The sequence below is a fragment of the Tasmannia lanceolata genome, unplaced genomic scaffold (genome assembly GCF_043159265.1).
Source record: "Tasmannia lanceolata isolate RefF3 unplaced genomic scaffold, GAP_Taslan_0.1 ptg000023l, whole genome shotgun sequence".
NCBI classification, from domain to species: domain Eukaryota; kingdom Viridiplantae; phylum Streptophyta; class Magnoliopsida; order Canellales; family Winteraceae; genus Tasmannia; species Tasmannia lanceolata.
The window spans coordinates 32536386-32608474 of NW_027518700.1; the positions used below are offsets into that span (position 1 = coordinate 32536386).

General features: G+C 39.5%; 3 protein-coding genes across 4 annotated transcripts; 2 read left to right on the plus strand and 1 right to left on the minus strand.

Annotated features, from left to right (window-relative positions):
* Nucleotides 1-3257: 3257 nt before the first annotated feature.
* LOC143856024 (uncharacterized) lies at nucleotides 3258-3713 on the plus strand. The gene has a single exon (XM_077366066.1). The coding sequence runs from the start codon at nucleotides 3258-3260 to the stop codon at nucleotides 3711-3713; it is 456 nt and encodes a 151-aa protein (XP_077222181.1).
* Nucleotides 3714-5748: 2035 nt separating this feature from the next.
* On the plus strand, nucleotides 5749-6863 carry LOC143856025 (uncharacterized). The gene is made up of 3 exons (XM_077366068.1): nucleotides 5749-5788; nucleotides 5866-6152; nucleotides 6222-6863. The coding sequence occupies exons 1-3, from the start codon at nucleotides 5749-5751 to the stop codon at nucleotides 6861-6863; spliced, it is 969 nt and encodes a 322-aa protein (XP_077222183.1).
* Nucleotides 6864-15037: 8174 nt separating this feature from the next.
* LOC143856347 (WEB family protein At2g38370-like) lies at nucleotides 15038-42308 on the minus strand. 2 transcript variants are annotated; one of them, XM_077366542.1, is made up of 2 exons: nucleotides 41903-42308; nucleotides 15038-16819 (listed from the first exon to the last, which is right to left on the minus strand). In XM_077366542.1, the coding sequence occupies exons 1-2, from the start codon at nucleotides 42053-42055 to the stop codon at nucleotides 15293-15295; spliced, it is 1680 nt and encodes a 559-aa protein (XP_077222657.1). In that variant the 5' UTR covers nucleotides 42056-42308; the 3' UTR covers nucleotides 15038-15292. The 2 variants fall into 2 exon arrangements, with proteins under 2 accessions (XP_077222657.1, XP_077222658.1); XM_077366543.1 differs by lacking the exon at nucleotides 41903-42308 and adding an exon at nucleotides 41068-41112 and having other exon boundaries at nucleotides 15039-16819.
* Nucleotides 42309-72089: the final 29781 nt, after the last annotated feature.

The following is a 72089-nucleotide window of genomic DNA, read 5'->3' on the forward strand; positions in this document are numbered from 1 at the left end:
AACAAAACATATTAAGATTAGGCACCACTTCATTAGAGATCACTCACAAAAAGGGGATATTTGTCTAAAATATATCAACACTGAAGATCAATTAGCGGATATCTTTACAAAATCCCTTAGTGATGATAGAATTTGTTACATCCGAAGTGCCTTAAACATTTGGAGTGCGGATCAAGTAAAAGAAATTGCCAAATAAATACTGTGTGCCCTTCACCTGCTCATTTATATAGTATTTATATATATATCATCTTTGTTTGGTAGTATCTGCATGAATGAGATGTCAAATATTAATCTTAAAAGTCACTCAATTAATACTCTTAGCCTTCTTAGTTTTCTAAGTTGGAGAGGTATCTTCACTTTAATTAAAAATACCTAACAATTTGACATTTGTCAACATCTTGATCATGAACAGGTATATGTGCATTACTTGGTTATATATTTTTATACCATAGGCATTGATTTAGGGGGAGTTATCTACTCCTAAATTTTTTTTACACCCTTTCTGTCGATGACAAAAGGGGGAGAAGGTTTGAAATTGATTACCTATTCAATTGACTATATGCACCACATGCTTATAACTTGTATCATTTATCTGTGTGCATATATTGAGGGGGAGTTCCAGTATTCACTTGCCTACTATATCACTCCACACACACCTCATAATCAATTTTGTTTGTCATCATCAAAAAGGGGGAGATTGTAAGCCCAAGGGTCTACTCTCCAATCTTGTTTTGATGATTCTAAACATAATTGATTGTGTTTTTGAATACTAATCAATTTGCTTTGAAGTGTTGTGTTTAAGATAGGATTGATCATTGAAGAAACCAACACACAACATGGTCATGCTTGAAGATGTACCCAACAAGAGTCAAAGGAGCTAAGTGGAGCTCACATCATCACTCAAGCAAGCATACAAAGATGAAAGATCAATTGAAGACCAAAGCTAAAGAGGAATTGAAGGTTGCATAGGTATCATTGTACATCCCTTCTCTTTAGATTTTCAAGTCAAGGCAAAACGTTTTCAAAGTGTTTTTCAAAATTGTTTTCACACAACACTTAAAGAACTTCAACGGTTTAGTGAATGATTATGTGGTGGGCCAACATGTTGGGACCCTCATTAACATTCCATAATTATCATAGGAGTTGAGTTCCAAAAGCCAAAAATCAAACAAGAAATAAAATCTCAAAATATACAGATTTTTAGGCTTCTCGGAACTCCGAGATTTTTCTTGGAGCTCCGAGTTCAGAACTCCGAGAGTTCTCTCGGAACTCCGAGAAATGGTCCAGTAGCTTCTGGCCATTTTCTCGGAACTCCGAGAAATGGTCCAGTAGAATATTTTGTTCTTCTGGCCGTTCTCTCGGAGCTCCGAGAATGGTTCTCGGAACTCCGAGAACCTCGCGACAGCTAAGAATATAGCCGTTGGGATTTGAATTAATTTGTAAAATTTGATATTTCCACCCCCAAACGGTCATATTCTCTTGAGGTATTATAAATACAACATCTAGAGGATTTTTTCCTCTCTCTTGATCATTTTGAAAACATACTTGAGCATCAAAGAAAACTTGCAATCTATTTGTGCTTGATATTTTATTTTCTTCCCAAACTTGCCTTGCACTTGCAAATTTCTTGAGTTGGGATACTTAGAGCTTTCACTTGCAACATACATCATTGAAGAGCAATCAAGGATCTACAAAGAGCATCAAGCTTTCAAGAAGAAGCCAAGCTATTCAATCTTCACTTCTTGTATAGGTGGCTAGGGCATTCCTTTTTTAATTCCCTAGAGAGCAACCGCTTAGAACTCGGCGGAGAAGGAGAGTCTTTGTAAAGGTGTAAGGGCATCCTCATTTAATATCCATTGGAAGTGTAACCGCCTCGGAGCCGGGCATCGTGGAGGTCTTCAATAGTGGAAATCTTAAGGACGATCTTAAGAAGAGTGGAGTAGGGCTTTGCCCGAACCACTATACATCGGTGTGTTCTTTCTTGTCTTGCACTTTCATTATTATTTTTGGTTTGGCATTTCATTTTGCTTTCAATTATATTTGCACTAACGAAATATTTAATTAAGTGAAGAAAAATTCCAATTAGGGTTCATAGGTAATTTTCAAAAGGGCTAATTTAGTGTTAAAATCAATTCACCCCCCCTCTTGAGTATTTCAATTACACTTAAGGCGAGATTTTTGAATTCAAAACATCCCGCCTAAATCATCACCCATGATCTCCGCCCAGAATTATCGGAAATCATATCTCCATGATTTTATTCGCCAGCCATCACGCTCCACGTGGGCAAAATCAAAGGCATGATTGATATCTCCAAGATCGTGGATCTTCACCACTATAAAAAGGGGGCTACGCACTCAAGTACAGGCATTCAATTCTCCCTTTCTTCTTCTTTGGTCTGGTAACTTGACTTAGCCCTCTCCCATTCCCCGTCCATTGTCTGTGATTGCCCATCCCTGACTTGAGTGTTGAAGTAGCCGTCCAGAGCTACAACTCTGGGCCCACTAACACTTTTTCTGTGAGCGCAGGATTACAGGTTCTGCGAAGCTAGTTCATGTAGTTAGATTTTGGGTGTCATCAGATTGGCGCCATCCGTGGGACACGACTATGCCAAAGTCGAAAGCTACCTCCCAACTTAACGGCATAATGGTAACGAGAAGCCAAGCAAGTCAACGAGACCGCGGGCCACTAGAAGAGATGGGAAAGATGGTTACTTCCGACGACACACACAACAACTGGGAAGCATCACGTCCACCCTCCAACAAGTACTCCAAAGGATCCCTCCCCAACCGGCAGTACCACCTCCGCTTGCAAACCAGCTGGACAAAGGAATTCATCTTGTCGAAATTTCAGAGGAGCAGGGATCCTCAGAAGGATGAAATCCTCGGAGTCAGAGACCCCACCAACGTCAACAAGGGGCCACCTCAATCACCAACCCGCCACCCGACCATCGCCGTGATGGTTGGCATCGAACGAGAATCAGATACCTCCACAAGTAAGAAGCCCAACAAAAAACATCCAAACAGAAGAAAACCCTACCATCATGGCTGATCTCCAACGTCAGATAAGAGAACTTCAACAGCAAATGAAGGCACCATGTGATCCGGACCTCCTGGCAGAATGGGATAGCGAGATCGCTTCCCCGTTCACCCCAAGAATCGCCAATGCCATCGTCGCTACGAATTCAGATATGCCTCGGTTGGACCTCTATGACGGGTCATCGGACCCTCTTGAATTTCTCTGAACCTACCGTCGTGCGATGGTGATCAGAAATGCTTCAGACGCCACGATGTGTAAAGCCTTTTCCGCCTACCTGAAGAAAGATGCTAGCAATTGGTTCATCCAATTAAGGCCCAACTCCATCGAGTCATTCCATGAACTGGGAAAGGAATTTGTCGCTTATTTCATCAACAGTAGGCCTCGAAGGAAACCAGCAGGTGCTCTTCTGACTTTACGGCAAGGCAAGGACGAAACATTACGAAAGTTCATCAGTCGGTTCCGAGTGGAGCTCCACCAAATTAACGAGCCGAACTTCGACATGGTTCGTGCAGCACTCTGCCATGCTATCCGAGATAGAGACATGAAAGTCGCCTTGAATGTGAATCCTCTTCGCGATCTCCAAGAACTCATGGCCACTGCGGATAGATACATCAATAACGAGGAATCATTTTCCATGGAAAGGGAGTTGGAGACCACCCAAGGAACTGAAAAATGAAAAGACGACTCTAGGGCATTACCGAGTCATAAGCAGGCAAGACACAGTGATCGAAAGAATCATCGCGCCCCAAATCCCCAGTTTGATAGGGTCATCTACACTCCGTTGAACAACACCATCTCAAATATCCTGTACGAAATCCGTGATAGAGAACCCATAAACTGGCCCGAAAGAATGAGAAACTCGGGAAAAGGTAAAAGCTCTAACAAATATTGTCGTTTTCACCAAGATCATGGGCACACCACCGACAATTGTTATCATCTGAAGAATGAAATCGAAAGGCTTGCGGGACTAGGAAGGATTGACTGTTACCTTCAAAATCCCCCAAAGAACCAGCAACAACCCCGATCTGAAATACAACAGCCGAACGAACGTCATCGCTCGCCAAACCACCATGCAGGAAGCAGTCGGCAAAGAGCTTCGGATCAGGAGGAAGCACCTAAGCTCACCAGAAATATTGACACCATCTATGGAGGTCCGGCGTCAGGAGGACCAACTGAGGAAGGACACGCCCTTTATGCGGGATAAATCAACTCCATAGAAAACCCCTCCAAGGAGTCAAGGACGGACCCCAGTACCAGTGTGCCCATCACCTTTACCGAAGTAGATTATGGAACCATAGATCGACAGCATGATGATGCTGTGGTAGTCCGACTCACCATCACCAACTTTAATGTGGGGCGAATCTTGATAGACACTGGGAGCTCAGTCAATGTCCTCCATCAAGACGCCTTTGCTAAAATGGACATCAGCAGTGATAGGCTGGAACCTGTTGACTGGTCCATCAACGGATTCTTCGGAGGCTAGGTCAAGGTACGAGGGAAAATCAAACTCCCTGTAACATTTGGGGCTTGCCCGACCCAACGCACCATCATGCAAACCTTTGTAATAGTTCACGTCCCTTCCACCTATAATGGAATCATCGGAAGGCCAGCATTGAACGAATTGGGGGCAGTAGTTTCCACTGCCCACGTGAAAATAAAGTTTCCCATAAAACTTGGCGTAGGAGAGGTTATCGGCGACCAAGAGAAAGCCCGCGAGTGCTACGTCGCCCTGTTGAAAAAGAAAAAGGCGGCCAAAGAAACCTTCTCCATAGGCAGTATCGACCCTCGAGTTGAGGTGAAACAGGGAGAACTGGTAGAGGAACTCATGAAAATGCCACTGTTCCCTAGTACTGACGAACAAACTATCCAAATAGGTTCTCTCCTATCAGGTAAGCTTAAAACCGAACTTGTCAATTTCTTAAAAACTAATTCAGATATCTTCGCCTGGTCCGCCTCCGATATGCAGGGAATTCCCTCCGATGTTGCGGTCCACAAACTGAATGTGGATCCAAACTCCAAGCCGGTCAAGCAAAAGAAACGTAATTTCACCGCCGAAAGACAAAAGCACATCAAGGAAGAAGTAGATAAACTCCTCGATGCCAAATTCATCAAAGAAATCCGCTACCCGGAGTGGCTGGCCAACGTTGTGTTGGTTAAGAAATCCAACGAAAAATGGCAAATCTGCATAGATTTCACAGATCTCAACAAAGCGTGTCCCAAAGACTGTTACCCATTACCGAGGATCGATTACCTTATTGATGACACCACCGGGCATGAAATGCTAAGCTTCATGGACGCCTTCTCCGGGTACAACCAGATTCAGATGTACGGTCCTGACATTCCAAAAACTTCCTTCGTTACTGACAAAAGCTTGTTTTGTTATGAAGTCATGCCTTTCGGCCTCAAAAACGCTGGCGCCACGTACCAACGTCTCGTCAATAAGATTTTTCCCGAACAAATTGGGAAGAACATGGAAGTTTATGTCGACGACATGCTCGTTAAAAGCCTCAAAGCACAGGACCACATCGCCTACCTTGAAGATGCATTCGCCGTACTCTGGTAGAACCGAATGAAATTGAATCCCGCCAAGTGTGCTTTTGGGGTTACCTCCAAAAAATTCCTAGGCTTCATGGTTAGCCAGCGAGGAATTGAAGCCAATCCCAAAAAAATAAAAGCATTTTTAGAAATGACAGCATCGAAGGAAGTCAGAGATGTACAAAGACTCACCGGCAGAATCGCAGCCCTCAGCAGGTTTATGTCTAAATCTGTCGAAAGGTGCATGCCCTTCTTTAAAACTCTCTGAAGCGTGAAAGACTTTCGATGGACAGAGGAATGTCAGACGGCCTTCGACCAACTAAAGGCATATCTCCAAACGCTTCTGTTACTCTCAAATCCGGTACTTGGGGAAGATTTGTACCTGTACCTAGCGGTTGGCCCTGCCGCGGTAAGTTCTGTACTCGTTCGGCAAGAAGGGAAAACGGAGCAACCTATTTACTATGTTAGTAGAGTACTCCACGACGCCGAAACTCGATACCAGGAGATTGAAAAATTCACCTTTACTGTCGTTATATCTGCGAGAAAACTCCATCCATATTTCCAAGCTCATCCTGTTACCGTACTCACCGACCAACCTCTCCGGAAGATATTGCAGAAGCCCGACACTTCAGGACGTCTGATTAATTAGGCGGTTGAATTGGGTGAATTCGGCATCCAAATAAAGCCCCGTCCAGTGATCAAGTCCCAGGTGCTGGCAGATTTTATTGTGGAACGTACGGTACCGATAGAGGAATCCGAAGGTTCAAGCCTCCCAGCCAAAGAACCGACTCTGAGCCAGCAGAGCCAAAATCCACTATGGATGTTGTACGTGGGTGGCTCCTCCAATGCTGGGGGCAGTGGGGCCGGCCTGGTCATAACAGGACCAGACAATTTTATTGCTGAGTACGCCCTACGCCTAGATTTCAAAGCATCTAATAACGAGGCGGAATACAAAGCTTTGATCGCGGGAATAGCTCTCGCCACCGAATTACGAGTCGTTCGGATCAGAGTCCACAGTGATCCCCAATTGGTAGTCAGCCAAGTAAATGGCTTCAGTGAAGCTAAAGAAGAGCGGATGATCAAATATCTGGAAAAGGTGAGAAAGGAAATCTCCACGTTTGAAGAATTCCAGATAGTACAGATTCCCCGGACCTTAAATACCCGCGCTGACGCTCTCTCCAAGATGGCCTCATCCAGATTGTTTGAACTAGGAAACATCTACACCGAGATCCTCCCACAGCCCAGTGTTGAAAGAGAAGAAGTCCTACAACTCAACGAGGAACCTAGCTAGATGGATCCTATAGTACGATACTTGAAAGATGGTATCGTACCCTCGGATAGAAAAGAAGCTCGACATCTGATTGCCAAGGCCGCCCATTACATCCTCGACGGACAGAAGCACTACAAGCGGTCCTTTTCATGGCCTTTATTGAAATGTAACCAACCCTCCGCTGCGGAGCTCGCCATGAGAGAAGTCCACGAAGGAATCTGTGGCGATCACTCGGGCGGGAAGGTATTGGCTCACAAGATCCTCCGCCGAGGTTTTTTCTGGCCAACCCTCCAGTAAGACGCATCTGATTTCGTCAGAAAATGCAAACAATGCCAGAAGTTCACTACCGTACCTCGTCTCCCTGCAGTTCCATACAAACCCATCTCCAATCTAGTCCCGTTCGCTATGTGGGGAATGGATTTATTAGGCCCTTTTCCTAACTCGACCAAGGGACACCGAATGATGTACGTTGCCATTGACTACTTCACCAAATGCGTCGAAGCCAAAGCAGTAAAGAAGATTACTTCCAAAGAAACGGAAAACTTCTTCTATCATGATATCATTTGCAGGTTCGGTATTCCGTAGATCCTTGTGACTGACAACGGGACACAATTTGCAAGCCGAAGATTCAAAGATTTTTGTGAAAAACTCGGGATCGACCAACGATTCACCTCAGTCGGCCATCCACAAGCCAACGGACAAGTGGAAGTAACTAATCGAACTCTCGTACAGGGATTGAAAAAATGAGCAGAAAACGCCCGGGGCTTATGGGCGGAAGAATTACCGAATCTCCTTTGGGCCTCTCGAACCACCTCCAGGACCGCGACAGGAGAATCAGCGTTCAGCCTCACCTTCGGGGTGGATGCGTTCATTCCCGTTGAGATTGGAGCCCACTCTTCGAGGCTTGAAGCATACAATGAAAGGACCAATCCCAACCATCTGAGGAGCAGCCTCGACCTCGTTGAAGAAACAAGGGAAAATGCCCGAGTCAGGATGGCCGCGTAACAACACAGGTTCGGCCGATACTACAACTCCAGGATGAAAGAGAGAGCAGTAAGAACGGGAGACTTGGTGCTACGACGATCCGAAGTCTCCGACCCTCACAACTCGGGAAAATTGGCCCCCACTTGGGAAGGACCCTACCGCGTATCCCGCACTCTCCAGCCTGGATCATACCAGCTGGAAGACTTAGAGGGCAACCCCATTCGCCGCACTTGGCAAATTTCAAATCTGAAGAAATTCTATCAGTAGGCAAGAATGTAATCCGTTTTCATTTCCTTATTTTCAATAAATCTATGTGTTTGTTCTTTGTTTTGTGATGGTGCAGCCATGTAATCATTATCCCCAAGCAATAAAATCTCCTTCTCGATTCTCCATCCGCAAGAGCTATTACTTCCCAAGATCGACAAATCTCCAAACTGAACAAGCTACGAACAAAGAATAAAAGATATGACCCATAAACTGGTGCCCCAAGTGGCTCGGTAGAGCGTCTATCTATCTGAAAGATACGACCCATAAACCAGTGCCCAAAGAGGCCCGGTAGAGAGTCTATCTACTTAAAGATATGACCCATAAACCGATGCCCTAAGAGGCTTGGTAGAGCGTCTATCTATCTGAAAGATACGACCCATAAATTGGTGCCCAAAGAGGCCCGGTAGAGAGTCTATGTACTTAAAGATATGACCCATAAACCGATGCCCCAAGAGGCTCGGTAGAGCGTCTATCTATCTGAAAGATACGACCCATAAACCGGTGCCCAAAGAGGCCTGGTAGAGAGTCTATCTAATTAAAGATATGACTCATAAACCGATGCCCCAAGAGGCTCGCTAGAGCGTCTATCTATCTGAAAGATACGACCCATAAACCGATGCCCCAAGAGGCTCGGTAGAGCGTCTATCTATCTGAAAGATACGACCCATAAACCGGCGCCCGAAGAAACTCGGTAGAAAATCCATATACTAAATATTACCTCAAAAAACATATCAGTATCTCACCAAAAGCAGGAAAAAATTTACTATCACCAGGCTCAATCGACCAATTTTGTGAATCCGTGTTCTCCGGCATGACAATTTTAAAGAAAAGAAATACAAAGATCGGGTTGAGAAACGCACCGCTGGAATTGGAGAGAAAAGCTGTGAAGATAGCCGGAGAAGACGAACTAGTGCCCTTGGAAAAAAAGAAATCGGGCCTGATAATTTGGAATCTCATGAATCCTCCAACAACGCAAGAGAACGAAGCAAAACAAAAAATTCCCGACAGACAAAGGAGGACGATTCGCCGGAAAAAGGGAACTCTACACTGGAAAAAACCGGCGAAATCTCTCCGGAGTAAATGAAGGGGACGACAGAAGGGAAGAAGAAATAAAGAGTAAAAAATATAAAAAAAGAAATGGGCGGGCTTTTATAGGTTCTCGCGCGGAAAATCCCAAAAGTCGCGTCACTCTGACGTTACGCGACACGTGGCATCCCGTGATAAGCACACAGTTATCAACGCCATTAATACGCTGTTTCGCCATTATTGTTTAAAGCGCCAAAACCGTCGTTCCCCAAGAGTCGTGACCGTCACACGTGTCTCCTTGAAGTACCCCTCAGGACACATCAACAAACACTCACAAAGCGAAGCTTCCTCCGGTACCGAGTATCGTTTGATGAAATCATGCAATACACTCAAGCTGTGTTACATCCATGACAAGGTCAGAATACATTCGGGACCGAATGTACTCACTTGTGCCGTGAGTTTAACTCCAACCAAAACAATGATCCCTCGCATGTTGATGTACGAGTCGTGATGTTAGATTCCGATCATTATGTATTTACCATACATCTAGGTGCTACTTGCGGTATTAAATAAAAAGCGTGATAAGGAAACATCGGAATTAACAAAGATCCTTTTATTCACAAGTAAAAGAACCTTTACAAAAGGAGGACTTCTAGGCCAGATGCGAAAAAAGAAATTACATTCATAGGTCACTTCACCTCAAATCAATTAATCAAATTCAACTCAGACCAAGCATCATCAATCTTATAAAATGTCAAATTACTCACATAAGCAGTTATGCATTCTAGCTAGGCATTTAGGACCCCAACTCCTGGCCCGCATGAATCTAAACTATGAACAGCCAAATCCTTAGAAACCATTAGGTTAATTCAAATAAAACACATATTTATCCCTTAGGTTAGTTCACTCACATGGGTGGGGCCTAATTGCTCCAAATTAATTGTTGAGCCCACCAACCATTCTTGATGGGAGGGAGAGAGACTGGGTTGTACTTTGTAGTCGGTTGTACTGGTTGTGGCTTCATGAAATTCTAAGGGTAGGCCCGAGTACTTACTCTAATGGCAACTTATGAGGAGGTAAAATTAGGTTACTAACAAGTTTTAAGCTTTTGAAAACTCTAACCCAATTTTGAAGATTAAGATATCAAAAAATGAAACAATTTAAGCACACGAGTTAAATCCTAAGTGCAATGTAAATATAAAGCAAGAGATAAGAGAGAGTGCACCCGAGATTTAAAGTGGTTCGGTCCTCCAACGCAAGGCCTACTCCACTCCACCAACCAAACCCGTTGTTGGCTTCACTATTTGATCTTCTTAACTTCGGTGAAGATAGGTGCCGATTACAATTCCAATTGCCTTTAACCTTGGTGGCAATCCTCACCACGAAGAGTGGGCTCCGCTTCTCCGAACACTCGTCCGAATACAATCTTTTGAATAAAAAAGAAATAACAAAAAATCCCTCACAAGGGTTTACAAGATTTGTAGAAGATGTACAAATTTGAGCCTAATGATCCAAATCCTAATTCTAGAAGATGAGAGGCATAAACAAGCTTGATTCACTCTTAGGATATTCCAATAGGTTTTTAGAGTGTTAGGATTGATGATTGGGAAGACTAGAATACCCATATATATATATATATATATAAACTAAATATGACCGTTTGAGGGGCATAGTGGTAAATCTGGAAAAATCCCCAACGAATATATTTTTTCCCTTTATAGTGGTCTCGGAGTTCCGAGAATTTCTCTCGGAGTTCCGGGAATACAAAGAGAAGTTGGAAAAATGTTACTGGACCATTTCTCGGAGCTCTGAGGAATCTCTCGGAGTTCCGAGCTCGGAATTCCGAGAAGCCTATGTTCAGCAGATTTTCAATTCTGTTTCTTATTTGTTTGGGCTTCCAACTCTACACTAAGTTGGGATTGTTATGAGGGTTCCAAATTGTTGGAACACCACAGGGACAACCACTTAAGCATTTAGGGTGTGTGAGATTACTTTATTTATGCCTCTAAACACCTAAACTAGGATTAGATCTTTACATTCTAAAACGTCTTCGATCTTCAATTGCGATGCTTCAAGTCTTCATGCGTCTTGGATCTCCTATGTCTTGGCCTTCCGAATGTGGTCCAATGAGAGCTTCTTGGCCTCAATCCAAGCAATCTTGTCTTTATACAATCATGATCTACAACTTAGACAAGCAAACACATTAGTGATATAAAATCACTTGTGTATTGGAATCATCAAAAGAAGATGGGAATGCCAAGGTGAGAACCATTGGGCTTACAATCTCTCCCTTTTTTATGATGACAAGCACAAAAGATTTTCCACTAAAAGCATACATATATTTTCTTACACTAGATTTCTCTCCCCCTTTGGCATCAATAAAAAAGATGGGGTAAAAGAAAATCAAAGGGATAAAATTTTCAATTTTAAGCTCCCCTTTTTTCAAGAAAAAAGACAAACATAAAACTCCCCCTATTTAGAGTGTTTATTCAACACAAGAGGGGATATTTAAATAACCATAAAAAAATATTCAATTTTAAGTTCCCCCTAATCTAAACACATATGAAGAGAATCATATGAGGGCTTTGGGAACCCAAGCTTTCTTGGTTCCACCACAATCCCTAATCTTAGATGCACATTGGAATTGGTAGTGATCATTGATTCCACAATAATGGCATCTAACATGAGGGTTAGATAGACTAGTCCTATCATAAGATACATGATTAGGTCTATAACTAGCCTTCTTCAAGATTATGTCAATAATTTTATCACCATTTAGGAATCCATGGAGACATAATCTTAACATTTCATTTTCATTATGAAGATGTGTTATTTGAGTTAAAAAATCATTAAAGTCATCTTCATAAGATTTGGAAGAGCTTGCCACATTTTGGAGTTTAGCAATTTGGCAAGATTTCTCATCCAAACTACCCTTTAGGGTTTCAATCTCAAGTTTAAAATTTTCAATTTTTACTTTTACTTGAGATTTGGAAGAAAAAGATTCATTTTTCAAAGCATCAAGTTCATTTTTTAATTTTGAAATAGATTTTTTAATAACTTTATTTTTTGAAATTTAATAATGCAAAGTAATGCACAATTCATCATAAGATATGTTACCACTATCGCTACTTGATGAATTATAAGAGGGGTTAGAATTTACCTCATCTTCATGGGTGAGTGCAATGAAGCAAAGATCATCCTTATTAGCTTCCCCTTCACTTGAACTTTTTTCCGAGGTGCTAGAAGCATCCCAAGCGGCTACAAGACGCTTCTTCTTCCAATCCTTCTTCTTTCCCTTGTACTTCGAGGAAGATGAGTTGAGAAGAGGGCACTCCGGTCTTTTGTGTCCCGTCTTCTTACAATTATAGCATATTATTCCTCCTTCTACTTCACTTTCTTCTTTCTTCTTCTTTTTGTCCTTTTTGTGCTTTTTCCTCCATAAGCTTTTGAATTTTCTCAAAGCGTCTTTTTCATCACTATCCGCCTCATTTGAGGATAATGAGTCCGCTTTCACCTTGAGTACTAAGGATCTAATCTCTTTTTCTTTCTCTTTTGGCTTCTTCTCTTCTTGACGGCTAGTGAGGAGCATCTCATGAGTGATAAGAGATCCTACAAGCTCCTCAATTGTTAGTGCCTTGAGATCCTTTGATTCTTGTATGGCGGTGACTTTTGGATCCCATTGTGGAGGAAGTGACCTAAGCAACTTACTCACAAGCTCATCAGTAGGATAAGATTTACCAAGATTAGCTAATTCATTTGATAATTTAGAAAATCGGGTATACATTTCGGAAATACTTTCATTTTGACCCATTCTAAACATTTCATATTTGCTCTTTAATAAGTTCATTTTGGAATCCTTGACTTGTGATGTTCCATCATGGGTAACGGCAAGAGTATCCCAAATAACCTTGGCGGAATCAAAAAGAGCTACTCTATTAAACTCCTCCGTAGATAAGGCACAAAACAAAGAGTTTATAGCTTTGTAATTTAAATTTGCATGCCTTTTCTCTACAACATTCCATTCTTCAAATGGCTTGGAAGGCAAAGTGTATCAATTTTCTACAATATGCCAAAGCTCCACATCTATCGAAAGAAGATAGATGCGCATCCTTATCTTCCAATATCCATAGTTTGACCCATCAAAGAAAGGAGCTCTAGTTGTGGAATGGCCTTCCGGAAGTCCGGTTCCATTTATGTTTGCCATTTCACAATTAGAAAGTTGCCAAAGATCTTACGATCTTTCCCATGTTAAAATTTTAAAAAATATTTACCAAAGATTTTAAGAAAAGAAAATCTTTTAAGAGCCAAGGCTCTGATACCAAGTGAAATTCCAAGGGTAGGCCCGAGTACTTACTCTAATGGCAACTTATGAAGAGAGAAAATTTAGGTTACTTAACAAGTTTTAATCTTTTGAAAACTCTAAGCCAAATTTGAAGATTAAGATATTAAAGATAAAAATTAAGCACACAAGTTAAATCATAAGTGCAGTGCAAATATAAAGCAAGAGATAAGAGAGAGTGCACCCGAAATTTAAAGTGGTTCGGTCCTCCAACGCGAGGCCTACTCCACTCCACCAACCAAACCCGTTGATGGCTTCACTATTTGATCTTCTTAACTTCGGCGAAGATCGGTGCCGATTACAATTCCAATTACCTTTAACCTTGGTGGCAATCATCACCACGGAGCGTGGGCTCCGCTTCTCGGAACATTCGCCCGAATACAATCTTTTGAATAAGAAAGAAAGAACAAAAAATCCCTAACAAGGGTTTACAAGATTTGTAGAAGATGTACAAATTTGAGCCTAATGATCCAAATCCTAATTCTAGAGGATGAGAGGCATAAACAAGCTTGATTAACTCTTAGGATATTCCAATAGGTTTTTAGAGTGTTAGGATTGATGATTGCGAAGATTAGAATACCCATAAATATAGAAAAACCAAATATGACCGTTTGAGGGGCATAGTGGTAAATCTAGCAAAATCCCCAACGGATATATTTTTTCCCGTTATAGTGGTCTCGGAGTTCCGAGAATTTCTCTCGGAGTTCCGGGAATACAAACAGAAGTTGGAAAAATGTTACTGGACCATTTCTCGGAGCTCCGAGGAATCTCTCGGAGTTCCAAGAAGCCTATGTTCAGCAAATTTTCAATTCTGTTTCTTATTTGTTTGGGCTTCCAACTCTACACTAAGTTGGGATTGTTATGAGGGTTCCAAATTGTTAGAACACCACAGGGACAACCACTTAAGCATTTAGGGTGTGTGAGATTACTTTATTTATGCCTCTAAACACCTAAACTAGGATTGGATCTTTACAATCTAAAACGTATTCGATCTTCAATTGCGATGCTTCAAGTCTTCATGCGTCTTGGATCTCCTATGTCTTGGCCTTCCGAATGTGGTCCAATGAGAGCTTCTTGGCCTCAATCCAAGCAATCTTGTCTTTATACAATCATGATCTACAACTTAGACAAGCAAACACATTAGTGATATAAAATCACTTATGTATTGGAATCATCAAAAGAAGATGGGAATGCCAAGGTGGGAACCATTGGGCTTACACTTCACAACCGGTAGAAGGGGGGATTTATCCTTGGGGGAATTCATGCCAATGTAGAAATTATATGGTCCCCGACCGTCCAGTCCCTTGAAGATGGTACGTCCGGCGTACCACCGTTGATATTTTATGCAACAGCAGCCTCTTAAAAAGTGGGTTGCTGTTGGATCAAATATCAAGGGAGATACCGATTTGACGGTACTTGACTGTCGGCGCAATATAAAAACTCATGTACATAATCTTCGAAGAAGTTGATCTAAAAAGCACATACTTTTTGAACGAATCACACCTTCAGGCCTGCTCACTCTCAGTAAGGCTTTACGGCAATAAAACGCCAGTGACAATAGTCCCAATATAAATTGCATTTTAATGCAATAAAACATTAAAATAATAAATACTATTAGCAGAATATGTTTTCCAGAATAAAATTTGAGAGCTTTGGTAATCTGCACCTGGTTTTCCTTTCAGCATTCAAGTCATTGTTAAAGCAATACCAAAATCATCCATGGAAAAAGAAACCAGAGGGAAAAGAAATCAGAAAGTCACGGCTATTGTCAGGAACAAAGCAGACATAATTCTAAATATGGAAACAAGCAGTAATGAAGTCCAAATCAGTTAATCTACCGTTGCCTAGAGCAAGCAGCTTGCTTCTTTTTCTTATTTTCCTTTGCCAATAGAAGAGAGATGCGTGAAAAACCAAATTTCTTCCTCTTCGCAGTGAATTTCTTATGAGCTCCTGCTTCCTTTCCAATCCTTTGAGGAGATAGAGCTACACTTCTTTTGTTCAGTATCTGACCCAGTGACACCTTTGGCTTCTCAAGGTTTTTCTCCGGTATTCCCATCTCAAACTCTTGGGGCAGCATCAGCTTCCTGCTGAGTATTTGTCCTATCGACAGTGTCGGCCTCAACACACTCTTTGACCCATCAGTGGTAATGTTCAACCCATTTACATCAAGTGGTCGCAAATCTCTACGATAGGGCGATGGGTGAGGGTTCTTGAACTTAGTAGAGTTGTGAACAGACCGTCGCTTTTGCCCATGGTCTGATCGCCATTTCCTTAGAGCTTCTTCAACAGCTAGCTTTCCTCTATTTGCAACATCTACTCTATTGAGTGCCTCTTCTAGTGCCTTCTTACTGATAGCAACTTCTTCTGATGCTTCCTCTACCTTCTTTTCTATCGCCATTTTAGAAATATCTGCATCATCTACTTGAAGCATCGCCGCCTCGATTTTTGTTCTTGACAGTTTTTCCGCTTCCTGAGCTTTCCTGGTTAGAGCCGCATACTCTTCAAAAGAAAGAGTAACCCCAACAGGCTTTTGTAGATTTTGAAGATTCCCCGTGTTTAAGTTTTCACTGTTTTTTAGAGCTTTGATCTCTTGGAGAGCGATGGCTTCTGCCGCTCTAGCTGCTTCTTCGATCTTTTTGGCCGCATGCCACCTGACATCAGCTGTCCGTACACTAGTTTTCGTCTGTTCGATCTCTGCCATTGTCTTTGAGACTTCAGATTTTGAAGTTTCTGCCACCTTTTTAAATTGCTCTGCCTCTGAACTTAATTGTTGGAGCTCCTTTGAACTATCCATTGGGTGTTCATAACCCTTCATTTCTGTATCATTGGTCAATTGCAATTTCAATCTTGTTTGATTTAGCTCTTCTTCTAGAGATGAAATCTTTGTAGAATTTGTCGTTAGCCGCTCACTGGTTTTCTCAAGTGAGATCTTTTCCTTGGCTAATTTCTTGTTGAGTGATTCAACAGATGCTCGAATTACATCCAGATCATTTGTCGTCCTGCTCAAATTCACCTTCGCCTGCTTGAGTTCCATTAAGATCAATCCCGGAGGAGGGGCGCTTGAACCTGAACCTACTGAATTCAGATGGATTTCTATATTTTGAGGAGAGTCAGGCTTTTGGTTTTTGCTTTCTACAAGATGATTGACAGTCCAGTTATCTGAATTCAGCTCTGGGATTGTATTGACTTCCGATTCTTCTTTTTGTAGCTTCAATTTCAACTCTTCTACTATTCTCTTCGTCATCTCCAGTTCTTTTAAGACTTCAAGGGTTTCCTGTTCTTTCACAATCAGATCCTTCTCTAGTTTTTCTGTCTGCTCCTCTACTTTCTTTATATCAACCTCCTCAAAGCTGTCTGATTTCTGAAAAAAAAGATTTTTCCTTCAAAACTCAAGAACTAGATAGACAAACCGCAAAACAGATTACTATCTAATAATACAACCTTAATTTAATGAAAGCAAATAGAAGATCACGGCTTTCCATAGGATATAAAAAATTTCATGAAAGAATCATAAAATACACTCCTAAAAAAGCGATTGTTGAAGCATTAAGTCCGTGTTCAGAAAAATGGATAAATGAATGAAGGATGACTGATTCCAGATTGCTTATTTTGCTAAAAAGAGATATTGCAGGACAATCTTCATTCTGAATCTCTGCTACCTAATCAGGAAGAGGTTGCTCAATGTTTTGTAATAGAAACAGGACTCCATGAAAGTGTGGAGATGTTTTTAAAGCTGAAATAGAATTCAGCTGGAACTGTTCGTGGCTCAAAACTGTTCTGCGTTCAAGGATGGAGCCATGGCAGGGATATGCTTTGGAAAACGGAAAAGCATTAAGTGCAGTGGTGCCTTCACCGAATGTTGATCCCTTTACTCCGTACTTCAGATATATTTCGTATTCATAAGTTTGTAAGGCTTCTTAGTATTCCAAAAGTATGGTCTTCTACGATTACAATATATATATATATATATATATGAGGAAAAGGATTGTACGCTCGACCGTACCTAAAGTTAGGTACGGTAGAGTGCCAAATCACATGGGTCCCCCATTTTTGGTGGGCATCTAAACCATTCATTTGCAAGGTCCCATCATAGATAGGGTGCATACCAAAAATCAGCACCATTGAATCATCCTAACCCCTCCAAAACTGGAGGCCAAAATGGGCAGATTTGTGGACAAACACTGTCTGTCCATTTTGGCCTCCACAAATGGATGGGTTAGGATGATCCTATGGAGCTGATTTTTGGTATGCACCCTATCTATGATGGGGCCTTGCAAATGAATGGTTTAGATGCTCACCAAAAATGTGGGACCCATGTGATTTGGCACTCTACCGTACCTAACTTTAGGTACGGTAGAGTGCCAAATCACATGGGTCCCCCATTTTCTGTGGTGATCCAAACCATTCATTTGCAAGGCCCTATCATAGATAGGGTGTGTACCAAAAATCAGCTCCGTAGGATCATCCTAACCCTCCATTTGTGGAGGACAAAAATGGGCAGATTTGTGCACAAATAATGTCTATCCATTTTGACCTCCACAAATGGATGGGTTAGGATGATCCTATGGAGCTGATTTTTGGTACACACCCCATCTATGTAAGGGCCTTTCAAATGAATGCTTTGGATCATCCTAACAAAGTAGGCCCCAATGTGATTGGGCGCTTAAGCTCACCATAAGTTTGGTGAGCTTAAGCTCACCAACACTTTGGGCAGATTTGTGGGAAAAAATTGTCTATCCATTTTGCCCTCCACTTTTGGATGGGTTGGGATGATACAATTGAGCTGATTTTTTGTACACACCCTATCTATGATGGGGCCTTTCAAATGAATGCTTTGGATCATCCTAACAATGTGGGCCCCTTATGTTTTGTGAGCGCCACCTCATATAAGCTATATGAGGTTAACCTCAGGAACCCTTCTCTCTCTCTCTCTCTCTCTCTCTCTCTCTCTCTCTCTCTCTCTCTCTATATATATATATATATATATATATATATATAGAGAGAGAGAGAGAGAGAGAGAGGAAACTGTTGGTGAGCTTAAGCTCACCAAACTTATGGTGAGCTAGCTTGCCCAATCACATGGGGACCCACTTTGTTAGGATGATCCAAACCATTCATTTGAAAGTCCCTTGCATAGATGGGGGGTGTACCAAAAATCAGCTCCATAGGATCATCCTAACCCCTCCATTTGTGGAGGACAAAAATGGACAGACACAAATCTGCCCCATTTTTGTCCTCCATAAATGGAGGGGTTAGGATGATCCTATGGAGCTGATTTTTGGTACACCCCCTATCTATGATAAGGCCTTACAAATGAATGGTTTGGATCACTCCCCAAAATGTGGGACCCATGTGATTGGGCAAGCTAGCTCACCATAAGTTTGGTGAGCTTAAGCTCACCATAAGTTTGGTGAGCTTAAGTTTCCTCATATATATATATATATATATATATATATATATATATATATATATATATATATATATATATATATATATATATGTTACGCCAAAAATCAGTAACAGATATGGCAGTGACAAAAGAGCTAATCTAGAGAGTCTAGGTTCCTAATTTGACCAAAAGACTATGACCTGCACAAGGGAACACGAGGTCAGATGACCAACCTGGAGTCGTAACTCTGGACGGGCCGTTCGACACTCAAGTTAGTGATGGGCACAAATGAGCAGATCAAAGCTATGAACAGTGATTTTTAGGGATTCGAGTCCTTTACATTGTCTTTACAAGGGCTATTTATAGTGAGGGCTTTAAGTGTTAGTTTACTCTTTTGCCCTTTGGGAAAAGTGTTAGTTGAGCCTTACCCTTGTTTCCATACATTGTCTTTATGAGGGCTATTTATAGTGAGGGCTTTGAGTGTTAGTTTACTCTTTTGCCCTTTGGGACAAGTGTTAGCTTGCCATTCGATCGAGCCTTACCCTTGTTTCCATACCCCTGGACAGGTGTATGATCATGGTTGGGTGAGGTATACACTTGATCCTTTCATTTTAGGATGTAATGACTATCATACCCTTTAGGGGATGATGGCTTTATGAATCTGTCTTGGTGCCACGTGTCGGGTGGTGATTAGGGTTATCCTCTACCCCATCATCTGCCCCCCCCCCCCCAGTTCTTCAAGTAATTGTGATGAGTTGGGGAAGTTTTACTGGGTGTTTGTGTAAGACGGTCTTCAGTTCGGCTTAAGACGAACTGGGTCAGCTCAGATCGACTTCAGACTGGTTCAACGTTGTATTATGTGGTTTCATCTCCGAGTTCGGCTGAATCTGTTAAGATCGGCTTAAGACGAACTGGAGCCACTCAGTTCGGCATCAGATGGAATGGACATTGTGTTTCAAGGTTTCATCTCTCAGTTCGGCTGAATCCGTTCAATTCGGTATAGGACGGACTGGGCATTGTGTGTCCCCGGTTTCATCTCTCAGTTCAGCTGAAGTTATTTAGAACGGCTTCAAACGATCTGATTTTAGGGGTGCAACTCGGGTCGGGTTGGGTCGGGTTGAGGCCAACCCGACCCAACCCGAAAACCTTAACCTCCAACCCTAACCCAACCCAACCTGACTCTTAACCCGGTGTGGTTAACCCGATCCAACCCGGATTTGTTTTTCCCCAACCCGAACCTGACCCAACCCAACCCGATTTCCTAAGTCGGATCGGGTTGGGTCGGGTTGACTCGCTGAGCAGATGCTTGTTGCCTAGAAAAGCAAAGCAACCTATCATTATTCCATTCTACTGGCACCATACATCATTCATTTTCAAAGTCTATATTTGTTTTGTCTCTTGTTTTACATAATACAATTATCAAATCTGAATATGCAATACAAATCAATTATAGATTGTGGTTTCCAACTCAGGAACATTCGAGAAACCCCCAAAACGGCAAAACTCATAAAAAAAATGTGAAATCTCAATACATATTACTATATTAGTCGGGTTATGGGTCGGGCTGCCGATACCCCAACCCAACTCAACCCGATTTTCGGTCAGGTTGAGAATTCCCAACCCGAACCCGAACCCGAACCCAACCTAGAAAAGTTCAACCCAACCCGCCCAAAAAGTCGGGTTGAACCTGTCGGGTTCGGGTGACCCTACCCAAGTTGCACCCCTATCTGATTTTGTCGTTTTGTGGATTGCGTAATATCCAGAACGGCTTCGGACGATCTGATTTTGTCGTTTTGTGGATTGCGTCATATCCAGAACGGCTCCAGACGATCTGATTTTGTCATTTTGTGGATTGCATCATATCCAGAACGGCTTCAGATGATCTGATTTTATCGTTTTATGGATTGTGTCATATCCAGAACGGCTTTAGACGATCGGACTTTGTCGTTTTGTAGATTGTGTCGTATCCATAACGGCTCCAGACGATCTGATTTTTGTCGTTTTGTTGATTGCGTCATATCCAGAACGACTTCAGACAATCTGATTTTGTCGTTTTGTGGATTGCGTCATATATCCAGAACGACTTCAGACAATCTGATTTTGTCGTTTTGTGGATTGTGTCGTATCCAGAACGGCTCCAGACGATCTGATTTTTGTCGTTTTGTTGATTGCGTCATATCCAGAACGACTTCAGACAATCTGATTTTGTCGTTTTGTGGATTGCGTCATATATCCAGAACGACTTAAGACAATCTGATTTTGTCGTTTTGTGGATTGCGTCATATATCCAAAACGGCTTCAGACAATCTGATTTTGTCGTTTTGTGGATTGTGTCATATCCAAAACGGCTCCAGACGATCTGATTTTGTCGTTTTGTGGATTGCGTCATATCCAAAAGGGCTTCAGACAATCTGATTTTGTCGTTTTGTGGATTGCGTCATATCCAGAACGCATTCAGACGATCTAATTTTGTCGTTTTGTGGATTGCGTCATATCCAGAACGGCTGCAGACGATCTGATTTTTGTCGTTTTGTAGATTGCGTCATATCCAGAACGGCTTTAGACCGATCTGATTTTGTCCGAACTACCACAGTTGGTAGTTTTTGGAAAGGTGATTTTTATCCCTTTTTTTTTTAGACCCATGTCTTCGTTTTCCAGGCCTTAATTAAGGTTCTGCCACGTGGCGTGATGAGAGCGGGGGATGTGAAAGGCCTTCTAACAGCCTCGTCTATAAAACGGGTTGTGAAGCTCCGCATCTTCACTCTAACATTTCTCCTTTCTTTTGCTCTGCCAGTGCGGTTGGTTTCATCCTGATCTGCTCGTCTTGTGGTCGTTGCTATTTGAGCTCAGGGTCAGATCCTTTCGTAGGTAACTTTTCAGTTCGTCTCGTGTTACATTTTTCTTTCGCCACTTATGTGTAGTAATTCGAGTTCGGAGTCTAGTTCAGGGTCTAGCTCAGGTTCGTCCTCTGGAGGAACTTCCTCCTCAAGCGGCACTAATTCGGGGTCGTCTGAGAGGACGAGATCGGACTTAGGTTTGAGAGGGCGCCAGGGCATGGCTGGCCGGCCAGATAGTGTAGTCGTAGACCTTGATGGTGATGGCGAGGAGGTAGATATAGGCTTGGACGAGGTGATTGTGGACTTGAATCTGACTCTTGTTGGGGTTGAGAATCCGGACTACCCGACTTCTGATAGTGACGAAGGTGAAGGGGAGGATGAAGAGGACGATCTTGAGAGGAGAACATCTGTTTCCCGAGCTGGGACCAGGTTGGTTGACATCGTGGCTACGGCCAGGATCGAGGGCGGTCCCAGAGAGGACACCGCGGCTGCTCGGGAGGAAAACACCCTTGCCGCCTCCCGGCTCGGAGATATTCAAGATCGGTACTGTATTCCAGATCAGTTTATTTTGAAAGCGGCTATAGAAGGGGATACGGCGTGTAACGACAATGTTGATTTATGTATATACGAAGAGGCCATGAAGGCCGATTTTAGCTTACCCATTAACTCCTTCATAGCCACAGTGTTAAGATTCTATGGCCTGGCCCCGGCTCAAGTGCCGCCAAACTCATGGAAGACTCTGGCCGATTTTGCCTATCTCGTGTGGTTCCGTCTTCAGCGGAACTTATCTGTGCCTCTCTTCAGAAGGTGTGCTCATCTGAAAAGCCATCGGTTGGGAGGTTTGATTTATATCAGCCAAGGACCTGAAGTGAAGATGATCTCCGGCATTCCGACCTCTACACATACTTGGAAGAACAGGTTCTTTTATGCCCGTTCTGAGCAAGGGTGGCCGATCTCAACTAATTGGTCATAGGTGAACACGAAGATCATGAGTCGTAAACCGGCCTTAGATGATGAGGACGAAGTGACCCTAGGAATGATCCCTGATGAGATCCATCAGAATGGTCTTATTCACTGCTCGAAGTTTTCCAGAAAGGAAGTTTGGTTGAGATCAGGATTTGTAGCGCCTCCCGAACACGTAGGTGTCGTAGGCCGTTCTCAGTTACTTGCGCTTCTTTCATTGGGTTTTCTAGCTTTGACCGATCTCAGATACTTACGTTTTTTTTGGTTGCAAAGATGCAGAAGCAATCAGCCTTAGAGAGGGTGCGCCAGTCCGTCCTCGGGAAGGGTGCTGGCCAGAAGAGGAAGGCGCCGAACTCGGTTGCCCCTCCCGCTCAGGATAAGGGGAAGTCCGTCCCGAGTGACAAGGGTGGCAAAGCTCCTAAGGCCACAAAGGTGGCAGAAAAATCTTTGGTTGAGACCGGGGGCGGTGACGCGCATGTCATTGGCTTAGAGGCAGCACCCATTGCTCGATCAGGGGCGGATACTTCTTTTCGCCCGAAGTGGGGGGTGAAAAAAGATGACTACGGCCTAGACGATACCTAGGTCGCTCGTGAGATCATCTCGAAGAGCCGTTTACATAAGGATCGGCTTCGTATCCTTCACGAGAACAACGAGACGGCCGAGGCGGCCGGTTTCAGTGCTCTTTACCAAGTATACCTTTTTTTTAGTATGTTCGGCTTGTCTATTAGTCTTGGATTGTGTCCGAAAATCTTACTTCAGTTCATATGGTTTTCAGCTCGGATGCTACTGGACCGACATGGCAGATAAGTGCGCCCATTTCTCCAAGACGCTGACTTCGTCTGAAGAGAAAGTTTGTCGGTTGGAGAAAGACAAGGGCGGCCTGGAGACAGTTGTTGCGGAGGGGAAGGCCACCATCGAGCATTTGGCCGAGGAGCTCAAAGTGCAGAAGGAGCTCATAGGTAAGGCCGTTGCTCTTGCAGACAAGCAACGGAGGAAGTTTCAGTCCAAGCTGGATGCCACAGTGAAGGCCAAGGAAGAAGAACTGATCGACCTTGTGACCGTATCATTTAGGGATGGTTTTGACAAATGCAAATCTCGTGTCCTTGGGAAGTATTCTGACTTGGACCTTGATGACGTGTTCCTTCCCGCGCACGAAGAGGACGATCAGGAGACTGAGCAAGGTTGATCTCCCGTTCTCCCTGTCCCAGATGAGGAACTTCCGGCCCAGACTCTGTCCGATCCAACTGAAAATCAAGGGGCCGTTAACGCCGCTTCCTGAATTTTATTTCTTCCCGTCTTTTTGTGTCTCCCTTTTTCTTTTGTATTGTGATCGTTGGTTAGGCCTTGGGGCCTTTTTGTACTCTGCCTATAGGGCTTATTAAATGCAATGAAACGTATTTTGGAAATTATCTCAAGTGCTTGAGTTTGTCTACTTATGTTTCAGCTTGCCATGCTTCCTTTGATTTGCGGTGCATTTCCTTTTATTTGAGGCAACCCGGTAAACACCCGACTAGAAACAACTCCGAGCTTATTAGGAATCGCCGGGGTGAACGATATTAATCGGAGCTGCATGGATTAGGCTGTTTGAAATACAAGTGTGGCAACCCAAGAGGGGGGGTGAATTAGTCAATTAAAAAATTATTGGCTTAATTAGGTGGATTATCAAAGTTGATTTACTAATTAAGCAATTATTAGTCTAACCCTTGTTCAAATAAGCATAATAATGAAAGCTATGGTTTAGACATTACTTTATCATGCATTCACTAACCCTTGTTCAATTAAAACATAAATATGAGTTAGGGTTAGAGTTTACCAATCACCAAAGAGAAGGGGAAGAAGAGAAACACAAGCACACCAAGATTTATAGTGGTTCCGTCTATCAACAAGGACTTGCTCTCCATGATCTAGCCTTCAAAGAATTCCGATGATGTTTGCCACTTTCACAAATTCGATTGTCATAATCATATAAAGGCAAACCAGAAACCGAAGTCAAAATCTCAATCCGGGGGTTGATCTGCGCGGGATTGCTAGTCCCGCCCTACTTAAGTAAAGCCCCTTGCACAACTTACTTTAAAGCTTTCTATATCGATTTGACTGCAGGCATGAGTGCTCAGGTACGCCGTCAGTCTGATTTCCTAGCAGTCTTTTTAAGGCAGGACAACCGAACCGAAAAAAGAATAAATACAGTCCCGACGAGTCATATATGCTAATTTTAATTGGTGAATATAATATTATATATATCTGTCTTTTTTTATATCATTATGACTATTTATTCAACAAGTTCGATTAATTGATACGAGTTGATTTTCTCTTACGATGGATCGACGAAACAATAGCTGGCCCTCCAACTCTGTGTGCACGTTCCACAAAAGAGAAAGGCTTTTTTCATTGAGTGGGCTCTCTGGCTGTTGAAAGAGTAGAGGCTCTTATCTTTCTTTATAGGCGGCATATAAACGAATGTCGATTGGTACCTACTCCACTCTTCCAAGTTTGGCTTCTTGGGTACTTCACTAATGATGAACATTTTACAAACGTCTTCTCCACCTCCGAGGGGACAAACCATCTTCACTTTGGATTCTCCTTTCTTAATGGGCCGAATCGGAGACCCTCTTACAATCAAGCTTCTCCTTAAGGCCGAAACGAAAACCCTCTTCTAGATTCACCTTTCTTACCGGGCCGAATCGAAGACCCTCTTATACAACTCCAAGATTCGGCTTTCTTAACGGGCCGAATCGGAGACCCTCAATACATAGAAGAACAAATAAAAAGAAAAACTTTCAAGCCTCTTAATAGGCGGATTACAAAGATAATAGCTCACATAAACTCTCCAAAAGAGAGCAAAGATAAAGCCTATGAAGATCCTCTTGATAAATGAAAAATGCAGAAATCAAAGCATAAAGAGGATAAAACTAAAAAACTTTAGATTTGCAAGTTTAGGATCAAAGGATTTGAAAATTAAGTGCCAAAAGGTTGATTAGTTGGTCTAGGATAGGGTTTAAATCGCCCATGAGGAAATATGACCGTTTGGGGGCAAAACCGTAAAAAACGGAATTGAAAAAGTCAAACTGCGCAAGCACCAACGGCTACTTTTCGATACCGGCGCCGTCGACCGAGGTGTAGCGGTCGCTTGCCCTATCGGGCGCTCTCTTTTATTTTCAAATTTCAAACCGGAGCGGTCGACAGGGTCATGGCGGTCGCTCGGGGAGAGCAACATGGACTTTTATATTTTTGTCCAGTTCCCTATCCGCGATCACCCTGCCCTATGGCGGTCGACCGGCCCGACCATGATGAAGTGTTTCTGGATTTCCACGAACACCTCCGTGATCGCCCTGGAAGCCCCAGTCGACCGGCCCACTAAATTTCGGTAGGTGTTGGACTTCCAGCCACCTTACCGCGGTCGCCCAGGGAACCCCGGTGAACCGGCCCTGTTTGAAAATTGAGTTTTAATTATAAAATCTAAGGGACTTTGGGCCATGGTCTTTGGGCTTTTGTCCAAGGTTTTCAAGGATATTTTGGGGAGTGTGGATGGTTTTTAAAGATGTCAAATTTGTTTATAAAATCCATTTGAAAACCTTTTTGAAAGTGCAAATACAAATAACAAGAGAACTCCAAATACAATCTAAAAATGTATACCCTTGAGTCTTCTTGGATTGCTTGGCTACTCCGCACTTTCTTGGACAACTCTAACTTGTGACTGAATGCTTCAACTTGCTTCAGGTCATGTGACTTCCTCCATTCTTCAAATCACATTGAGGTACATAAGGTGTCACCAATGCTTGTTCAACTCCAAGCTTCTACTGGCACTTGCTAGGCAACTTGTGGGATCTTTGACTTGAGCTCTTGACTTGAACATTCTCCAATGATGATGTCTCCAATGTAGCTGCAAGCTCTTTGGTCCATTATGCATGTTGATCCTCAAGCCAATTGTTATGACGAGTTGTGTAATGGCGATACGACATATGACTTTCCTGTCTAAGACACAACACTCAAAGACAACACATTAGTCCATAAAGGCTAATCAATTTAGGTTTGCTAGCATCAAAACAAGAAGGTAAAGGTGAATGATTGAACCCCATGGAAACCCTTGGGCTTACATTCTCCCCCTTTTTATGATTGCAATCCAAATTTGTAAGCTCAATGGTTCCCACCTTGGCATTACCTTTTTGTTTCGATGATTCCAAACACAAGTTGATTTGTGTTGTTTATCTAATGTTTTTTATGTTTCAAAGTGCATGTATTGAAAATCAAGAAATCAAACACCAAAGTCAAGGAAGCATGGATCGTGGCATGAACCAATTGAAGACATCTCATTGGAAGCCAAAGGAATTCGAAGGCTTGGAGAAATCAAGGAGACATCTTGAAAAGCCAAAGAATCAAAGAGAAGATCCATGGAAGTGACCAAGACATGAAGAGCTTCAAAGTTGAAGATTTGTTTGTAATTGTCTTGTGTTAGAATGTAAGTCTAATCCCACTTAGACATCCCTTTTAGAGACACAAGTAATTGAGTTTCAAAGGCCTTAAAAAGTATTTGAAATTAACTTGAAAATATATTTGAAATGAACTTGAAAATATATTTGAAATGATCTTGAAAATGTATTTGAAAGCATAGGGAAAAGCCCAAAGACCTTGGTCTAAAAGCTCCTGAAGTTTTAAAGTTAAAATGAAATTTTTACCAGGGCCGGTTGACCGGGGTTTGCCGGGTGACCGCAGAAGCAAGTCAGGAAATCCAGACTTGACTTTCAATAGCGGGTCGGTCGACTAGGGGTGTTTCGATCGACCTCGGATGTGTTTCTCGAAATCCAGAAACAATCTAGTAAGGTCGGGCCAGTCGACCGCCATAGGGCCGGACGACCGTGGATAGAAATCTGGACGAAAATAAATATGTCCAAGTTGCTCTCCCCGGACGACCGTCATGGATGGGTCGACCGCTGCGGTTTGAAATTTGAAAATAAAAAAATGAACCCGATAAGGGCGAGCGACCGCCATGGCTCGGTCGACCGCGACCGCCTGGCAATATAGCCGTTGGAGCCTGCAGGGCTTGACTTTTTCAACCCAGTTTTTTACTCTTTTGCCCTCAAACGGTCATATTTTCAAATGAGCTATATATACCTCATTTAAGACCTCTTAAGACAACTCTTACATTCCTAAACATGTTTTAATCTTGTGAAGAGTGATTAAACACCCTTGTGCCTCATTTGAGATATATCTAAAGGGATTAGATCTAGAGCTTAAGTTTGTACATCTTTTGAGCAAGTTTTATTTGTAAAAGCCTGAGAGCTTCATCCACCCTTGGAAAGGGTTTGTATTTTCATTTTCTTTTTACATTCATTTGTATATTCGGCGAGTGCGAAGGGACGCGTAGCCATCCCAAGAGCGAGTGTTGGAGACACGGAGCTTTCTCCGGTTCGTGGCAAGTCTTGCAAGGCGTAGCCAAACCAAGTTGTAATTGGGTTGATTCCTCGTCATTAAAGGAATCCGTAGGGAAGCCATCAACGGCTTTGTTGGTGGAGTGGCGCTCAAGGTTGAACTGATTTTGACCCGTTTCTCTTCATCATCTCCATACAGTGGGATTGAGACCAGGTCTTTAGCTGGTTGATTGACTGCAGCCCGGGCTTCATCTCTTAAATCGTGTAGTTCGATCGGTAACGCTTCCGACGCGTTTTTCCCTTTGAGCGCAGTTGCGTAACACTCTCTCGACTGTGATTGGTCCCCTTTCACTTCACCTACACCGATTGGCGTTATGAACTTCATCTTCTGATGGTAGGCTGAGGCAACGGCACGGAGAAGATTTTGTCCTGGCCTTCCCAAGATAGCGTTGTAGGCCGAGGTGGCCCTCACTACCAAAAAGTTAACCATCGTGAAGGCTTGACAGGGAGGTTCTCCTACTAGGACCGGGAGTTCTATCTGTCCTTCGACCTTGACTATTTCTCCCTAGAACCCGAACAGATCTGAGTTTGCGGGCTTGAGGCGGTCGATGCTTATCATCATCTGTTCGAAGGCGTTATAATAGATGTATCCGCCGAACTCCCATTGTCCACCAAGATCTTCTTTAGTTCCCAGTTGGCGACGAGCATGGTTATGACCAACGCGTCGTCATGGGGGAGTACCAAGTTATCCAGATCTACATCCGAGAATGAAATCTCGTTTTCCACTTTCAATTTTCTGTTGCTGGTATGGACGGCACTGACCTGTTGGGCGTAGGCTTTGCAAGTGGTTGATGAGTGTCCTCCTGCTGCCGGTCCACCCATAATGGTGTTTATGACCCCGGTTGGTTGTAATCGTTGCATTTCCGAACGTGGGCTGACTGTGACAGGAGACTCACGACGAGCTAGTGGGGACTGTGGTCGTTGTGGACTCTTTCTGCTTTGGGGGCTCCTCTCTCGACGTTCTCTTTTGTCACCATCGCGCTCGACATATCTCTTGAGATAACCCCTTTGTATCAATAGTTCGATTTCTTCTTTGAGATGTCTGCATTCGTCGGTGTCATGCCCATGGTCTTTGTGAAATCGGCAGTATTTCGATTTGTCCCTCTTGTTTCCTTCAGTCAACATCTTGGCCGACCATCTGACAAAATCTTTTTATAACCGCCAATATGCGAGTCCTGGACATATTAAGAGGTGTGAAGTTCTTCTCTCTTCTTTGTGGGCTCCCTTCTCTGCTCGGAGGCTTATCGTCCTTACGTTGCCTTGTAGGGTTCCTTTCTTCTTCAGAGGTTCTCTTCCTGTTTGTATCCAGAGCAGCCAGCGTCTCTTCCACTGAGATGTATTCCTCCGCTCCAGCCATGAGATCGGCTAGCGAGTGCAGATTTCGTCGAGCGACTGTTCGCCGGAATTCGTTGGATTTGGCCCCAGCCAGGAGGGAGTTTGTGGCGGCGGACGGATCCAAGTTCGGGACTTGAAGAGCTTCCCTGTTGAATTGGTTCACGAATGCTTTTAGAGATTCGCCATCCTCTTGCCTTAGAGCCGTTAACGATGCGACCGTTTTCCGTGGCCTTCGACTGCTCATAAAATGCCGGACCAGATCTTCTCCGAACTCCTCGAAATTGTCGATTGAGAAGGCTTGAGGCGAGAGTACTAGTCTCTCGCCGCCCCCATTAGGATGGTTGGGAAGGCTCTGCAGAGGAATCCGTCTGAGGCGCCATGAAGGAGCATCATAGTTCTAAACGTCTTCAAGTGGTCTATTGGATCAGTGGTTCCATCATACTGTGCGACCGGAGGCATTTTGAACCCTCTCGGTGTTGGCGCGTTCAACACTCTATCCGTGAAGAGAGGCCTACTGGAGAATGGCTTCAGGGAGGGCCGGTGGTGGTCGATTTCTTCAAACCTTCGTAGCATTGGGTCAGTCCTCTTTTCCGTCCGGCTAGACAGTCTGTTCCTCCTTTCTACGGTAGGGCTCACCGCTGAATCCGAGCAGCTCTCAGGGCTTCTCCTATGCTGGCGGGATCTTTCTTGTTCTGCGCGACCAGCTCTGGCTCTGTGGTCCTGTGCCGATCGAGATCGAGGTCGACGACGTTGATGGGGCTCCTCTCGCGCATGCCTGGTTCTGGAGTGATGATTCCGTCTAGAATGGAAATGGTAAGTCTGATCGCGACGGAGTGGCGCGGGTTCTCCCGTTGGCGGATTCATCCTTCCTTCTAGAGGTTGGGAGATCTCAGGAGGAAGGCCTTGAGGAGCCTGTATGATCAAGTTCTTGTATTGATCGACTAGTGTCGTCATCTGTTGGAAAAGAGTCTGGACTTGCTTAAGCGTAGGAGCCGAGGCGGGAATTGGGGGCCCTGACTGAACAAGGCCTGGCTCCGTAGTAGCTGGAGGAACGACGACCCGTGAGGCAAGTCGTTCTCCTCGAGACACGTGACGTGGTGCCGTTTGGGTGTGCTCGAGTACTCTTCCGTCCTGCCATTTTTCTTGGGGCTTAGAATGGCGTTTAGTTCGGGTCCCACGAATGGCGCCAATCTGTTACGCCAAAAATCGGTAACAGACATGGCAGTGACAAAAGAGCTGATCTGGAGAGTCTAGGTTCCTGATTTAACCAAAAGACTATGACTTACACAAGGGAACACGCGGTCAAAAGACCAACCCGGAGTCGTAACTCCGGACGGCCCCTTCGACACTCAAGTCAGTGATGGGCACAAATGAGCAGATCAAAGCTATGAGCAGTGATTTCTCAGGATTTCGGGTCCCTTACCTTGTCTTTATGAGGGCTTTGAGTGTTAGTTTACTGTTTTGTCCTTTGGGACAAGGGTCAGCTTGCCATTGGATTGAGCCTTACCCTTATTTCCATACCCCTGGACAGGTGTATGATCATGGTTGGGTGAGGTATACACTTGATCCTTTCCTTTTAGGCTGTAATGACCATCATACCCTTAGGGGATTATGGCTTTATGAATCTGTCTTGGTGCCACGTGTCGGGTGGTGATTGGGGTTATCCTTTATACCCCATCAATATATATATATATATATATATATATCAGCAAGAAATTATTATAACCTTTGTGGGATTTCTTTATTTTTTGGTTATTGATGGTAGTCGTGGTATGTGATTGTTTGTGTATTAGGGTACACATAATCACACATAGTTTTTAGTTTAAAAACTGATAATAATCACAGAAACAGGTGGAGAATTTTGGTTGAAATAAGGCCATTTATGATCAAAAGAATCTCAGGAACCATGAGGCACCAAACTGGGAGTCACCTAGGTAAAAGGAGTGTGCAAGTCTTGGATGCACAATATGGGATGGGGACGAGGTAAATGATGTTCTTAAAGGTTCATGAAGACATTTTGATGCAGAACAAGTGCAGGAATTCCTGACCCTGAGGATGAAGAATTCTGCTATTAAAGTGCAACTATATGCTTGAACTCATAGCCAACAAAGTTCGCTTTTAATGCAAGGCAGTTCACAAAAAAGTTTTATAGCAAAACTTATTCATGAAGTGCCAAAAAGGGAGAAGCAAAACACCAGTACTACGACTGCATAGAGATTATCAGTGCTAGTGGTCTTTGGAATCATCCACATGTTTTTAATTTAGTTTATGTTCATGCTTTCACAGGGAGTTGTTAGGTTTTTATGAGCTGTGTCCATGTGGGCCATAGTTGCAATTTTTTCCTTAATTTTCTCCTTTAATTTGATGCATGTAATGAACTACTAGTGCTAGGCACCATTTTTTATGCATGTCAACTACTAGTGCTAGGCACCATTTTTTATGCATGTAATGAACTACTAGTGCTAGGCACCATTTTCATGCATTTTTTATTTGGATTTTTTTGTCTCCCTTTTAACCAAAAGGAGGTGTTTTGAATACTTTTTGAAAGGTAAGAGAGTCAAGAAAAAAGACGCCCCTTTGCTCCCCTTTTTTCTTCAATAAAATAAGAATTTAAGGGTTTTTTTCAACCTTTCATGCTGTCAAGACTTCTGGTTAATTTTTCATTGTGTTTGTGGTTTCTTGCACCTGTGTCAGCACCACATTAGTATCATATTGGTCTTCAGCATGCCTTCAAGAAGAGGACCCAATTGTCATATTGAAGTTCCCGAAGAGATTTGACAATATGTGGAGATAATAATAATAAGACTTCCGGAGGCAGGTGGAGATCCTGACCAACCGTATAGCCCAGTTTGAGAAAAAAATCCCAGTTAGGAAGATTCTACGAGAAAGGAAAAATAATCATTGGGAGACCCAGTGGAAGATCACCTTTCTGATTTCTATGGGAGATTTTTGCAAAAGAATTTCTGGATCAGATTTGCACAGTGGAACAAATATTGGACTTCAAAGAGGTTCCGACGTACAAGGAAACTAAGTCTGGTATTGCCATCTTTTTAAATAAAGAAATACTTTCTATTCTTGGTGGCTGAAAATAACAATTAGCTGTTGCTCACATATAAAAAGAGATAAGTGAAGGTTGAGAAAGCCAACTTGCTGTTTGCACACTAATCAAAAGAGACAAGTGGAGATTGATTTTCTCTCTCTCTGGACACTCGATGTCCTCAATTTGCACATGGAACCAAGCTGCTTACAATGCTTCGCAGTTGCTGAAATGGGGTTGCAAACTTGATGATATTGAAGATACTCCATCGTGATTACGACTGAAGGTTTCTGTTTTGGAGAAACAGAACCTGCAACCAATCAAGGACACTCTGGACAATCAAGGACAGCAACTGAACTATTTGGAACAGCCCAGATCGTAGGGTTGGCAGCAAAGTTCACTTGATGTCCTTCTCGCTCATATCATTCAGGCAACCAATCGGCCATCTGCCCTACTTGCGGCCACCTTCCAAGAACTATTTGGGACAGCCCAGATCGATGCACCAGCCCGGGCAGTCCTTCGCTGTCCGCCGAGCTTGACTCCCTAACTGCTGCTTCTCATTCAATGTGGCTGCATCACCTTCCTACCTACAATCCATTCAGGCATATTTTTCAGTTCGACCTTAGCTCTCTTGAAGGATACCACCTCTAAAGACCAATTTGAACGTGTCACCGACTGTTGGGAAAGTGCCTTGTTTCCCACATAAGTTTGGTTTTAGTGGGAAGCTAATTTTAGAAAAGAGTTTTAGATTTTTTTTGGAAAATCTAATTTTATAAAAATCTCTCTTCAACAATCTGTGTGGCAGCTGAAATGAGAAAGGGCTTTTTCTCGTGTGTTTCATCACGGCTTCGTGAAGGGGGTGGTGCGGCTACCTCAAGGGACGTGGGAGAAAAGGAGAGAGTTCTCTTGGGTTTTTTCTCATGTTCTGCTTGAGTTTTTCTCAGGTTACTCTCGTGTACGGCCTTGGATGAGAAGACAAGGGAAAGGATTGCGGACTTGTGGGTTTTTATGTTTGCAGTTTAATCTTGTTGTAATCTTTGTAATTTGTTTTCTCATAGTGGAAGTTCGTGTTCTCAACCATGTAGGCATCTTGGGCGAACCATGTAAAATCTCGGTGTGCATCTTGTAGTTTGCTTTTATTTTACATTTTTGTTTCTTGTGCACGATCAGATCGGATTTTGCCTGGCGGATTTCCTAAGTACTCATAATGAACTTCCCATAGACTCAATGGTGGCTTTCCTAAGTACTCGCGCTCTAGCATGAAGAATCTACATTTCGACCTGGCGTCATTGTACTCTGTATCCTTGACTCGGTGAATGGTTATCTTATGATCATAACCCTAGTACATACAGTATGCATCAAGAGCCTTGATCCATTCTAGACACGCATCCTCATAATAGCTATAGGGAGTGTAACCTTGCAAATATAGATCGTCGTGCCCATCAAAATATGAAACAAATGGTGAAGCCATTGAGATCGGTGTCAAAAAATGAAATCAACCGCCTGATATGTCTGTCATGTCGAATGGAACACAATGCCTGTCGCGGATCTCAAATCGGATGTCAAGATGGTGCCAATCAGAAGATGGAACACGATCGACGGCCGAGATTTCTCCTGAAAATGTGCCGATAGTCGTTGTCTACTACTGAAACGGAGATGGATGAACTCTACTCGCTGTGGACCAATTTCCGTGTAACAGTCGCGCACAAATTCAGAACGGAAATAGCCCGGAAGAATATAGAGAGAAACTATAGAGAATGTGTGGGAGAGGATGAAGAGCTAAGTTGTAAAAATCGTTTCATTTCGGCCGAAATGGCCGAAGCATTTCGGTTTCATCCGTTTCATCCGAAACCGGAACGAAATGACCCCTTTTTTCATTTCATTCTGGATTTCGGTCAAAACCGGAAATTTCAGACAAAATTGACCGAAATCTGAATTTCATCCGAAATGGCAGAAATTCCGAATTTCCAAATTTCGGCCGAAATTTGAGGAAAACATTTTTTCTTTCTTCTCCCCTTATCTCTCCTTGTTTCTATTTTCTTCTTCTATCCTCCTAGTATTTACATGTAAAGTAATTTAAGTAAATGACTTTACGTAAGATTTACATGTAAATAACGGAACACGGGGCCCCAATTTGAATCTACTAAAAGTAGTTTCAAGATCCAAATCCAAAAGGAAAAAAAAGTCGACTCTCCAATTCTAGTACAAAATTCGAAAAAATGGTCGGGTCAAAATCTTAACTTCCAAACGATGGTGTATTTTTCCAATTTTAAAATTTCATAAATTCTATCATGTCCAAACATTATTATATCCCAAAAGTCCGGTAAAAAAATCCCATAATTTGGTCCCTAAAAATTTTTCATATTGTCAAGTACTGGTCAACGAACTGGTCAACGCCCTGGTCAACATATGCATTTCAGTTGATAGCAATTTTTCTTGAAGTAAATGTTAGATCTTTTACATATTTGGTTCATTTAATTTTTTTTCAGATATTTCTAACAATTTCTATTTATTTTCATATTTTTAACTATGAAAAAAAAATCCCTCCGTCGCAACGGAACGAAAAGTTTCAAACGAAATGACCTAAATGACCAAACGTTTCGTTCCAGTCACCAAAACGAAACAGCGAACGAAACGAAATTTACAACTTAGACGAAGAGAGAGAAAAAGAAAATCTACCTTTTTTTCTTTTTCTTTTTTTTCTGATTTTTTTTTAGTAGGAATGGGAAGGGAAAAGGAAATCTTTTCTTTTCTCTCTAGTAGGGGTGTAAACGAGCCGAGCTTCGCCCAGCTCGGCTCGGCTCGGGCTTGAACCAGGCTCGAGCTCGGCTCGGCTCGGGCAGGCTCGCAAGCCTTACCGAGCCCCAAAATCCCACTCTCAAGCCCTAGCAACCTCCTCTTTTTTACCCTTTGAAACCCTAACTGTCGAGACCCTCTCTTCCTTTTATTCCTTCTTCCTTTTCAAATCTGTCCACAGAGAGAGAGAGAGAGAAGTCTGGTAAAATGAAAGGGGTTTGTGGAGGTAGTGAAGGAGATGAAAATGGGGTTTGTGGGTTGATTGGGTTGAAGGTAGGGGCTTGAGGTTGAAGAAGATGGTGGAAGTGGTAGTGGCGATGGATTTGATGGTGGGCTTGCCGGATTCCGGAGAACGTCACCGGAGAAGATGATGTGGGTTTGGTGGTGATGATAGTGGAGGTGAGAATGGGTTTAATGGGGATTTGTAATGGTTGGAGTGAATTTGGGATGGAAGATGAGTTTGGCCGCCGGATTCCGGCGAGAATCACCGGAGAAGATGATGTTGCCGGCGGCAACCTCTCTCTCTCTCTCTCTCTCTCTCTCTCTCTCTCTCTCTCTCTCTCTCTGGTAAGAAGAAAATGAAGACCTCCTAACCCTAATTCGTTTACCTTTTTATAAAAGGAAATGACAAATTCGCAGCCACTTTTCTTCCACGGACAGCCCCTATCTAGTGTATTTATCACTCTCTTTTTACTCTACAAGGGGTGCTCTGGGTAAGAAAATGGGGTAGTATTTGGTGATTGTCTTTGTTGCATATGGGGTTGGTATTAGCACACCCAAGGTGGATATTTCACCCCTCTTCTGCTTGGTTTTGACTTCTTCTTTTTTTGTGTGATAGGCACAATGATATATACTAGCCTTAACGAGCCGAGCCTGGCCTAGCTCGGGCTCGGCTCGGCTAGTTAAGGATTCGAGCCGAGCCCTTACCGGCACGAGCTCGGCTCGGCTAGTTAAGGATTCGAGCCGAGCCCTTACCGGCACGAGCTCGAGCGAGCTTCCAAGCCCGAGCCCGAGCCCGAGCCCAAACTGACACCCCTACTCTCTAGTCACACTTCCTGTCTATTCTCTCCATCACATTCTCTCTCTCTCTCTCTCTCTCTCTCTCTCTCTCTCTCTCTCTCTCTCTCTCTCGGACCACTTCTGCTCAAAATTTGATTTCGCCATCAACACGAAAGTTGTTCGTGACAACTTTTCGAGTCTATCCAGAAGCCAACGGTTAGCGCAACCACTACTTTAAGCAACTTTCGGCATCCATCGATTTTGCCCTGAACCCCAAATCCAAGCAATCCAGGAATCCGATCTGAGATCCGCGAAAAGCATTGTCTTCCATTCGACATGACAAACGGATCAGACGGTTGATTTCATTTTTTGAGATTCGTGGCTCAACCGGAAGTTGCGCTTTGATCTTCGGAGTCTTGGATCTTTTGCTCTGATACCAAATTTAATGTAGGACTGGGAAGAGAAATAGAAGAAGAAGAGGAGAAGAAGAGAAGAGAAGGAAAAGAATAGAGGAAGAAGAAAAAATTAGGGGATAAGAGAATAGGGAAGAAGAAGAGAACTAGAAATAGAAGAGAAGGATTAGAAGTACAAGAGAAGAGATAGGAGAGAAGTAGAAGATGAAAAATAGAAGAGCAAGACGAAGAAACCTGTAGAGGGAAGAAACCAATCAATTTTTATCCATCCAAACTTAAAATCTATACATGAGGCCTATATAGAGCTAATGGAACTAAAATTCCATGGAAAATAAAATCCCTCAACTAAAAACATGGAAATATAAATCCTAGAAACTAAAAACATGGAATAAGAATCTTGAAAACAAAATAATATGGAAATAAATCTTAATGGTCAACTATGCCTCTTATTTGGCCTACAATCTCCATCAAACAGGCCGTAAGACTTGCATAAAATAGGGTTAGAAAAACTCAAAGATATGATGAAGTCTTCGTGGAGAAAAACTTGCATCTTCTTCTTCCAAAACTAAAAGATAACGGGTAGACTTTTCTCCAAACCCAAGTTCTTTTCATTCCATATTCAAAAAGGCTTGTGATTTTCATTACAATGCATCAAATTTATAGAACTTTGTTTGTGTTTCCTAATCCTACTAAAACTAGGAAAGGAAAGACAGAGAAAAAACCTAAACTAACCCTAAAACCTCTATACTTTTGGTCCAACAAAAACTCTCTAAAAATATCTCTAAAATTCCTAGAACTTCTCTACCTCAAAAAAACACATGGGCCGTTGATCTCGTCGACCTTCGATCTCATCGCGATCTGGGGTGATCTGTGAGTGGATAATATGATCTGGCAACAAATTGGACTTGATCGTCAAATCATGAGATCTGACGCTTGATCCAATGGTTTGATGTTTGATAAGTGGTTTTGAATTGATCAGAACAAGAATTTGAAGGAAGCACTCGACCTTTGGTTGGCGAGATCTGATCAATCCAATCACGGATCTAGATCATCGGGCCTTATGCACGGTTGGGGTTGACCTGCATCATTGTGGATGGATCGCGGCTATAGCGATTATCGAGGGTAGAAAGATTTGTGAGAAATTCTTGTTGGAGGTAGAGTTTTGCATCGAGGGTGATCTAAGATGAATGTGAAATTGATTTCTGCCCAGTTCAGCATCGACGAGTTTAATGGAAAGGGTAGTTTCAACCATGGTTTTAAATTTCAACTGAAATCCGAAATTTCGGATTGGGGAAAATTTCACCAATTTCGTCGAAATTTTCAAAAATAATAATTTTTTTATTTGGTTACAAAATTTCAGCCGAAATTTCAGCCCTAAAAATCCTGAATTTGATGCTATCTACCAAATTTAGCCCAAAATTTCGCTTTCGGATAAGACCAAAATTTATGGTGAAACCGAAATTTAAAACCATGGTTTCAACTTTCAACCTATGGCAGACGAGGGAAAAGGATGGAAAGTCGGAGAAGATTATGGATACCGAGTGTGCCAGATTATATCGTTTGGATAGGGACACGGTGACCAGTGTTCCTATGATCCCAACGGCTAGTTAGAAATGCAGTGGTGTGCACATGTACTTTCGTAGTTGGTCCAGAGATGGGCTTTTAGGTTGTAGACATGGTGAGAAGGTTAGTCACTACGATGGTGATGACGGACCAAGATTCCTTTCAAGGGTTGATTGGCCATGTTGATTGAGTCAAGTGGAGTAAGAACTCAGATGATTCGATGGTGTGTAGCTAGAGCTTCGTTTGTGGTGACAACAGACCAATACCGACATCAACAGAAAATCTTCAGGTAATTAGGAAACAAGCCAAGGTGGAGATTGTAGGGAGAGCGCCTTATTTCCCACATACGCTTGGTTTTAGTGGGAAGCTAATATTAGGAAAGAATTTTAGATTTTTTGAAAACCTAATGTTATAAAACTCCTCTTCAACGACTTATGTGTGGCGGCAGAAATGAGAAAGGGCATTTTCTAGTGTGTTCCTCGCCATGGTTATAAATTTCTACCGAAATCCGAAATTTCGATCTGAAATTTCAGGTTTCGGGCAAGGGCGAAATCGAAATCCCATATAGTTGAAACGTTACTTCATTTCGACTGAAATTTCAAAATTTCGACCGAAATTTCGCTTATCCCGAAATTTCAGGCAAAATTTAAGGGATTTCACCCTAAAAATATGTGATTTTATCTGTATTTAATATTATCTCAAAATTTCGGGCGAAATTACTGAAATTTCAGTACTTTCCGCCGAAATTTTATAGCAGATAAAATTTATGTTATTCTATTTCGTCGGATTTCGAATGAAAATTTTGAAATTTCGACCCAAATTTCAGTTTCGGTGAGGACCGAAATGCATTCCGAAACCGAAATTTGAAGCCATGTTCCCAGCTTCATGAAGGGAATGTAGTGGCTACCTCAAACGGTGTGAGAGAAAAGAAGAGAGGGAGAGGGAGAAGGATAGATAGAGTTCTCTTGTGTTTTTTCTCAGGTTCTTGAGTTTTCTCTTGGGTTATTCTTGCGTATGATCTTGGATGAGAGGACAAGGAATGGTTGCAGTTTGTTGGTTTGTGAGTATGTGGATTAATCCCATTGTAATCCTTCTAATTCATTTTCTCATGGTGGAGGATAGTGTTCTCACTCGATGTAGACATCTTGGCTAAACCACGTAAAATCTTGATGTACATCTTGTGGTTTGCTTTTATTTTTACTTTGTTTTTCTTGTGCACGATCAGATCTGACTTTTCCCGACGGATTTTCTCGACACCATTTCCATTCCCTACACCACAATTCCTACGATCAACCCCTTACCCAAAACCCTTCTCCAGCCCATTCACATCGCCACTTTCGACCCATTATAATTTCCCATATTTTTCAACTTAGCCAATTCACTCCTTAGTCACCTCCTTAGCCAACCAAAAACCCAATTATCTTTTGTTCCGTCACTACCTTGATCATCCGTAGCTATCCTTGCCATCTATAATTCCTTAGCCAATATCTCAGTCACAAGCCTTCAAACCTTACTAAAACCACCATTACAGCTCTTTACCTCCGTAAACACTGGTAAAGGCAAGGTTTTAAGTCTCGGTTTCGGTTTCAGTCATTAGATAAACGGAAAGATTTTGTTTTCGGTACAAAATTTCAGCCGAAATCTAGCAAAATCACGGAAACATTTCCGTATGAAGTCACGGCAAAAAACCTTAAGATTCTTTGCTATTGGTTTTTCTTTTTATGTTTTTCCTTTTTCAGAAATATATTTTTCTTGTGCACAATCAGATCTGATTTTTCCCGGCGGATTTTCTCGACAGCACCTCCATTCACTACACCACAATTCCTACGATCAACCCCTGACCCAATACCCTTCTCCAGCCCATTCACATCTCCACTTACAACGCATTATAATTTTCCCTATTTTTCCACTTAGCCAATTCACTCCTTGCTCACCTCCTTTGCCAACCAAAAACCCAATTCTCTTTTGTTTTGTCACTACCTTGATCACCCGTAGCTATCCTTTTCATCTATAGTTCCTTAGCCAATATCTCAGTCACAAGCCTTCAAACCTTACTAAAACCTCCATTACGGCTCTTTACCTCCGTAAACATTGGTATAGACAAGGTTTTAAATCTCGGTTTCGGTTTCAGTCATCAGCTAAAAGGAAACATTTTGTTTTCAGTACGAAATTCCAGCCGAAATCTTGTAAAATAAAGGAAACATTTCAGTACGAAGTCACGGCCAAAAACCATGAAAGATTCTTTGCTATTAGTTTTTTTTATGTTTGTCCATTTTTAGAAATATCTTAAAGGAATCTCATTGTTCTACTCTTTTCTACGAGTGGAGTTTATTTTTGTCAAGATTTCTATAGAAATGTTAGAAACTTTACTTTTTTATATATGAAAAGTTGTTTCACATATTTCGACCAAAACTTAACTATATACCGGAATTACAGACAAAATCCCGAATTTCAGGCGAAATTTTGTAATTTTCCACAACCAAGTGGATTTTGCTATTTACCACAATTTGATTTTCCTTTTCGTGTTTATTTAAAGAAGCTGAAATAAAAATATAAACTTCAATAAAATGGAAAGGTAGAGTTCATGAACGCACCACAATTTGATTTTCCTTTTCATGATCTTTTAAAGAAGCTGAAATCAAAATATAAACTTCAATAAAATGGAGCGACAAGGTCGAGTCCATGTCATTTTTTGTTCCAGCACAAAGCAATCAAAACAAAGGCATGTGCAATTAAAACAAGGACGTGTTTTCAATGAAAGTTAATGAATTCTGAAAGCAAAAAGCTGAATAACCATACAAACGACAAGCTTGGAACTTGGTGTTCTAACAAAATCGAAAGGAATAAATACCAGCAAAACCTATCAAGTTCCAATATATCTCCCCTACACCACCACCCCTCTCCCAAAAATCGGCAATTAAAGATCGTTTGATATCTGGTCATAAGAATAAAAATGAGAACTGCTGCTGAAATACCATACAGACAAGAAACGCTATGCCTTGAAACGAAGGGCTCTGGATTAAAAAGAAAATAGAAACTAAAGATAAGAAAAAAGGGTTTTGTTGCATTGAAAATGTAAATCTACACATTGTGTGAGAAAAAAGACTCAAAAGCCATGCAAAACTCTTAATCCCTATGTAAATTTATTGTAAATTTAGATTTTCAATGCACCTTAACGAATGCCCCGGGGGCACTCGTTAACAAAACCCAAGAAAAAATACCCAAATAATAACAATAAATAGCTTCCAAACATATAGTTGACGAAAAAAATCCAAAAAGGAAAAGAAATACATTTCAGTAAAAACAGTCAAGCTCCCAACTACATTTATCAAAAAAAAAAAAAAAAGGTATGAAGAAATCCCCAACGTTTTAATAAATTTCACTACTAACAAAAAAAAAGAGTTATAACAAAAAAATATTTGAAAAATACAAAAAAAAAAAAAGATAAAAGAAATGATTACTGAGTCCGGACACATACTATTGAACATTCGAAGATAAATAAATAAATATATATATTACTTACCATACATACATTATCCATGAAAGAGACTTATCAAATAATCCTCAAAAGGAAACAAAAAAAAAAACAGCATGAAAACAGAGAAATATCATGCTTCCACATTTACCCTCAGTCAAAACAGAAAAGGACCGAAACGGAAATGAGATTAGAAAGGTCGAGCCCTAACCTCTGTGTCCAGGAGCTTGTTGTGGGATTTCCAGGTAACACTGCCGCCGCCGAAACGGGTTACAGCCTCCTTCACCGACTCGAACGGCAGCGAAGTGTCGATCTCCGCTCTCCAGCCCATCTCCTTCTCAGCAGTTTTCAAAGTTTCGGACATGGCGAACCGGGTGCGTAGAAAAATAGAAAATGTGGGTTTTGTGAAGAGAGAGACGAGAAGAGAGAATGTGGGTTTTCTGAAAGGAGATGGGAAAACCGGGTTTTGTTTTTGTAATGATGTGTCGATGGGCGTAGGGCGAGGAGTACGGGCTGACAGAAACGCAGAGCCAGACAGAGTGTCTGGGAGGAGAAGTTTTGAAATTTTTTTTTCGAAATATGGATATACTATACTGAACGGTCCTCTAGAGAGCAGTGTAGTAGGGGCGAATAACTTACACTATTCAGAACTATCACTTTTTAATGGGTCGAGAAAATCCAAAGTTGGATTCAAAATTGTTTTAAATATGAATATGAATATGAAATAAAGAGGCTACAAATTGAAAGGTGGGACGTGTCAGATACTCCTCGCCAAACAAGGTGGTCCCACTTAAATTTTTGTTTCCTTTTATCTTTCTGTCATCTACGTTGAAATGGTCCCACTAGCTATTAAAACGGATTCTTTCTTCGAAGTTTGATGATTGAAAGTTGCCTCTAGGATGCCATGGACGACCGTTAGAGAACAGGGCATTGCAATGTAAATGCCCTTTGTGTTTGTAGAGGGAGGGGCAAATTCACCCCTTCTAAGATAAATTCACCTCCTTTTACCAATTGTGGCTTCGCAAGCTGTAAAACATCAACACCTGTACCACACTAACACGGTACAGTTGTTCGGTCTAAAAGATGCCCCGGTGATGTCGGTCGGTGTAGCCGTGTGGCATGTGGAATGGAGCGTATGTGTATGTGCACCGGCGTGCCAGCCTCTTTCAAGGCAAGAAATCGGAAACTCAATTCGAGAGGTTCGACAACCAAAGCGTTTCCATCTTATGGGATTGGATTTCAAGCGATTGAGAAGAATAAAGGAACGACACTTCTTCCTTGGGCTCATCTACCTTTGCACAGATGGAAATGACTTTTTAAGTGCAGACGAGATGCTAACAATAGGGGTATCGACACACGCAGAGTGTGAATGACACGTTGGCACGTGCAAAACGTGTACAACTCTCAGGGTCGATAGACCGCCCGATTTAGGCTACACGACAAAACAACGTAAATAAAACGCCAATGCTAGGGATAACAGAATTAAAGAGAAAGACTCATGAGAAGATGAACCTTAAATCTGGAGAAAAAGCTACTCCTACAAAAAAGTAAAGGTACAGTAATGGAAAGTAAAGCATAAAATATAAATACATGTTTGGATTTGGTTCTGGGACATCTTCCTTGGAAACAGACGCCTCTCTATATAGGTTTATTTGGGTAATTTTCTTCATTACCCCACATTCTCTTGGAGGGAACTTTTTGGTAACCGCTCATGTTGAGCTCCCTTATTCTCACATCCCCCATCTTCCAGGTGGTTATCATCCACCTCCCCATGATTGGCAAGTGTTGTGCCACATCTTTGAATCAGTCCAACTAGATGGCGTCTTAATAAGTCGGTCCCACTCGACCGATTGGATTTAGAGATAAATATGCTTCGATGGAAAATCTTAAATAACTACCCATTTTCTAGGCTCTAGCACATGCATGTTGTTCCACACATCTATCAGATGCTAGCATATCATATAGCTTTATTGACCCAGTCAAATATCACTTGGCTGCTCGGTCCTCTATGACCAACTAACCTAAAAATGGGTGTAAACATTGCCCCCACATTTCGTTGGTCGATGAGTGGCGACTAATGGAATGTTGCTTCGAGTATGATTCAAACTCATGAGATCTATTTGCACACGCTACTTCAGTCCCATGTATTGACAGTATTCTTTATTGAATTCCCGGGTTGGTGTGGTATCCGGTTTTCTCCCATGTTGTGCAGGACGACAGGGGATCACCACATCTTGTTTTTATGGGAATGTTATTGGATCTGCGCTACTTACGAACTCGGGACCGTGATCCTGACTTCTTGAAATGCAAGTGTGGCAACCCAAGAGGGAGGGTGAATTGGTTAATTAAGAAATTTTGGCTTAATTAAGTGGAAGATTAAAATTAATTTGCCAATTTCAAGCAATTTATATTTAACCCTTGTTCAAATAATAAGATAGTAAAGTTAAGGTTTAGACATTACAACCATTTATATTGTTTAACCCTTGTTCAATAAAACATAAACACAAATTAGAGTTTGAATTTACCAATCACCACATGCAATTTTCCCTTGTTACTTTGAAAGATTAAGCGGAAATAAAAAATGCAAAGTAAAGGGGATTACCGTACACCAATTAGAGAAGGAGAGAGAAGATGGGAGTGCACAAGAGATTTATAGTGGTTCGAAAAAATTCCTTCGTCCACTCTTCCCAAGTTTGTCTCCTTGGGGAATCCACTAAGTGTGATCCTCCTTTCTTACTGGGTCGGATCAAGAACCCTCTTACAAATGATTCTCCTCGAGTATCGGGCCAAATCGAAGACCCTCGTACATTCAAGCTTTTCCTTTCTCAAGGGCCAAGCAAAAACCCATCTTCACCAACTTGATTCGCCTTTCTTAGCGGGCCGAATCGTAGATCCTCTTACAATGAAGAACTAAAAAGAAAAACACTCAAAGCCTCTTGATTGGCAGATTTTACAAATATTGAAGGTCACAATCTCTCCAAAAGAATATACAAGTGACAAGCCCTATGGAGATCCTCTTGATAAATGAAAAATGCAAATTCAAAGCATAGAAGAGTATAAACCTTAGATTTAGGTTCAAAATGATGTAAAATGATTTGCCAAAAGGTTACTTAGTAAGGTTTGGATAGGGTATATATAGCCCATGGAAAGATATGACCGTTTGGGGGCAAAACTGTAAAAAACAGGCCAAAAGAAAACTAGCCGTTAGAGCCCCAACTGCTATTTTTCGATACCGGCGCGGTCGACCGAGGTTGCGCGGTCGCCCGCCCTATCGGGTGCTCTCTTTTTTATTTTTAAATTTCAAACCGTCGCAGTTGACCGAGTAATGGCAGTCACATGGCGAGAGCTACCTAGACTTTTTATTTTTGTCCAAGTCCCTATCCGCGGTCGACCGCCCCGACCATGATGGAGTGTTTCTGGATTTTCATGAACACCTTCGCGGTCGCCCGGAAAGTCCCGGTCAACTGGCCCACTAAATTCCTGTAGATGCTTGACTTCCAGCCACCTTACCGCGGTCGCCCGGGGAACCCTGGTCGACCGCCCTGTTTGAAAATTGAGTTTTAAATATAAAATCCAAGGGACTTTGGGCTACGGTCTTTGGGCTTTTGTCTAAGGTTTTCAAATACATTTTGGGGAGTGTGTAGATGGTTTTCAAGGATATTAAATTTGTTTATGAAAAATATTTTGAAAACCTTTTGAAAGTTCATCAACATAAAATCAAGAGGACTCTAAATACATTCTAAAAATGATACCATTGAGTCTTCTTGGAATGTATCGGCTCCTTCGCACTTCCTTGGACTTCTTCAACTTGCGAGTGAACATCTTAAATTGATTTGGCTCTTATGACTTCCTCCAATCTTCAATGCATTTGAAAGGTGCATGAGGTGTCACCATGTTGGTTCATCTCCAAGCTTCTTCTTGACACTTGCTAGGTATGCTTGAGGGATCTTTATCTTAAGCTTCTTGTCTTGAACATCTCCAAATTATGATGTCTCCAATGTGGGTGCAAGCTCCTTGATCATTTGTCTATGGATCCGCAAGCCATGTGTTGTGATGAGTTGTGTAATGGCGATATGACATGTCAAGTTCCTGTTTAAGACACAACACTCAAAGACAACACATTAGTCCATAAAAACTAATCAATTTGGGTTTGCTAGCATCAAAACAAGAAGGTAAAGGTGAATGATTAAACCCATGGGAACCCTTGGGCTTACATTCTCCCCCTTTTTGATGATGGCAAACCAAATTGATTAGGGAGGTATCAAAAGAATAGACAAATAAGCATTAAATGATATAACCGTAGACCATAGCTCTCCATCATTATATGCACAAGCTTAATATAACAATGTAAAGCAAGAGATGCATATAAAATATGGACTACCTAATCAATTCTGAAAATTCTCCCCCTTTGGGCAGCAGCAAAAGGAAGGGTTTTAACAATTGAAGTGCAAAACATAGTGCCATAATGACTCCCCTTATCTACTTATCATGGATATTAAATGATAAAAGTGAGATATGCATGATAAGAACGCTCAAACATAGAGATACATGATGACAGTGTAGAACAATCATATGTTTGGGGATGGGCATAAATGAAAGATTTATACTACAAATAGCTTCTATAGCCCATCAAACGAATAATGATATAATATTTAAGCTCATATAATGCTTATCAAAGAGAAATAAGAGAGAAAATCAATTACAGTGTATGATAAGCAGCTTTTTAAAAAAAAAATTGGTCTAAAATATTTCACAAATTGAGCGCAACTAATGGGGCAATGGACATTGTGAACATATCACTATGGTCCATATAAACACTAATATAAAACAATTTGGCTCTCATCCTAAGTATTTGTCATATGCTTAAGATGAAACCTATAAGGCAAGGCATGACAATACACAATGGCTATAGATATGACTGTAAGTGTATAGCCAATGAATCTTATCATGAAGAATGATGTACTTAGCTTTAAAAGCACATGATAAGAGACTACTTCATAGGCAATGAGATGAACAACTCAAGCATTATCCTATGAAGAAGGATTCTAGAGAGATTTTAAGCTCTATAACAAGATACTTATCATTGGAAGAGATGATACCATACAAGTCCATCCAAGATAAGTATAAAGCCTATGAGGATTTCACACTGATGCTCAGGCTAAGGCTACTTGTCATAAAAGAGAAATTATGTCAAGGTGAAAACATAAGACAAGACCCAACTGCAACACAAATGGAGCAATGGGGCTTCAAATGAGTCTAAATATCATATGTAATGTAATATACATTTCAAATAACATATGACAAGATAGAAGGACAGATATTTACATGTATTGCTCCCCATTTGTTAGAGACTCACACATAGTATGAATCCAAAGGGCTGTCCAAACACATAGGCATCAAGGGATTTAGAGGTGAATGATTGACAAACAACCTTTGGGCTACTAATACATGATTGGTAGGGGTAATCAAGTGATACCAAATGAGATGACAACCTAGCAGACTATGCTCCCCCTAACCATGTGCATATATGGTATATATAGAACATTTCAAAGCTGTAAGCCCAAGGGTTATCATGGGTTAATCATTCACCTTACCTTCTTGTTTTGATGCTAGCAAACCAAATTGATTAGCATTTATGGACTAATGTGTTGCTTTGAGGTGTTGTGTTGTATACAAGAATTTCATGTCATAATCGCCATTACACAACTCTTCTCAACACATGGCTTGTGAATCAAGAAGCAAAGGAACCAAGAGCTTGCACCTACAGTGAAGACATCCTCATTTGAAGATGTTCAAGTCAAGAAGCTCAACATGAAGATCCCACAAGTTTCCTAAGCAAATTTCAATAAGGAGCATGGAGTTGAACATGCCATGGTGACACCTCATGTACCTCGCAACATGCTTTGAAGATTGGAGGGAGTCACAAGAGCCAAGACAAGTGCAAGATGTTCACTCAAGTCGAAGAAGTCCAAGAAAGTGCAAAGGAACTGTTACATTCCAAGAAGACTCAAGGTTCTTATTTTTAGAATGTATTTAGAGTCCTCTTGATTTTATGTTAAATGCACTTTCAAAAGGTTTTCAAATGGTTTTCCATACTTAACCTTTTACATCTTTGAAAACCATCAACACACCCAAAAAATGTGTTTTGAAAACCTAGGACTTAAGCCCAAAGACCATGGCCCAAAAGCCCCTGATTTTTAAAGTTAAAATGAAATTTTTCACAGGGCTGGTCGACTGGGGTATACCGGGCGACGGCGACAAGTTTGCTGGAATTCCAGCACTTGCGGAAAAATAGCGGGCCGTTCGATCGGGTTGGGCCGGGTGACCGGGGAGGTGTCCCTGGAATGCCAGGAACAATCCGTCATGGGTTTGGGTGGGTGACCACCGTGGGTCGGTCGACTGAGATAGGTTTTTGAGCCAACTTTTTGAGCAAACAGGTTGACCTCACCGGGCGACCGCCATGGGGCCGGTCGACCGCGACAGTAAGAAATTTGAAAATATAAAAGGGTGCCCAATAGAGGCAGGCGACCACGGTGACTCGGTCGACCGCAACGGTCGGGCAAACTAGCCGTTGGGGTTTTCGCAGGTTGACTTTTTCAACCCTATTTTTACAGTTTTAACCCCAAACGGTCATATTTTCAAATACCTATATATACATGATTAAAACCTATCTAAAGATGCTTTTGAACATTTTAGAAAGATCAAATCCCATTTTCCTTAAACCAAAACGTTTCTATCAAAAGCTAAACCTCTTTAATCTTGCATTTACACATTCTATCAAGAGGTACTCCATAGGCTTTACATTGTATCTATTCCTTGGAGTGTTTTGTGAGCTAAAGAGTTGTAATCCGCCTATCAAGAGGCAAGATAGTTCTTTTCTTTTATTTTCTTCATTTGCTCTTGAGGCTCTTCAATTCGGCCCGTTAACAAAGGTGAATCATTGTAAGAGGGTGTGTCCCCTCGGCAAGGCTTCGTGCAGAAAGGGTGTGTCCCCTTTGGAGTTGAAGGAGTTGGTGTACGGCTTGGAGATTCACCCGTTGAAGAATCTCATATTTTAGTGGAGATCCGAATGAGGTAAACTTGGAAGAGTGGAGTAGGTCTTGTGATAGACCGAACCACTATAAATCGTGTGTTCCTTGTAGTTGCTTCTCTTCTCCTTCATCTCTTGCACTTTGTGGTGATTGGTAAACTATATCATTTCTTGTATTTATGTTTTATTAAAACAAGGGTTAGGGCAAATAGGCTTAAAGTAACATCTAAACCCTAAATTTTATTATCTTGAATATTTGAACAAGGGTTAGATTAATAAGTGCTTAATTAGTAAATTAATTTTAATAATCCATGTAATTAAGCCCAAATTTTAAATTGACAAATTCACCCCCTTTTGGGTTGTCACTCTTTTATTTCATTGGTATCAGAGCTAAGGCTCTTAAAGAGATTTTTAAATTTAAAATCTACAAGAGAAAGATCCGTGACAATCCAAATGAATTTTGAGAGAATTTCAACATGCATCAATGCAAAAGATATTTGGACTTCATTAGAAAATATTTTTGAGAAAAATGTTTGTCTCTTTTCAAATGATAAAATTATTGGACAAAAAGAGACTTTACAAAAATCTTTTGCAAATAAAAATTCTTTCAAACATTCAATCTTCGATCTAGAAAGTCAAATTGATAATTTGAAATCGGAAGTAAATGAAAGTTTGAAAAGAAATAAAAAATTAAGTCACTTAAGCAAAATCTTGATAAACAAAAATGATGACTTAATTCAAAGATGCAATGTCTTTGAAAAAGAAAATAAAAGTCTTGCACACACAAACATGGAATTGAATGAAAAATATAAACATATTTGTGAAAATGAAGAACAATTAAAAACTAATTTATCTCATCAAAAAGAATATTTTAAAAATTAATTGAATGAGATTAAATTAGTAAATGAAGAACTCTCTATAAAGAACTAAAGAATACAGGAGGAAAAGGACAAACATGTTTGTTATCATATGTATTCTCATGGTTCTAGTTGTTCCTCATCTACCAATTTTTATCCTTGTTCATATTGCTGTAGATTAGGACATCACAAATCTAGGTGTAAGCATAGATTTGTGAAGTCAAACACGTTTGTTTGGATAAGAAAAGATACACTCCCACGAACAAACTTGGGTGGAACCAAAAGGATTTGGGTTCCAAAATCCCCCATTTAAAACATTCATTAAATATCTTGATATATGGGGTTGTGCTTAAATGTTAATTCATATGAATTTTTCATTCTAGATACTTCATTTCAAGTTTAAATATTTTAGTATCTAGAATTCATATGCTTTAATGTTATATCATTTCATTTTTTAGCTTAGATACATACCATTATTCATATTTTTAATAGAATGTATCTTTACAAATTGTGCTTTAATGATCACATCATATCCATGCTATAGTCTATAAGCCAAAACAATGCTATACTAGTTATAGACTATATCTCTGTACTTTATTGAATATCATTCTAGAATTTTTAGTCTAAGTGCACACACTTTGTCTCATATCCTCTTGCACTTAGTATTCATGCACAAAGAAAACCCACAATAGAAAATCTCAAAGTGAAAACCATATGTATGCTTCTATGAAAATCAACCACTCAATTGCCCTTGAGTTCAACTTGATCTATCAAGTCCATTTCCTCCATATTTGAACTCTATGTAGGACTGAAATTCCAAGGGTAGGCCCAAGTGGCAACCTAAAAGGAGATTAGGTTGATACAAATAAAATTTACCTTTTGAAATTTTTAACCTAAAATATTTAAACTCTCCAATGAAGGATTAAGAGATCAAAGAATAAACATAATTTAAGCAAGTGAGTTAAATCTAAAGTGCAATGCAAATATAAAGCAAGAGACAAGAAATAGTGCACTCGAGATTTAAAGTGGTTCGGTCATCAAACACACAAGGCCTACTCCACTCTACCAACCAAACCCGTTGATGGCTTCACTACGGATTCCTTTAATGGCGAGGAATCAACCCAATTACAATTTGGTTCGGCTCCGCCTCGCAAGACTTGCCACGAACCGGAGAAAGCTCCGCGTCTCCTTGCACTCGCTCTTGGGATGGCTCTGCGTCCCTTCGCACTAGCCAAAATACAATCAAAGAAAATAGAAAATTACAACTTCCCTCTTCAAGGGTAGATAGCTTTCAAGCTCACACAAATTCCATTCTTGAAATGATGTACAAATTCAAGCCTAGATCAAATCCCTTTAGATATCCCAAATTGAGTCACAATGATGATTACCACTCTCTAATATGTTTAGAACATGTTTAGGAATGAGAGAGATGGGTTCTAAGGCATAGAGAACACATATATATAGAGAAAACCCAAATATGACCGTTACAGGGGCATAGTTGTAATTCTGTGAATTTTCCCAACGGTCATAATTTTGTTCCTGACATAGTGGTCTCGGAGTTCCGAGAATTTCTCTCGGAGTTCTGGGAATACAAACAGAATTTGGAAAAAAGCTACTGGACCAAATCTCGGAGCTCCGAGGAATTTCTCAGAGTTCCGAGCTCGGAGCTCTGAGAATATTCTCGGAGTTCCGAGAAGCCTAAATCAGTAGATTTTCCAGATTTTTTATGCTGATAATTTTTGGGCTTCAAGGGCTTCCAAATTACACATAGATGGGATTGTTATTCCAATTAGGGTCAGTTGTTTGGTGACTCCATTATGTCTCAAGGTGGGGTTCCTAATAGGGATTAGATGTACAATCTAACACAAGACTTAAGCTTTCAAATCTTCTACTTTTGAAGCACATCTTCAAGTCTTGAACTCTTGCATGGATCACCTCCATTTCTTTGGCTCTTCAAGATCTTTCCTTGAATGCTCCAAGCCTTCATCATCCTTTGGCTTCAAATGGTGTTCATGGATGTACAAGCCTCGATCCATGCCGTTTTCCTTGATCTAAGTGTTTGAGATGCTTGAATCTTCAATACATGCACTTAAACATCAAACACGTTAGAAATACAACACATTTCAACTTGTGTTTGGAATCATCAAAACATAGAAGATTGCCAAGGTGAGAACCATTGGGCTTACAATCTCCCCCTTTTTTATGATGACAACACACAAGGTGATTGCCACATTTAAGCGCACTAAACTTAAAACTTCTCCCCCTTTGTCATCACAAAACGAAGGGATGAAAGTCTTACGCATAAGGGAAAAATTATGCAATGTGTAGATCCCCCTTTGTCAAGGAATAAATCAAATCAAAACTCCCCCTTAATAAAAGCAAAATTCAAAACAAGGAGGGATTTGAAAACTCATATGGGGTTTTGAAAGATAACTCATTTTCTAGCTCCCCCTAAATCAAATGTCCCCTTTAAACAAAATACAATCATCAATAAATGGGGATCATCCAAATCAAATTCCCAAGATAAAGATATAACAATTAAATTAAAAGTCTTGGGCACAAAAAACCAAAATTCATAGAAATTTTCAAATTACATATGCTCCTAATCTAATGCAAAAGCAAAGAAAGCTAGGTTGGGGCCGTTGGAACCCACATCCATTTGGTTCCAAATGGTTTAGATTTACCTAAAGTGTTATTTTCAACCCAAATCATCTTAGTCTTAGGTAAAGATTTAAGTACACATTCATTTTTAAAATGTCCTAATCTACCATAAAAATGAAATTTTGTGCAACAAGTAGCTGAACATGTAACAATACAAGAAGATTTAAGATTTTCAACATTTTTCTTCTCTTCTTGCAAATTTTGGTTATCAAAAACCAAAATTTCATTTTCTTTTGCAAATGACTTACATCTTTGAATCAAGTCTTTGTTTACATTAATCAAATCATTGTTTATCTGATTCAAAGCATCATTCTTGAGCGAGAAATTATCAATTTTCAAGTGCAAGGAATTAATCTCATTTTGTAGTTTGGAAATTGAGGAGTTGAAATCTTTTTTAATATCAAAAGTGTTTAAACAAGGATTCACAACACTACCATGTAAATAAGAAACCTTAGAATCTTCTAATGAAAGATGACAAGTATGATTTTTAGAGATTTCTTCATGTTTAATCCAAATCTCATGTACATCTTTACATGTTGAAATTTTCTCAAAAACATGGGGAGACAACGAGCAACAAATTGCAATTAAAGCTCTACTATTTAATGCATGCAATTTGGATCCTATTTTCCCCCTTTTAGAAATACCATTTTCTACAAGATTTAAGATCTCTAAATCCAAAGATCCTAAAAAGAACCTCATACGGATTTTCTATTTTCCATAGTTTGTTCCATCAAATGATGGAGGGATAGAGATGTCATGACCAGTTTTAAAATCCATGGGTCTTGCCAAAAAAGATCTTTAACTCTTACCGGTTAAGGCTTTTGAAACAAGAGCCCTAGCTCTGATACCAAGTGAAATTCTAAGGGTAGGCCCAAGTGGCAACCTAAAAAGAGATTAGGTTGATACAAATAAAATTTACCTTTTGAAAATTTTAACCTAAAATATTTAAACTCTCCAATGAAGGATTAAGAGATCAAAGAATAAAAACAATTTAAGCAAGTGAGTTAAATCTAAACTGCAATGCAAATATAAAGCAAGAGACAAGAAAGAGTGCACCCGAGATTTAAAGTGGTTCGGTCCTCAAACACACAAGGCCTACTCCACTCCACCAACCAAACTCGTTGATGGCTTCACTACGGATTCCTTTAATGGCTAGGAATCAACCCAATTACAATTTGGTTCGGCTCCGCCTCGCAAGACTTGCCACGAACCGGAGAAAGCTCGCGTCTTCTTGCACTCGCTCTTGGGATGGCTCCGCGTCCCTTTGCACTTGCCGAAATACAATCAAAGAAAATAAAAAATTACAACTTCCCTCTTCAAGGGTAGATAGCTCTCTCTCAAGCTCATACAAATTCCATTCTTGAAATGATGTACAAATTCAAGCCTAGATAAAATCCCTTTAGATATCCCAAATTGAGGCACAAGGATGATTACCACTCTCTAATATGTTTAGATAATGTTTAGGAATGAGAGAGATGGGTTCTACGGCATAGAGAACACACACACACACACATATATATATATATATATAGAGAGAGAGAGAAAACCTAAATATGATCGTTAAGGGGCATAGTCGTAATTCTGTGAATTTTCCCAACGGTCATAATTTTGTTCCTGACATAGCGGTCTCGGAGTTCCGAGAATTTCTCTCAGAGTTCCGGGAATACAAACAGAATTTGGAAAAAAACTACTGGACCAAATCTCGGAGCTCCGAGAAGCCTAAATCAGCAGATTTTCCAAATTTTTTATGCTGATAATTTTTGGGCTTCAAGGGCTTCCAAATTACACATAGATGGGATTGTTATTCCAATTAGGGTCAATTGTTTGGTGACTCCATTATGCCTCAAGGTGGGGTTCCTAATAGGGATTAGATGTACAATCTAACACAAGACTTAAGATTTCAAATCTTCTACTTTTGAAGCACATCTTCAAGTCTTGAACTCTTGCATGGATCACCTCCATTTCTTTGGCTCTTCAAGATCTTTCCTTGAATGCTCCAAGCCTTCATCATCCTTTGGCTTCAAATGGTGTTCAAGGATGTACAAGCCTCGATTCATGCAATTTTCCTTGATCTAAGTGTTTGAGATGCTTAAATCTTCAATACATGCACTTAAACATCAAACACGTTAGAAATACAACACATTTCAACTTGTGTTTGGAATCATTAAAACATAGAAGATTGCCAAGGTGAGAACCATTGGGCTTACAAGGACAATTTTGGCATTTGCTAGATCTTAGGAAATTCAATTTGGTTTGAATATCATTTCTAGCTAGATTAAAAAGTTTGAAGCCATGTCCAAGGAAATCTACTCAAATACTTTCCTAGACATCTCTTGTGCCCTAGGTGAGTAGTCATGTATATTACTTTGTACCTAGTTGTCCTTCAAACCCATTCTTGTGTGCTTAATGTCTAAGGAAATCTACTCAAATACTTTTCTAGACATCTCTTGTGCCCTAGGTGAGTAGTCGTGTATATTACTTTGTACCTAGTTGTCCTTCAAACCCATTCTTGTGTGCTTAATGATTATCATTAAATGCATAAAAAATCTTGATGGGTTAAAATAGATGTGTTCCAAAAGTTTAAAATGAATATCCTCTCATGACTAAGATGAAATTATCTAGTCATAGTAGTTCATTTTGGAATGCATTTCCCCAAGCTGTTCATCTCTTGATATACTCTAAAAGAGTCATTGGATCTCTCCCTAAATTCATATAAGAATATATTATATATGGAAGTTGAAAATGAGTCTAGATTCAATGTATGAAATTCATATTAAGTAAAATTGAAAATGTCATAGGAATCTAGTATCATTGTTGGGCACTCACACATTATGGTGGTTGACATGCAATACATTGTGATGGGAACACTTGTCTCTCTCACATTTTGGTTTTTTATGGGCTTATGCACTTTTGTGCTTAATGCCTCGCCCTTTCATTAGTGGTTTGTGGATGTGGATGTGGATGTAGATGTAGAGGTTTGGACCATGAACCATATGTGTCATGTTACTTGTATCCAATCTCCATAGACTATAAATGGAGGCTTAAAATGCCATATCTTTCTCATGTTTACCAATAAGTGATATATTATCACTTGCATGAGCCATGGATGTCTCACCCAGACATAATCTTTTATAGTCTACTTGTCATTTGTCTGAGTCCTATAGATTTGTCCTAAATAGACATATGTATATAATCTATAGTTAATTCCCCTTGTGTGGTATTAGCTACATGGTAAACTTAAAATTAAAAGCTACTCAAATGATACTCTCTGCCTTATATCATGTTTTGCTACATGTTTCAGACCCCTAGCCGTTACCGCTCTTCCTTGCCATATGTCATGATTCTCACTCGTGTCTTCCGCCACTTTGGCATCATCTTGGATGGAGAGATGACCATGACTCCAACTGCCCCGTTTGATGTTCAGACCTTTAACCGCATGGCTCTCAATCAAGTAGCGATTGACATTGATTCTGACGATGGAGGCGGCTACGAAGCCGAGGCCCAGGCTGCACCAGCACCCCAGCCATCACATGATACCTCTCAGTTCTGCACTCGCCAGGATTTGGCTCACATGCAGGAGGCTATTGAGCTATCCATGGCCTCACAGTTTGAGCGACTGTCTACCCATGTCGACTCTGAGATTTTGACTCGCTTCCAGACCTTGACTACCCATGTTGATTACCAGTGGGCCGCCTATTATCGCTACCTCTCCGGTGACCAGTGGGGCCAGGCGCCAGGCAGTTCTTCTCATCAGCCACCGCCTCCTCCGTAGCAGTAGATGGCTCTCGTTCTCTGATGGTGGATCCCATTTTGCTCTGATTTAGGCTTATCTATCTGTTTCTATTATCTGTTGGTTGTATGGATCTTATTAGCTAGATCCTTCTCCAGTCAGTTGGATCTTTTTGGGATGTATTCCGTTTATCTCCTTCTGTCACTGTTATGATGTGTCGTGGACGCTATGTCCTTTGACTGGTTGTATACACTTTTATGTAAGCCATTTCACATCATCTATATATATATCTTTGGTTTACTGTGCGGTGTGCTTCTCTGTTTTATTTCTTTGCTTGCATACCTTGTCTTATGCCTGCTTTCTCTATTGAATTGCACTTCACTTGTCTCATTGGCTCTCACCCTCACCCTTTCCTTTTGTTCCACCTTTTTGGTGATGACAAAAGAGGAGAATATTTGAGCTCCCAATGCATATATTAAGGGGGAGCAAAGCTCTATGCTTATAATTTTGCAATCAAAATTCAATCATTAAAAGTAATGCCTTAAATGTTCAATTAAATCAAACTCTTAGGGGGAGCCCAAATTATTTTATTCATCCCTAAAGGGGGAGCTCCTACCCTAAAACAAACTATGTTTGTCATCATAAAAAAGGGGGAGATTGTTAGCCCAAGGGTTCAACAAGTACTCCTATTGAAATGTTTTGATAATTAACAAACTCAATTTGTTATAAAATAAAGATTTTATACACTAATGATTTTCTTTGGCAAAGTTATAATGTTCACAGCATAGCATCCTCAAGAGTGCATGACAAATGGCAATTCATTCAAGCTCAAAGGGATATCAAAGGCATGAAGAAGGCATCACCATCTCAAAGGTATTCAAAGACAAGGTTGAACTCAAGCCTAACAAGAATGGTAATCAACTCAAAAGTTCAAGCTTGGCTCAAGCATTAATGGAGTTGAGTGAAGACATATCAAAGCCTCTACAAGGTGCCAACAAGATTGAAGACCAAGTAAATTTAGAATGTAAATGGTCCTTAATGTATAGTCTAGGTCTATGGCACAAAGGAGATTTAAAATCAAACTAATTAGAACTTAATGGGTTTGTGAATGATCATAGTGGTGTCCCAATATTGTTGGACCCTCATGACATTCCATTTCACTTGATAAATTAAAGTTCCAAAAGCCCAAACAAAAACAGCAAAAATATAAGAAAATATCTGCTGTCGTAGGCTTCTCGGAACTCCGAGAATATTCTTGGAGCTCAGAGAATTGTTCCAAGTTAAAAAAAAAATAGACTCGGAGTTCCGAGCCCGGAGTCCGAGAAGACTGTTGGGGAGCGAAAAAATTGTGTTTTTTTCTCCCCTCTATATATATGAACCTAGGGACTCTTGGAACTCAACCTAAGGAGTTTACAAAGATTTTAAGAGCACTAAAAGGCATTCATTCTCCTCTTCAAGATCTTCACTTTCAATCTCTCTCTTGTGCCATTTACCTTAGATTATTCTTGAGAGACTGACCTTCATTTGTTCATCTTGTTCTTGTGAGAGTGAGTGAGCTTTACTTTAAATTAGCCTATCCAGAGGCAAGCAAGCTTTTTTCATTTCATCTTCTTTGTATTTGGCACAAAGGGCGCCGTAGAAGGCCCTTGGAGCGTGAAGCTCGATTTGTACAAGGCGGAAGGAACGCCGTATTTAAGTTCCTTGGAGAAGATAGTGGAATCCTCAAGGAGAATAACTTGAGAAGAGTGGAGTAGGTCTTGAGCTAAGACTGAACCACTATAAAAATCCTTGTGTCAAAGCTTCCTTGTCTCTTCACCTCTTCTCTTGTGGTAAGCTTTTTACTATTGCTTTAAATACTATTTTTGATTTCTTATTCAATCTAAAACTAGTGCAATCTAAGTTTTTAAAATCCTTAAAATTTGAAAAGAAACCCAATTCATCCCCTCTTGGGTTGCTAAGTGGAATTTCAAGCTAAGATAAAAAAAGGGTGACCTTAAAAAGGATTAAAAAAAGGTTAAAATCTTATAAAGACAACCAATTCATCTCCCTCTTGGTTGCCAACTGTAGACACCCAATTTTGTCAAGGCGGTATTAATGATAGGTGTCACAAGGAAGAACCTTATGACGAGTCCCAGAGCACCAGTTGTGTTTCTCTCAATCTCTCTTTAGGGTAACTAAACGATTTTGGAAAGCCGTTTTAAACCACCAGAAAGCCTATTTTAACATAGCACCCGCCTTGTATGGCAATCCAAAGGCCTATTTTATACAACACCCGCCTTTTACGGCTTACATAGTTAGAATTGAGTGAGTAGTTAGCATTTTATTTTTTATTGAATAATTGTACCATGCTAGCTAGGCTATAAATCACCTAATTAAGTTTGCTAATCAACAAGGGATTTGAACTTATATTAATTTGTAATATTGTTTAATTTCAACTATTTCAAAATTAATTAAACAAGCGTATGTCTTGGGTGAAATTTTAGAAAAGTTATTAAAGTGCAAAGATTTTATAAACATCCTATTCACCCACCTCTAGGTTGCCAAACCGAGTTACTCATCGGATTTCAATTGGTATCAGAGCTAGGGCTCTTGATTAAGACCCTAATCTGTCAAGAGTTAAAAGATCGAACCTTTGGCAACCAAAATGGGATCTAGACTACTTTGTCTTGATAGTTTGGATTATGGATCATGGTTGATCCATATGTAGACTTATCTTAAAGGTCTAGATAAAGATATGGTAAAAATAATTGAAAAGGTTTTGTTTTAAATGTTAAATCTAAAGGATTAAATAAATATAACAAAAAATTATCTTTACTAAATACAAAAGCCCTAATTGCAACATGTTGTTCCTTACCTCCAACCATGTATGATAAAGTATCCTCTTGTACAAATGCAAAAGATATTTTGAACAAAATTGAAAAGGTTAGTCAAAGTGAAATTCTATGCTTGAGCGGAATACCTGATGAATCACATAAAAATACTTTAGAAAATGTTGATTTCACTTTTGAAGAATTACATAGTGCATTTCAAGATTTGGATAAGAGACTTGAGGATCAACTAATCAAGAATTCAAACTTGAAAAATCATATTGGTAATATTAACAAGGAGTTTGGGTTATTAGAACTAGATCATGTACATCAAAGTGAGAAAATTGAAAATCTAGGACATATGAACCAACTCCTTAAAGAAGAAGAAGAAAAGATAAGAGCATCTTCATCTCATAACATAGATTATTTGAAAATGGAAGTTGAAGAGATGAGAATGAAGAATGAAAAGATTGTGTTAGAAAATTATCTTTACAAGAGAATGTAAAATATACTTGTCATCATAACTCCTCTTGTAGATCATCTTGTTCATCCCATCCATCTACCTACTCTTATGCATCTTGTGATTATTGTGGAAGAATTGGACATTACAAATCTAAATGTAAGTTTAGATTTGTAAAAAGTACCAAGTTTGTGTGGGTTAGAAAATAGTCATACTATAGAACAAACTTAAGTGGAACCAACATGGTTTGGGTTCCAAAACCCCTAATATGATCTATATGTTGCTTATCTTAGATTTAGGGGTCTGAGCTTTAATTTCAATATCATTTGATAAATTTGGGTGTTTAGATATCATGTACTTATTCTTGTTTTGATTCTATATATCTATGCATGCTTGTGCTTAAATGATAAATCTCCTTTTAGAATTCAAAGTCTATGTGCTTAACCTTATTTGTATTAGACTTTGACACATTGCACTAAATTGTCATATATATTGGAAAAGGTTCCCTAGATATCTCACTTGATGTCTAGTTTATGTTTGAGATAAAATTTTCAAATCCTATGAAATATATACTTCTAGATACAATATTCTTGATTCCCTTGTATCTAGTTGGTCTTGATCTTAAATGCCATATCCTTTGTGTTTATTTGGGTATTAGATGTCATATTCTTATTTTCTTGCACTAGCCTCATATGTGTTTTAAAGATCACATCTTTTTGGAAGAAACAACTTATAGATACAATAGACTTATATTGTTTGATTCTTGTGTATCTATATGTATTACTCTAAGTGCACACACTAAGACTTAGATCCTTTTGCACTTAGTATCCATCTACATGACATGCCACTCTAGAATTTATTGTGAAAATCATAGTTAGTTCTTCATGATTATCGACCCCTCTTTGGCCATGAGTTCATGATAAACTCACAAGTCATATCCTTCATATTTGAACTCTATTTTGGACAAACATGGCACTTGCAAGATAATTGGGTACTTAAATTATTTTAAAATATCATTTCTAGCAAAACTAAAATATTAAATGTCATGTCTAAGAAAAACACATCAAATTCTTTCTTAGACATCTCTTGTGCCCTAGGTGAGCAAACATTTCAAATGACCTAGCACCTAGTTGTCCTTCAAGCCCATTCTATTACATGCTTTATGATTGCCATCAAATGTAATAAGAATCATAGATGGGTCATAATCAAATGTATTTCCAAAGCCTTTAATTGGATAATCTCATGACTAAGTGTTTTCTTCAAGTAGTCATGAAGGTTCTTTTTGAAATACATTTGATCAAGGTGTTACCACTTGTTGAATATTCTCTAAGTCCTTGGATCATTCCCTAAACTCACATAAGAATACATTAGTTAAGGAAATTAAAACATGAATCTAGATTCAATGTATGACACTCACTTGAGCTAAAATTGAAAATCTCATAAGAATCTAGTATCATATTTGGGCATTTACTCACTTGAGTAAAATTGAAACTCATATAGTGGTTGCACACAATACATTATGATGGGAACACATGTGTCTCAGACATTTTGGTTTTCAAAATGGGCTTATGCATATTGTGCTTAATGCCTTGTCATTATATGTGATTTGTGGATGTAGGTAGAGATGTTTGGACTATGTATGTGTCATATAAATTTTGTCCAAGCATTGTTGACTATCCATGGAAGCTTTAATATTGATCATATCTTCCTCATGATTACCCATAGTGGTATACTCTCTCTCATGAGCCATGGATGTCTCTCTTAGACATGGTATTTTACTATCCACTCTTAAATGTCTAAGTCCTATAGAATTGATTTCAAATTGGTTTATATATGTTCTATAGTTATCACCCCTTGTTTAATAGTATCTACATGTATGAAATGTCAAACCTTAAGTTAAAAGCTATTCAATTGGTACCCTTAGCCTTCTTAGCTTCTAAGATGGAGACGGTACTTTCACTTATAATTAAAACACCTAATCTTGTGGCCTTGTGCCAACATCTCAACATGGAAAGGTATGTATTTGTATGATCTTTCTATCTAGTTTATATGATATATACTTAAGGGAAGCAAAATTTGAAATTGTAGAAATGATATCACACTTAGGGGGAGCATGGGCCAAAAATTACAAATCTTTTGTGCTATGCTTGTTTATCATGATGAGCTAGACTATGGCTATCATTTTGATCATGATAAACCGACACTTAGAGAGTAAGTGTCATTGCAGCCCAAGGGTTGAGTTTAACTTGGTATATTTTGGAAAATATATCAAAAAATCATTAGAGTCTATGTGAGTACAACCCTTTAGATTCATTCATTGCATGACTCTTTTTCAAAGGGGGAGCTTTAAAGGTTAAAATTTGTCATTGGTTGCTTATCATATGTCTTTTGATGTATGTATCACTTAACATATGATAAGTACACTCATTTGGAGCCTTGTTGCTCCATATGGGTTGATTGGGCTTGTTTTGTGATTTGTCCAAAACAAGAAGCCCATAGCCTTAGTACTTAGTATCATATCTTTTAGGCTTTTAGACTTATCTTGGATGATCAAATATGTTATCATCTCTCCAAGAATAAGTGCTAGTTGCGAAGTATTCACTTTCACATCTTTGGCCATTGCGTCATGTCATGCCTTAAATCATAGGTTTACCTAATGCCAATGACAAATATTAAGTGGCAGAGCTAATTCTTGCTATATCTATGTTTATATGGATCATTGAGAGATGCTCACATTGTCCATTATAATATTTTCCCATTAATGGTGCTTTAATTTGCTTATTTTAACAAAAAAAGGGAGCTTAAATGATTTATCCTTTTAAACAAAAGCTAAAACTTGCATATCTTTCTAGATCTACATTCATAGGAGAAAATTATACTTGCTAATCTTAATTTCTATGAATTTGAGTGCTTATCATGTGTATTTCCACTTGGCTATCCATATATCCATGATAAGAGCTCACTGTCATGCCATATATCCTAATAGTTAGTCATATTAGGATCAAATGTCAATTTCTACGCATGAAAATTTAAGAGAATATTTTTAATTTGAAAAATATATATTCTTGCTTATCATGATGAGTCTATAACTACACATCAGCTCATGATAAGATTCTAATAGGAATTTCAAAAAAAAGGGAGCTTATCATGCTAAACTTTAAACTTGCTTGTTTTTCTTTCATGATAAGTAAAATATAAGCTTGAACTTGCTAATCTATTATTGTATTACGGGTCATAGGGTAGATTAATATTGGTTCTATACATATACTATGATATACTCTAAAAATATGTGTTAAAATTAGAATGTCTTTTTGTTTTTCTAACATAGGCTTTCTTTATATTAGTTTATTTGTTTCCTATGTTGATATGCTCTTACCATGCCAATATACTTTGGATTATACTTTGATTTTAATTGGTAACTCATGATAAGTAGTTAGGGGGAGCATCATATTCTCATTGTATATCTTGATGCTTTAAGTATTGTGCTTAAATGCTTAATCCTTCCTTTTTGCTAATGCCAAAAGGGAGAGAATTTGTATAATTGATTAGATCCATTATCATATGCATTCTTATATTATAACTTGTTAAATATAACTCATGCATATGTTGAGGGGGAGTAGAAATGATTAAATTGTCTATCTAATCCTCATAAGAGGTTCCTCCTACCTATCGAATCAAATTGGTTTGTCATCATAAAAAAGGGCGAGATTGTAAGCCCAAGGGTTCCCCATGGGTTCATTCAATCACCTTGTTTTGATGATTAACAAACGCAAATTAATTAGTCGTTTATGGACTGATCATTTGCCTTGAGTGTTGTGTTTTAGACAGGTCCTGCACAAGTCAAATCATACTAGCACACAACTTGTTGGCCTATGCTTGAAGATGAACCAACCAATGGACAAAGGAGCTAGAGCATACTTGGACAAACCACACCTTGGAGAATCTACCAAGGAGAAGCTCAACAATCATCTCAAAGCATTGAACATACAGAGAAGATCATGAAGGTCTAAGCTGGAGGATCAAGAACCAATGCGAAGGACTAAGGAGCTTGTACCACAACTTGAAGATGTCAAGCATGAAAGCTCAACCATAGAAGATCCCAGCTCAAGAGAAGAGTTCAAGAGAGTGATAGAAATGGTAGAATGTATTCCTATCTCTCTTGCATTTTCTCTTGTCAAGGCACATTGGTTAAATCCCTAAAACTAATGAAAAACAGTGTTTTTCAAAGAGACTACAACACACCCTTAGAGCCTAAATGGATTAGTGAATGACCATGTGGTGTTCCATCATTGTGGGACCCTCATGACATTCCAATCTTCATAGAAAATGAGTTCCAAAAGCCTAAAATAATTCAGCAACAAAAATAGGAAAATCTGCTGTTCATAGGCTTCTCGGAACTCCGAGAATTATGCTCGGAGCTCCAAGCTCGGAACTCCGAGAAATGGTCCAGGAGTATAATTTCATACTCTATCTATTTTCTCGGAACTCCAAGAATTTTATCTGAACTCCGAGAAATGGTCCATGGAATGAAATTCCACTATCTGGCTGTTTTCTTGGATCTCCGAGAATTGTTCTCAGACCTTCAAGAACGGTATGAATTCAAAAAATTATAGGAGGCCCAACGACTAGTTGACTGGTTGACCCGAAAATGACCAGTTTGCCCCTGAAACGGTCATATTGAGTTGGAACCTATATTTACCCATTGTTTGGGTTTAAAACATTAAGGAGAACACTTCCAACTCTAATTAAACCCTAGAAAAATCACTTGCAACTATTTTTGGGTTAATTTTCTCTCAGCAACCTCTTCTTCCTTGATTTGAGAAAATCATTTAAGATTGGTTTAGGCTTTGATTTGTAAGTATTTTTTAGAGAACCTTGTGAAGAGCTTCATTGTGCATTGTAGCCTACTTAGAGACAAAGCTATCTTCTTCTTCGGAAAGCGCTTAGATCCCGGCGGTGTAGGAGAGAGAAGAAAGGTGGAAGGGCATTCTGTGTTAATTCCCTTGGGTGAAGGCCTTAGTTCTCGGCCGTGTAGGAGAGACACTGTAATGGTGGCAAGGGCATCCTCGTTTAATTCCCTTGGGTTGTAAAAGCCTCGAAGTCGGGCGTCGTGGAGGTCTCAATAGTGAAAATCCTCAAGTGCGACCTTTAGAAGAGTGTAGTAGGCCGTTCACCGAACCACTATAAATCCTTGTGTCACTTGTGTTGGTATTTCCCTTTTCTCTCTTACCATCTCACTCTATTATTTGTGCTTGCATTTTTACATAGTTAGAATTGAGTGAGTAGTTAGCATTTTATTTTTGATTGAATAATTGTACCATGCTAACTAGGCTATAAATCACCTAATTAAGTTTGCTAATCAACAATAATTTTGAACTTATATTAATTTGTAATATTGTTTAAGTTCAACTATTTCAAACTTAATTAAACAAGGGATAAGTCTTGGGTGAAATTTTAGGAAAAGTTGTTAAAAGGCAAAGGTTTCATAAACATCCTATTCACCCCCCCTCTAGGTTGCCAAACCGAGTTACTTCTCGGATTTCACTGAGCAACTGAAGGGTACGAATTTATCTATCATTTCTCTTAAAATATTTTCTTGTGGACCGCCCATTTTCTTACAAAACAAGTTATAATATACCAAGGAGAGGTGTCCAATGAGATCGAGGGGCTAAAATAAATTAGCAAAAACCCCTATAAATAGAGAGTTGGGCTTTTTTAGGAGGGGATTAACGAAAAAAATTTAGGGTTTCTTTTTTCCCAAACTTCGTTTGAGAGAGAGAGAGAGAACGGGATTTTTGTTCGAACCCTAACTATATTCAATCCTTCTTTGGCTAGATTCCGATCGAAATTTTCTCAATTTTCTCTCTTTGAATCTTATAAGCTGCTGATTCCAACATTGATTCCTCATTTAAAACCTTTAAATCTCATCGTCCAGCTCTAGAAACCCTAGATCCAATCTGTTTTCCTTTGAAACCCTAGGTAAAGTCTTCAAGTCCTTCGATCTAAAGCAAAACTTGTATAAACTCTAGATCTGTGTATTTTTTTTAAGATTGCTGTTTCATTGATTTTGGAATTGACTTTAATTTCGAGTCTGTCTTCATCAAAATCCAAGTGATCTTGCTGTAGCTTGAAGATCAGTAGCTTTTGATAAACTTTAGTGATTTTCCTCAAGCGGTAGTTCAAATCTGGTGGATTTCCAGCTCGAGAGGCCTTCGTATGGCATTCAAATCGAAGAAAAGGAGAAAATTCATTCAATATAATCCAGGAATTGAGGTATGTTTATCAATTTATCCTGAAGTTCAAGTAATTTGATTAGCTGTGTCTTTCAATTTCTTGTGCTTTCTGTGATTTTGAAGAATATTTACAATTTTAGTTATGATAATCTCTAGTTAATTTAAACGAGCTTTGATCTAAGATCTGAAAGTTTTGGAGTTAGAGATGCGGTGTTCTGAGCTTGAAATTTCTATACTCTATTCATTTTGACCTTTTGAGCTTGAGATTTGTGTGTTTATTTAGGTAATCTAAGATTTACTTTAAAAATTTAAGGTTTTCTTTTAATTCCAATGCTAAAAAGAAAACATTGGGATTTATATTATTCTGATCACTATCAATTTCTAAAAATCTCAGATTTATATTTTTAAGTTCTAGCTTAAATATGTATGTTTACATTTTTATTTAACCTTAGTTAGTGTTTTGTTATAAGACTAGTGTAAAGATTCATGTCAGAATATCAGAATAATATGTTACATTTTGTTTCCATCATTAATATCGTAGATGGTGAATGCTATAATGTGTATTGAACCTTGTTTTGATTTCAGAATATGTTGTAATTAAAAATTTTGAGTGGGAATTGTGTGAAAATGTGACATGGATCATGTTTGTGTTTATCTATATTCTATTTTTAGGCCTTGTCAGAGAATTCTCGTTTCATAGCAATGTCTTTAAGTTGTTCTAGAAAATTTAAGGTATGGTTCATAGGATAAGGCTCACATTGATACTTATTATGTCAACATCACTGTTTGGAGTGTCTTGTGCTATGTTAAAAGGTTTTAACTTGAGTTTCAAAGAGAAGTTCTTTTTCATTGTCAATAGAAAATACAATTGTAATATGATGTATATGTTGGATTTTAATTATTTGTTTTGTGGTACTCTTTGAATAAATGTTGCATATGACATGGCTGCTACTGAATGATGCATGGTGCACATGTTCTGTTTAAAATGGTCATTTTTTATGTTACATGCTTGTTTGTTGATTTGTAGTAAGTTTGATTTTACATGCTTGTTGGTTGATTTGAAGTAAGTTTAATACAAAACATAGAGATGGAATATAAATAGATTTTTTGGTAAAACATTTCAATATATGTGCGTATTTTTCAATCAGGTTTTGGCTTTCGTGGATATAAAATCCTTTAATTTTTTGTCAAAACTTTTGGGTTTAAATGTTTGTGTCTGCAAGTTTGAGGATAACAGCGTAAAACAGGTGGAATAAATCATTTGGGATTTTGAAAAATTCTTCATTTAGTTGTCGCATGGTATGACTTTTTGAAAGCAATTCACAGAATTTGTTTGTAAATGCAAGACGAATGGTCTGTACTTTCAATCATGTCTAGGCTTTCTTTTTCATTGCCTAATTAGGAACCCTGTATAAAATTTTCATTGGGTACAATTCCAATTACATGCAGTCAACCGTTTTGTTTATAGAATAACAATTTCAGCATATTTTGGTTAAGGCACCTAGTGGTTTTGGAGCTCACTAATTTTTTATTGAAAATTCAGGTTCTGTTGTAATATTAAAAAATTAAATAGGAAAATGCTCTACTTTTCTCATCAATAGAAGCTTTTAAATTGTGCATAACACAAATTGGTTGTGGGTTTAATGGTCATATTTCAGTTCTTTGGGTTGCAAGTGAAAAATATGCATTTGAGTCAGTTGTGGATTTGATTACCCTAAACAGGGAGTAGTATATTCCAAGTTTGAGTTTATGACATAATCACTTGAAGAAACTATATGAACATATCATTTCAGATATGCAAGTTTTCAGCATGTGGCAGATAGATTCTTGAGAGTTTGTCAATTCTTTTGAAATTTAACACTATCTGAATATTAGAGTGTAATGCATGGATGTCTTTAATTTTCACAACTGTGTGTTCCAAAACTGTATTCTGGAAGATGCTTTAGTTTGATGTGTCTATATGTGTGTGTGTGTGTGTGTGTGTGTGTGTGTGTGTGTGTGTGTGTAAGCCCAAGGGTACAATCATTTGTAAGCCCAAGGGTCTACTCTCCTATCTTGTTTTGATGATTCTAAACATAATTGATTGTGTTTTTGAATACTAATCAATTTGCTTTGAAGTGTTGTGTTTGAGATAGGATTGATCATTGAAGAAACCAACACACAACATGGTCATGCTTGGAGATATCCCATACAAGAGTCAAAGGAGCTAAGTGAAGCTCACCTCATCTCTCAAGCAAGCATACACAAGATGGAAGATCAATTGAAGACCAAGACTAAAGAGAAGTTGAAAGCTACATAGGTATCATTGTACATCCTTTCTCTTTAGATTTTCAAGTCAAGGCAAAACGTTTTTCAAAGTGTTTTCAACTTGGTTTTCAAAGAACACTTAAGAACTTAAAATGCATTAGTGAATGGTTATGTGGTGGACCAACATGTTGGGACCCTCATAAACATTCCAAAATAACCATAGGAGTTGAGTTCCAAAAGCTAAAAATCAAACAAGCAATAAAAATAAAAAACTGTGGATTTTTAGGCTTCTCGGAACTCTGAGAATTTTTCTCGGAGCTCCGAGCTCGGAACTCCGAGAGTTCCCTCGGAACTCCGAGAAAAGGTCCAGTAGCATCTGGACATTTTCTCGGAACTCCGAGAAAATTTCTCGGAACTCCGAGAAATGGTCCAGTAGAAATTTTATTTCTTCTGGCCGTTGTCTCGGAACTCCGAGAATATTTCTCGGAACTCCGAGAATTCTCGGAACTCCGAGAATGGTTCTCGGAACTCCGAGAACCTTGCGACAGCTCAAAAAAGAGCCGTTGGGTTTTGAATTAAAATTTGATTTTTGTTATCTACACCCCCAAACGGTCATATTTTGAGGAGAGACTATTTATACAATATCTAGAGGATTATTTCCTCTCTCTTGATTTTTGAAAAACCCTCTTAAGCACTCAAGCAAACTTGCAACCCTTTCAAGCTTAAGATTTTTGGTTTTTCCCAAACTTGCCTTTCACTTGTGAACCTATTGAGTTTGGATTTAGAGCTATCACTTGCAATCTTTGTTGAAGAGCAATCAAGGAACTACAAAGGGCATCAAGCTTTCAAGAAGAAGCCAAGCTATCAAATCTTCCATATCTTGTATAGGTGGCTAGGGCATTCCTTTTTTTAATTCCCTAGAGAGCAACCGCTTAGAACTCGGCGGAGAAGGAGAGTCTTTGTAAAGGTGTAAGGGCATCCTTGTTTAATATCCCTTGGAATTGTAACCGCCTCGGAGCCGGGCATCGTGGAGGTCTCCAATAGTGGAATCCCTCAAGTGCGACCTTGAGTAGAGTGGAGTAGGCCGTTGGCCGAACCACTATATATCGGTGTGTCATTTCTCACTCTTGCATTTCCATTATTGTTTTTGGCTTGGCATTTCACCTTGTTCTTTCAATTATATTTGCACTAACCAAATATTTAATTAAGTGAAGAAAAATTCCAATTAGGGTTTATAGATAATTTTCAAAAGGCCTAATATTGAGTTAAATTCAATTCACCCCCCCTCTTGAGTATTTCAGTGTGTGTTTATAAGTGTGTGTATGTGTGTGTGAGTGTATTGTGAGTGTGTATGTGTACTAGTGAATGCATGTGTATGTGAGAGTGTTTATGAGTGTGTTCATGTGTATGTGTGTATGTATATATGGATCATGTCCACCAGCTTTGTCCTAAGAAACAATGTTAGCAGCCCCTGTGTTCTGGCTTGTATAGTTTCTAGTTGAAATTCCAATGTCTCTTTTCTTGAAGATAATTTTGATAGTATAATTTAATTCTAATGGATGACAAATATAGTTCAAGTGTGATTTTTTTGTCAATGGCTGAGGAAAAAACAATGTTGGTTCAATTAAATTTTGATTTTTTTTCTATTGTAGATAATTTGTAGGGATTTGTCAAAGTATGTAATGCTTACTTAGACAATTTATAGAGATAACGAAGCATCTTAGTGTCAAAATCATTTCTCCTTGAAATCTATAAGAACAATTTAGCTCATTTGATCTCTCTTTAAAATATAAAAGAGCTCTGAATGTAATGTTTTTTAACATAAGGATGGATTTCAGTTTCAGTTATGAGTAAATATTATAGTGTGAATGTCCATAGCCTAATAGGACCTTATTTTCTTATTTTTGTTTTCATTTTTTTTAGTATGCCTGCCTTCAGTAAGCCAGGTTGTTCCTGATCATTTTCTTATAAATTTTTAACTGATGTTTGTTTCCTCATGAAATTTTGTCTTCATTCTCATTCTGCTTATAATTGTGGTGACTCTAGGTTGGTTACTTCAGGCTCTTGAAGGTTTTTCTAAAAAAAAGAAAGAAGAGAAAAGCTTTTAAAAGCCAATGAAAGAAGAAAAGACAAGCTGAAATGGTGCAATGGTAGAGCTAACCTAGTTTTGATGAATGAATAGCTCTAGCTTGTGTTTACTTTTGGAAATGGTTTGTAAAAAGTCTTTTGGGATTTTTTTTAATGACCTTTTGGATGGATTGTTGTGACCATTGCTTAGCCATAATGCTTATAGTTTCATGTTTATCCCGTATAGAAGAGTGATGGTAGTAATTCTAAAGATGTTAACAGGTTATAACTTGAAGAGATATATTAAGAAAATCTATTCTCTTTTGATATGCTATTTGTTCTATGGTGTAAATGTAATCATGGTTTGAAAGGTATTATTTGTGAAGAAGAGTGAAACAACTAGTGATAATAGGTTGAAATCAATGGTTGTTTTGGTAGATACATAAAGCTCATTTGTTTTAACTAGTCTGTACTCTGTAATGCTAATGTCACATAAGATTTGTATGTTATGATTTTTTTTAACCTAATAAAATTTTTTGAATATGTAGATTGTTAATATGATCACTAAAGTTGTCTATTGTTGATATCTTTATGGTGTAACCTTTGAAATAACCCCAGGTTCATCTGCATTGACATTCATACGTTAATATTTATCTTTGCCCGAGATGCTTATAATGTATCAGTTGGTATCCTATAGTATTATTAACAACAATAGGTTTACTTGTGCTGTTGTTTGCACTAAAATTTAAGATATGTGTTCATTGTAAAATATTTAATAATAGTCCTATTTAGTGTTGAAAGTGATTTTTAGTTGACAAGTCTTCTTCTTGATGGGATAATTGACACGATTTTGTTTTAGTAAATTTTAACAAGATATTGGAAATAACAAGTTGCAGTATCTATAATATAAGATTAAGATAAGAAATTCACATTATTCTAGCAAGGATACAACCACTTTTTTTTGTACACATGAATTTAACTTATCTTCTTGGACTAATGTAACTTGTAGGAAATGCTAAATCATAGTAGTGTACATTTCAAAATTTTTTAGATACATACTTAGTGCTTGGCCTAAATGAAAAGCACTAGCTAACTGTTATGGACTTTGCACAGACCATTCGAATGGCTATGATGAATTTCTACTTATCATTTGTTTAAGGGGATCCATTCTTGTTGAATATTTTAGGTTCCTCCAATACAATTATTGCTACAGATATGAATGATAGTTGCCCATTCTCATGCTTGACTTACTTTAACTATTTGTTCCTGACCTCAAGATTTTATGTTTTAAATAATTTTCATTGATCTGGAATAGATTCCTTGCCTAAGAATGATACATATAGTTGCAGTTTTTGTTGCAGTTTTTTGTTGTCAATAAATGATTTATGATTTTGCATTGTCTCTTGCTATAATGGACCTTTGGATCCTTTCTTTGATCTCATGTTCAGGTACCTGTGGATTAATTTGATAAGTGTTTTACGTATAAAATCTCAGGCTATAGTTCATGTAGGATCTTCCACTGCTTGGAATTATATTTGGCATGCTTATCTGATATCACATTTGACATTGGCAATACTTTTAGGTTTTATGTTATCAGGCATGCTGGAGTGGAACTTGTAATTCAAAACTTTGTTGTGTAGCTAGTGAGTTGAGACCTGAAATATATATAATATATCGATCCTTATCAGTGTGATTAGGTGTGATGTTGGTGTATACATCTTTTGTTTTGGGTTGTCATAGAATTAAATCTTGATGTGCGAAAGTTGGTCTAAAATTGTGTCCAAATTGGGTTCAGGCAAATATTATTCATGTTGTTTAGGTTGTTTGGTTTTGCCATGCAATTATAATTTTAACATAATTGTCCAATAGAATTATTTTCTTGTCCCACAAATTAGGGTTTTATTTTATGGTGAAGATATTTAAAAAAAAAAATTATTCAAAATCTGAAGTGGATGTGTGAAGTCAAGTTGACTGTAGGGAGTTATTCTAAGGTCTATAATTTTAAAGTTTTTTTTAGCTAAAGTTATACAGACAGTTGTTTTATTTATTTATAATAAACTTTGGTTGTATATGTAGAAAATTGTAAAGATTTTATAACCGCGAGTTAATTTGATTTTATCCTTTGATTTGGTTATATTTTGAACTGGTAAGTTGATTTTCGTATGGTCTGTTTATGTTTAATGCTTGTGAGTTTGTTTTTTAATATTTGTTAATGCCATCAATAGTGATCTAAATGAATGCCTCCTCTTATCTCCTTTTCATATTCTGATCTAATGTTTGAATAAATAATTTTTAAGGGTAATGGT

Bases quoted from the DNA above. Each gene is read 5' to 3' on its own strand.
- LOC143856024 (XM_077366066.1), top strand. From the start codon at position 3,258: ATGGTGATCAGAAATGCTTCAGACGCCACGATGTGTAAAGCCTTTTCC.
- LOC143856025 (XM_077366068.1), top strand. From the start codon at position 5,749: ATGTACAAAGACTCACCGGCAGAATCGCAGCCCTCAGCAG. The intron at 5,789-5,865 runs GTTTATGTCTAA...TTCGATGGACAG, and splicing joins AGAATCGCAGCCCTCAGCAG to AGGAATGTCAGACGGCCTTC. The intron at 6,153-6,221 runs GTACTCACCGAC...CTGATTAATTAG, and splicing joins TCCAAGCTCATCCTGTTACC to GCGGTTGAATTGGGTGAATT.
- LOC143856347 (XM_077366542.1), bottom strand. From the start codon at position 42,055: ATGTCCGAAACTTTGAAAACTGCTGAGAAGGAGATGGGCTGGAGAGCG. The intron at 16,820-41,902 runs GTTAGGGCTCGA...CTTTTTTTTCAG, and splicing joins ACAAGCTCCTGGACACAGAG to AAATCAGACAGCTTTGAGGA.